The sequence below is a fragment of the Caretta caretta genome, chromosome 13 (genome assembly GCF_965140235.1).
Source record: "Caretta caretta isolate rCarCar2 chromosome 13, rCarCar1.hap1, whole genome shotgun sequence".
NCBI lineage: Eukaryota > Metazoa > Chordata > Testudines > Cheloniidae > Caretta > Caretta caretta.
Genome location: NC_134218.1, coordinates 33392753 through 33464404, shown reverse-complemented (window position 1 = coordinate 33464404; position 71652 = coordinate 33392753). Strand labels below are relative to the sequence as shown.

The following is a 71652-nucleotide window of genomic DNA, read 5'->3' as shown; positions in this document are numbered from 1 at the left end:
CACTGGGGTAAAAGGTGTATGAGGAAGCTGTTCTTCTCTCTTCTGGGAGGGGGTGGGGGCTTAGGATACATCCGTCTCCTTGCCATCTCCCATTAAGTAGCTTAGGCAGGGAGCCACCTACCTTGCTGGAGTGACCGAGAGGCCCATTGGTGGCTCATTATCCTCAGTCAGTCACTCTTGTCAGACCTGACAAACTCACTGCACCTACCACATTGTTGTCATAACCTGTATCGAAGAGGTGTCATGTAATATATTACTGGAAGGCTAATGACACACTGGTGGTTAATATCATTGTGAAATGTCTGTGTGAACAGAATGTGAGGAACTATGGCTACTCGCTGATATTATGTTTTGAAGTCTGTGACCAAACAAAGGGAGAAAGACAGGTTTCTCCCAAACTGGAGGGAAGGCAGCTGTCTACCTGTCTCCAATGTCAATTAAGAAAGCTGTGACCAAAGACAAAGAGGAGCTCATTCATATGGAAGGTAAACAAAGCCATCAGGAAAGTGAGTGGGGAAAGGCGGCTACTTAACAGTCTCAACTGGAAATGGCAATTGCAGGCCCAGGAAGCCTTCCTGCCTCTTGAGGTGGGGTCAATGAAATTTGGAAAGATGTAAGTAGAGAGGAAAAAGCTATTTAGTCATCCTCCAGCTGGAGGAACAAAGGAAATGAGAACTTTGCGCTCTGTGAAGGTCCAGGCCAGAGCGTCTGGTCAGACATACTGGAAAAGTGACTTGGAAAGGAACACTTCTTTGAACAAGAAAATCTAAGTTGTTAATTCACGTGTTAGCCTTTAGAAGCATAGTTTTGCTTTTGTTTGCTTGTAACCCTTTCTATCTTTATTCCTTATCTTTGGTATCACTTAATACAATGTCGATTTGTTAAATAAATTTGTTTTACTTTTCCTATAAAGCAGTTCAGCATGATAACCCCAGTTATGCCAACAAGTTGCAGTGTATTGTCTCTTTAAAGGAGAAATTAATTTAGTAACCTCTGGGAATGTTCTGTGGGAGGTCTGGACACAGCAGAGAGACATCTCTGAGGAACTCAGGAGCTGGGGTTCACTGATTGTTACCTGCTGGGCAAAGTTTGGACTGGCAGAGTCCTGGAGAGGTTGCTGTCACACAGCTTAGCAGCAGCTTACTTGCTGAGGCTGAGAGGGGTAACACGTGACTCACCGTTTGGGGAAAGCCAGCTGGATGTCACACTTTGTGTGTGGTTTTGGGGAAATTTGGAACTGGGAGAGAGTTAGGTTCATTCTGTGAAAAGCAACGGGGTGGCGGAAGCCAGGGTGAGACATGCATGCTTGTCTGTCACCTGCTGGTGTCCGAACTGTGAGCCGCAGCAGCATAGCACTGAAGGCATGCAGAGTTGCAGGGCAGGTAGTGATACTGACCCTTACTAGTCTGGGTTGAACCTCAGAGCACCAGAGCTGGCTTTTGTGAATCTGGTTCTTAGGCACCTATCTCTCTCATTCATTGTATGGGGAGCCTGAGCGCCTAGCTCAAGCTTCGTGAATCCCAGTTCAGGTTTACCACACATAAGTTCCTAGGTGAGTTGAGCCCTAATATATCAGTGATGAGAACACCATGTAAAAGCTGATTGCCCAGTTGAATAATTAAGAATGCCTGGGACAGCACATTGAAGGAGGCAGTTAAAAAGAAATATTGAATAGCTGAACATTCATGAGCACCATCTATCATGTGCCAAAGGTGTCACAACCGGGGGGGTGGGGGGGACAGGAGACCATGCCCCCCCTTTTTAACATGGGCATGGTTTGGGCAGCAGGGGGTGCCATTGCCCCCCCCCCACACACACACACTGCAAGCCTCAGGCAAGCATGGAGCAACGCAGGCAGGGACCTGCATCAGGCTTGCAGTTTGGGGGACAGCACCGCCCTCAGCCGCCCGAACTACGCCCATGTTAAAAAGTGTGGGGCATGGCCTCCTGGATCCCCCAGTTCTGGCACCAGTGCCCCACCACTTCGACAAAGTTTCCTGTGTCCTTGTCCTGTGCATTGACTGAGGCAGGGGTCTTGTGGGAAAAAAGTCTTTGGCCAGGTCATAAAATAGTATCCTAATAAGTATGCTCAAAGGGAAAACTTAAGAATATAAAAACATAAGAATGGCCATACTGGGTCAGACCAATGGTCCATTTAGCCAGTACCCTGTCTTCTGACAGTGGAGAGATGCTTCAGAGGGAACGAACAAAATAGGGCAATTATTGAGTGATCCATCTCCTGTCATCCAGTTCCAGCTTCCAGCAGTCAGAGGTTTAGGGACACCCAGAGCATGGGGTTACATCCCTGACCATCTTGACTAATAGCCATTGATGGACCAATCCTCCATGAACTTATCTAGTTGTTTTTTTAACCCATTTACACATTTGGCCTTCACAACATCCCCTGGCAGTAAGTCCCACAGATTGGGACTTTGCACTGTGTGAAGAAGTAATAACTTTAAAAAATTCAGGTTGCACAGTCAAGCTTAAACCTGGCATTTCTTAACTTTGGGGTTTTTGACTTTGCAACCTTTACAGTCTTCTAACTTTTACTTTAAAGTAATACAGCATATAAACCCATCCTCTGCCAATATTCCCCAAAATTACACTGGATGGCAGAGGTCATAATGATGGTGTGGAGGAGAAATACTGAAGCTATGTCCCCAAACCCTGGTCCTGAAAGAGATTGCTTTTCTTACTAAAAGTGATTCATGGTTAAATCATCAGCCTCACTGGTATTTAAACCAACAACATTAAGTTTCAGAGTGAACACATAATTGAGAAGAAAGGGGCAGCTCACTGTCTGTTCTAAACTGTCTACAGATTTATTCAGACAGCATTCACAGGGCTTCTTTGGGAGAGTTTCCTTTAACCAAAAGGGCAAGATATTGATGATTCTAATTAATAATTGTCATGATAACCTACACTCTGCAGAACCTAAATCTGCCATCCACACTGTTTTAACACCATTCCTGAGGACATTGAAACATCCTTCTTCCCCAGATCTCTAGAGACTTTAGAAAAGAAGGTGTACCCTGTTATCTTGTCCACTTTATGGACAGAATCACTGAGACACAAACAAGTCTAGAGCAATATTTTGCTGAGTGTACAGCATGGCACGCAGCATCACACAGAATCAGGTTTCAATTTAGCATGGTACGTTTTTTCAGTAACTGTCTTGAGCTACCTAGCCTGTGTTTCAGCAGAGCTAAGTACAACTTGAAATCAGTGAGAGCAGTAGGGTTTGTGGATCTGGGAACAATCCAGCCCTATGAGTTTGTCAGTTCTTCACTCTAAATATAGACACCTAACATTAGTGGGTGATTTCAAAAAATTGAGATTTTGGCCTAACAGTGGAAGGCAGTGTGGTCCAGTGAATAGGGCACTAACCCCTGACCTAAGAATCATCAGATCTTGTTCTAGGTCTCATTCCTTCACTGGCCTTTCAAGTCTCTGTGTGCATTAGTTTCCCTATCAATAAAATTGGCTTAATGACACTGATCATCCTTAACAAGGCTGTTGGAGATCTATGGATGAAAAGCCCTCTCTAAATGCTAATGATTATTAACAGATATAATTTTAAAGAATGATATCACCAACCAAAATACATGCTGAACATTTAAATAACATTGGATCATCTTTTTACTATCACCCAATCAAAAGAGACATTTATTTATATATGTATTTGTTTTTCCTAAAGGGCCTGCATTGGAGTAATTATGGGAAACATATCCCCATGGCGATCTGTATATTAGGCTGAAAACTCATCTTAGCCTAACCACTCTTATGCACTCTGTAGATGAACTATGATTGGCATAAGGAATACATTAGAGATGTGCAGACTGTGCTAAAACTGGAATTACTCCTATTAATAATTATTATTATTAATCTAATCCATAATTTCACAGGATTACTACATAGAATCTTCCTCTAACAACACACTTGACATTGGAGAAGAGGAGCAGCAACCAGAACTGGTATGTGAGAATTTACATGATTGCCAAATGTCTCAGCTACTTAATCCGTTGATAAGCAAGGAATTGAGCCAAATGTGCTACTCAAATTTTGCCATTATTTTGCCATTAGAACACATTTCGCCCCATTATATAGTACTAAATTAATTCAAACTGCCTCCTTTTTTCTTATTTTGATTCCACTCAGAAATTGACTGAGATCTGCTTTGCCAGGTACTGTACTGAGACAGCCAGACTGCTATGTAGAAGAATATTTCTGCTTTACATTTGAAAATCATATTTTCCCTGTTGGTGAGTTTCAATGTAGATAGATAGATAGATAGATAGATAGATAGATAGATAGATGTAACATTGAATTCATGAAGCTCCAAATGTCTGAAATCTGAAATGAAATCAAATTGCCTTCATTGCAGTGCATGTGGTAAAATGGACAGACACACAATATTGATTCCAGTTTAGAGATATTATAGTTTCCACAGATATTCTATGTGCTTAGAATGAAGAAGTCTGCTAGAACGTTTTACATGTGCCCCATGTACGATGCATGTATGAAGAGGGAAATACAAACAGCACTAACCTTTAGATTTTTGAAGGACAGGAGTGGAAAATATCCCGTTTGATTTGCTATGGTTGAATTTTTTTTGGCTCAGATCCTCATGTTGTGTAAAATACAGTAGCTTCAATTATTTTAATGGAGATATTCTAATTTACATGAATTGGGGATCTGTCCCCTAGCTTTTTATTATAATGACTGGCATTATTAACAAATCATTTTCCAGAACAGAACCACACTTTAAAAACCCTTTAAGGGATTATGCAGCCCACTGTTCATTGTGTGTTATGAGTTCTCCTACAGTGGCTGGCCTCCAAGAGATGAGTCTGCTACAAGTAGCAGTTGAAGGAGCCATCCTGTTAGTTCAGAGGGTAACTGGCGCTGACTGAAAAAGTCAAGAGTTTGGATCCCGCTGACCAACAATTAAGGTACTGGAGTTTGACACTTTTTATTTGGAAAAAGCAAATGTTTGGGGGGATCTTTTGCTTTTGTTTTGATTTGACAAAGAGAACAATTTTGATCTCCATTTTTTCTATGGAAAATGGGGGAGGGTGGGGGGAAAAAACCCAATACCCCAAAAATTCAATAATTTATTTTTCTTCACACAAAAAATCAATAAAAATTGTGTTTTTTTCCAAAACCTGAGGAACAAAAAATATGTCAATGTATATATTGCTGATGACAGGTTCTGTTCAATAATGATCCAAAGCAGTGCGGACTGATGAACATTCATTTTAATCATCTGAATCAGATACCATGAGCAGAAGATTGATTTTATTTTTGGTGGTTTGGGTTCTGTAGTTTCCAAATTGGAGTGTTGCATGTTCTTACAGCATGTTCCATACCTTGTCCCTCTCCAGATTTTGGAAGGCACTTGAGATTCTTAAACCTTGGGTTGAGAGCTGTAGCTATCTTTAGAAATCTCACATTGGTATCTTCTTTGCATTTTGTTAAATCTGCAATGAAAGTGTTCTGAAATCGAGATTGCCATAACAAAAAACAGGTGGCAGAATGCAGGTAAAACCATGGAGCAGGAGACATACAATTCTCCCCCAAGGAGTTCAGTCACAAAATTAATTAATGCATTATTTTTTTTTAACGAGCATCATCAGCATGGAAGCATGTCCTCTGGAATGGTGGTCAAATCATGAAGGGGCATATGAATGTTTTGCATATCTGGCACTTAAATACCTTGCAATGCCAGCTACAAAAGTGCCATGGGAATGCCTGTTCTCACTTTCAGATGACATTGTAAATAAGAAGCAGGCAGCATTATCACCTGTAAATGTGAATAAACTTGTTTGTCTTCATAATTGGCTGAACAAGAAGTAGGGCTGAGTGGACTTGAAGGCTCTAAAGTTTTACATTGTTTTGGTTTTGAGTGCAATAAAAAAAAATCTACATTTGTAAGTTGCACTTTCACGATAAAGAGATTGCACTACAGTACTTGTATGAGGAGAATTAAAAAATACTATTTTTTGGTTCTTTTTTATAGTGCAGATATTTGTAATAAAAATAATATAAAGTGAGCACTGTATACTTTGAATTATGTGTTGTAATTGAAATCAATATATCTGAAAATGTAGTAAAATATAAAAAATATTTGTATTAAATTTAAATTGGTATTCTATTATTGTTTAACAGTGCAATTAAAACTGCAATTAATCAAGATTAATTTTTAATCAAGTTAATTTGTTTTTGAGTTAATCACATGATTTAACTGATTAATTGACAGCCCTAGTTAAAATTGAAAATTTTGATTGGATTTTCAAGAAATTTTCCATGAAATATTAAATTTAATTTAGAATCAAAATTTTGAAACAAAGTTAAACTTTTGTTTTGGAATGTTGATTCAAAATCAAAATTTTGAATCACCATGCTGATTTATGAACAAAAATTTTAGTTTGTGTGTCATCTTAATATCCTTTGGAGGGAAAAAAAGGTTGATTCAGAATAAAATTTGATATGTCAATAGTTTTTTTCAGGCATATACAGAGAGAGGTTAAAATTGACAATTTTCAGAACTTTTCACAAAATAAATAAAGAAAAATGATATTTCAATTTTTTATCCCAATTCAGGATGAAAACAAATGCCAAAATATTGGTATTTCCCATGGAATGGAAATTCTGTTTTCCACCCAACTCTGCATCTAGGGATTTAGATGAAAATTGGGCATCTAAACCCCATAGGAACCTTTGAATATCTCAGCCTGAGTTGTCCAGTGCAAGTCCTAGAGACGTTTTAGAAGCTTTTGCCTTCATCCGCAACAATCTCTGGAGCGCCAGGAATGAAGAACCAAAGCATCGTGACCACATTCATCATTCTGGGACTCTCCAGTAAACCCCAACTCCAGGTTCCACTCTTCATCCTATTCCTCTCCATCTACATCATTGCCCTGCTGGGCAACTTAGTAATCATTGCTGCCATCCTTTCCAGTTCCAAGCTCCACAGGCCCATGTACTTTTTCCTCCTCCACTTGGCTGTGGTGGACATCATCTGCACCTCCACCATCATCCCCAGGATGCTGGGGAATCTCGTGGTTGTCAGTAAATCTATCTCTTACCCTAGGTGCATGGCCCAGCTCTACTTCTTCACATGGTCTCTGGGGGCTGAGATGGTACTCTTCACCGTCATGGCTTACGATCGCTATGCGGCCATTTGCCACCCTTTGCGTTACAGCATCATGATGAACAAGACCGTAAGTGTGGGCCTGTCTGCCCTAGTGATAGTCATTGCTGTGGTCAATTCATGGGTGCACACTGGCCTCGTGTTGCGGCTGAGCTTCTGCGGGCCCAACGTTATCAACCACTTTTTCTGTGAAATCCCATCACTGCTGGCTCTCTCCTGCACCTCAGTGCATTTAAATGAGGTCATGGTCTTCATGGCGGACATTTTCCTAGCTATGGGGGACTTCCTGTTGACATGTGTCTCTTATTACTTCATTGTCAGGGCCATCTTGAGGATCAAAACGGTTGAAGGGAAGAGAAAAGCCTTCTCCACCTGCTCCTCCCACCTCATTGTGGTGTCTCTTTATTACTCCACTGTCATCTACACCTACATTCGGCCAGCCTCTAGCTACTCCTTTGACAGGGACAAGATGATAGCCACCTTGTATACCCTGGTGACGCCAACTCTCAATCCTATAGTCTACACCCTAAGGAATAAAGATGTCAAGATGGCAATCAAGAACATGCTTCCATACCCTGGGAAATAGGTCACGATGGGACAAACCTTGACTGATTCCTTCGCAAGCCTGGAGCTCTGGTGTTTGCTTTCCTGTGGAAATGGAACTCAGAACGAACCTTAGAAAAAGATGCAAGGTGCATGTTTTCATGAAGGACTTTCTAACTGGTCAAATGTTGATTTCCTAAATGGCTGAAAGTTTTGGAACCAGTTGAAACTATGTTACAGAAGAAAAGAAAGAAAGAAAGAAAGAAAGAAAGAAAGAAAGAAAGAAAGAAAGAAAGAAAGAAAGAAAGAAAGAAAGAAAGAAAGAAAGAAAAATTACTGTTATAAACTATCTCAAATGTTTCAGACATGTGATATAAAAGCCATTAAATACAACCACTTGTTTTGTAGCTTTGCTCAAGTCACTTTCCTTCTTTGTCACTAAATTTTCCCAGCTGTAAAATAGGGGAAAATACACTTACCTATAATTCTGAAGTCTTATAATTTCATTTCTTTATCAGAGGATTGTCTACTCTGCCTGGTTAATTTCAGTGCATGCAACTGGGCTTCAGAAATAAAGGCACACTTCCTTCCTGCTGTATATTTTAGGTTTGCAACTAGACCTTACAGTGGTGTTGCAATTGGATGATTTAAATAGATAATGTTTGTAAAATGCTTTTAAGCATCAAAGGTACTATTTGTGGGGATTAAGCCTGATTATTGACTGTGCAATCATTGACACAAACACTGTTCATTCTTCTGATTTCCCAGCTAACTGTCTCCCCACATAAAATGATGGTTAGAAAAGACAGCTGTAGACCACACCAACATTATGCAGCTCTTTATCCCCCTCTAGTGGCTGAATTACATTTATGAGTCTACCTCTCAACTCATGTGACCATTCTTCTGGCTCAGTCAAGAGAGGATAATGTTTTCAATTCCGTAAGAACATAAGAATGGCCACACTGGGTCAGACCAAAGGTAGCCAATGCCAGGTGCCCCAGAGGAAATGAACAGGTAATCATCGAGTGATCCATTCCCTACTGCTCATTCCCAGCTTCTGGCAAACAGAGGCTGGGGACACCGTCCCTGCCCATCCTGGCTAATAGCCATAAATCCGGGGTTCAATCTCTGCTGATGACATCACACATCTACAGAGCAGAAATGAAGGCTGGTAGTCTCAATGTCAGATGGGTTTATGAGGATGAAAGATTTTGTATAGGATTTCAAATGAACCCTGTCTTTGTTCTTGGTAGCATGATGTACGAATCAATAGACCTTATAGTAATGGTGCACAAGGGCTGTGTACACCTTTCAGTACAGTGCGGAGGACTGGCACAAGGCTTATGGATTACATGTCCATCTGTCTATCTCACAATCTATAACTTATTTATCCTCCTGAACAGAGCTGGCCTTGCAATGAGGCGAACTGAGGCGGCTGCCTCAGGTGCCAGACAGGGGGCGGGGGGTGCCACTAGAACCCAGAGTGTAGAAAATTGTGTCTGCTGCTGGTGCGTATGTATTCTCTCTGCTCTAGATGCACAGAGATGGTGGAGAGCTGTGCTGGAGGAAGGAGGGCACAAGAGACATAACAGGCAGACAGGAGAAAAGGTGAGAGGGAATCACAGAAAGCAGCAGGAGCTGCAGGGAGAGAGAGGAGTAGGAGCCTCTCATGTACCTCTCTAGCACCCCCAGGAGCCGGGACTGATTAACACCAGCTTCTCAGGGAGCTGCCTGTTTCCTGCTGCTGCCATGAACCCCCTTGAGGAGAACAGGCCGTCAAATGAAGGAGTAGGAGCCAGTTAGACCCTTAAGACGCTGATATCTTCCCTCCCTCAGGCCCTGCTACCAGCCTGCTTATTTGTCCCCTTCAACTGAGTGTTGAGAGCCACTATCGCTGGCACAGAACAGCAGTCATGAGTGAAAGAAGAAAACGCCCCTCTGGGGCAGCGTTCAGAAAAAGCAAGCAAGCAAAGGAAGCTTCTCTATCTAAGCAGGAAGGAGCTCTCCTGAGATACACAGACACAAATGTTCGTGGTGAGCCTTCCGGCCCCAGTGAGGATGTGAGTGGTGAGGAGATGCCTGATCTTCCAATTAGTGAGAGTGCAGGTGACCTGGCAGCTACTGCAGCATCCATATCTCCATCTCAAATGGATGTAACCATGCACATTCCTGAAGAAAAGTGTAGATCAGAGAAGAGTGTGGTGGAGGCCCAAGAAACAGCTGCTGCTGAGTTTAGTTCCTTAAGTCTAGATGATCCAGGACTGTGGACCCACTTGAGCAGTAGCCCGAGAAACTTCCCTGTACTGCATGGGCCACAGCAAGTGAAAAACTTCATGTTCCCAAAAGACAATGAAAATAGAAGTTTCCATCCAACACATTACTGGTGTGAAATCCCTAATGGTGGCAAAGTGGAGAAGCCATGGCTTATATACTCAAAACCCCAGAATGCTGCATACTGTTTTTATTGCAAACTCTTCCAGTCTAATGCTTCAGCCACCTACAGGAACAAAGGACTAGAAAAATCTGGCTAGAAATCTGGCATGCCATGAGAAGGCAGCAAATCACCAGAGAGCATTTGTGGTGGGGCGATGCCCCACACCCAGGCCAGATTAGGCTACAGTAGGCCAGAGTGGCTGCACAGACAGGCAGCCAATCAGAGAGGGCCTGAGGGGAGCCAATCAGCACAGAGAAAGAGGCAGCCAATCAGGGCCAGGCTAGGTCCTATATAAAGGCTGCCCAGGCAAGAGGCAGAGAGTCTCTCCCAGACCTTCAAAGGGGAAGGTCTGTCTCCTGAGTGAGGAAACCAGCACCTGGGACAGCGTAGCCCTGGGCAGGCTCAGGGGAGCAGAAGGGAACTCCAGCCTTGTACATGCCAGGCTGCAGGTCCTGATAGAAGGGCCCATGAGGTGCAAAGTGGCTGAAGGGGAAGCGGCCCAGGGAGGAGAGGTGGGCAGGGAGGCTGCTGCCAGAGGGTCCCTGGGTCAGGACCCAGAGTAGAGGGAGGCCCTGGGTCCCCCCCTTCCCCCTTGTATTACTCCCGGCCGTTAGAAGTGGCCATAGTGGACTGCACCTGACCCCTGCCAGAAGGGGTTAGACTTTGTGGGTGTGGCTGGCCATGGTGGCAGGGCAAAATGGAAGAACTGATGATAACCCCCCTCTCTCCCCCAGAAGGGGGTGAGAGTGGACTAGGGGGCACTGATGGAGGGCAGTACCCTGAAGAGGATGCTGCGAGAAGGGAGCAATGTGGGTCCAGATGCCAGCAGAGCACGAGAGATGGACGGGACGCCACCAGCGGAAGGCACTCCACATGGACTGAGCTAATTCCCAGAGTTACCAACAGGAGGTGCCATGGTGGTGAGTCCCAACCCCATCACAGCATTCCATAGGTGGAAAGAGCTTGAGATGAGACGAAGGTTAAAGGCCACCACAGATTGCATCAGAGTCTCTCTACTGGCAAAATGTTCTGAGAAGGCTCATTGCCATTGTGAGAATGCTTGCTACCCAAAACCTAGCACTGCGTGGCACTTCAGATCAGCTGTATGTGCCAAACAATGGAAACTTCCTTAAAATTGTGGAGCTGATGGCTGAGTTTGATGCTGTACTCCAGGAGCATTTAAGAAGAGTCTCCACCCAAGAAATACTTACTACTTACTGCCATACTCAATGAGTAGCAACTTACTCTTTATGTCCCTTCAGTTACAATAAGCTACTCATGGTGTAAATTCCCACTAAACATGAACAAGAGTGAGAGAAATCTGACAATGCAGACATGAGCAACAAACAATAGTAGAGGCAGAAATAGTAGGTAGGTTCTGCTTGAAATTTTCAAAGGAGCCTAACGGAGTTAGATGCCCAGTTTTTTTAAGACCCTTTCAAAATCCCAGCTGTGGTTTCTATCACACTGAAAGATACAATTGTGGGATTTTTGAAAGCACACAAGTTATTTAGGAGCATAAATACCATTGAAAGTATATTGGTAAATCCTCAGCAATGCCTAAATGACTTTGAGCATGAGTCCAATTGAAAGTCAGCAAACATCTGCCATAGGATACTTTCAAAACCTTAGCCCTGCTTCCTTAGCTACCATCCTGTGGTCCTAAAGTTCCATCTGCCTTTTCCATTTGGAGGAGAAGGGACCATCATGATCATCTAGTCCAGTAGTTCTCAAACTTTTATACTGGTGACCCCTTTCACATAGCAAGCCTTTGAGTGCGACCCCCCTTAGGAATTAAAAACACTTTTTTATATATTTAACATTATAAATGCTGAATGCAAAGCAGGGTTTGGGGTGGAGGCTGACAGCTTGCGACCCCCCCCCCCCATGTAATAATCTCACAACCCCCTGAGGGGTTCCAAATACCAGTTTGAGACCCCCTGATCTAGTCTGACCTCCTGCACGTTGCAAGCCACAGAACCTCCCCCGCCAACTCCTGTAATTGACCCCAACCTCTGGCCTAGTTACTGAAGTCATCAAATCATGATTTAAATTCTTCAAGTTACAGAGAATCCACCATTTACACGAGTTTAAACCTGCAGGTGACCCAGGCCCCATGCTGCAGAGGAAGGTGAAAAACCTCCAGAGTCTCTGCCAATTAGACTCAGGTTGAAATTCCTTTCTGATTCTAAATATAATGAGTTAGACTCTGAGCATGTGGGCAAGACCCACCAGGCAGACACCTGGGAAAGAATTCTCTGTAGTAACCCAGAGACATCCCCATTTAGTGTCCCATCTCTGGTCATTGGAAACATTTGGTAATAGCAAGTTATGGATGGTCCATATAGTGTTGTAGACAGCCACCTCATACCATCCCCTTCATAAACTTATCAAGATAAGATCGCCCTGTATGTATGTGTATAATGTCTTGTTCCTTCAATGTTCATTCAAATGAATGTATCTTGCTCCTTTTGTAAGGCCAGAAGGATATGAAATGAAAGGCATTAGATATAATCAAAGAATGTACAGACCATGTTCACCAAATGTACAGGAGCTATGAAGGATTTTGTTTTCTTTCTAAATGATCACTGAACTCCAATAATTATGTGACACATACAACACCTGAATGAAAAGGAATATTGAAAGGTATAAGCCACTGTGGCATTACTCAGGGTACTAGCTGGACTGCTGTTACCTCAGTTCTCCAAACTGGGGTGCCTTTTACACGGCTTCCCTGTGAGAGCAACCACTCCTGGTCTGCTCACACCCAGCCTCCAGCATGTAAATCACTCCTAGCTATACTGTATGAGTACTAGAACCAGCTATTCATGAATCACACTCCAGGGCAATACAGGCAAACCCCCAGTCCCAGACTTTCCCCCAGAAATATGTGTCTTGTACTGCCCGGCACCCTCCTGGGCAATACAAACTCATGTAAAGTCCGTCATTTATCAATAGAAAATGGTATGCACAAATCCAAATGAAGTTTCCCAAACACTTCAATTCAAACACACTAAGACATCATGGACTGAATAGAAACACTGTATTTATGGCTTATTACAGCAATCTATAACCCACTAACAACTTCCCCCCCACAGCTGCCTTTCACTCTTCTCCCTTCCCCCCCCCCCTTCCTTTCCCCCTATGAGTGGAGGGGTGTTAACAGGCCACTTCACCTTGAATGGTCCCTTAAAATATGTGTTAACTACTTATGCTAAACAATCTGTTCCACCTTGCATTTAGCTGGGACACTCTGGGTTAGTTTCCCAGACTTGAAGAAGAGCTCTGTGTCAGCTCAAAAACTTGTCTCTCTCATCAAGAGAAGTTGGTCCAATAAAAGATATCCCCTCACCTACCTTGTTTCTCTGAGAATATCTATCTATCTATCTATCTATCCCTCACATCTTCACTAAAAATAGGCATTTGCAATTACATATAAGCACTGGACGATAGAGTTTTACTCCATCATTGCAAAGTGAATATCTCATATATTATGGGAATTCAATGCTATGCTTGGTAAGGAATTTGCAATCAAATATTCCCCCCCCCCGCCCAAAAAAAATGGTTCTAACAAAACTGATTTTTTTCCTAGGAAACTTTTGATTTTGCCACAAGTTGTCAATTTTCCATCAAGAAAACTGAAACATAATAGTTTGTTTTAGGTCAGATCAATCTGTATCAAAATATGCCCACTCTTTGAAGAAAACCCAGATCTGACCTTGAGACCCAACCCAGCAACCTGATCTGCTGCCCCAGAGTCCCACCCTGCAATCCCCATTAAAATGGGTGGGAAGGAGGAAAAAAAATGTTTCAGAGACCAGGGCACAGATCCTCAAAGAATAGGCACCTAACTCCCATTGTTTTTAATGAGAGCTGGGTGCCTACATATCTTTGGGGATCTGGGCCTACGTCCTTAAGAAAGTAGACTTCCTTCTTCCATTGACTGGGGAGCTTTGGGTCAGAGAGTTATGGCTCTTTCTTCTCAATATAGGATAGAGAGAGTTGTATACTCTTCAGTCCCACTATCAGCCTTTCCGACTTGGAAGGCTTTGACTGTTCAGGATAAAGCACATTCACTTTCCTTCCACAAAGGACTTGGGACTGATGGATCTACAGATATATCTATCCATCCAGGTGGGAACCATGGATTACATCCATTAACATCTCACATTTCTTGGAAACTCCAAGCTATTCGTGGATGAGTTGGTTATATTTTATTTCTGTGTAATAAGTAGTATTCCTTTTATAATCAAATTGCAAACACCACTGTTGGACTAATCCTAATTGGCAATGGAATCACTGGGTCCTTGTCAGGATCCTACAAACTATGAATGTGACCATTTAGATCAAAGAAAGTTGAGAGAGAGAGAATTACTCCATTTATTAAAGGCAAACAAAAGTCTGCTACTGAAAGAGTAAAAGCTTGGGTTATCAAAGGGTATGTCTACACTGCAATTAGACAACCGCAATTGTCCCAGGCCAGCTGATGTGGGCTCGTGGCACTTGAGCAGAAGGGCTGTTTTATTGTGGTCTAGACATTCAGGCTACAGCCCGAGCCCTGGGACCCTCCCAGCTCGCAGAGTTCTACAGCCCAGGCTCTAGCCCTGTCCAAAATGTCTACATTGCAATTAAACAGCACCTCACCCCAAACCCCATGAGCCTGAGTCAGCTGGCACAGGACAGCTGCAGGTTTTTAATTGCAGTGTAGATATACGCAAAGGGGCCAAAATGAGTTAGGTGGTGCCAAGGTGCCATAGACATTCCATGAGGGGGATTGCACCTAAGTCTCTTGGATTCTCTTGAAAATGCCAGCCACAGCCTTTTTCAAAAATACAATTTTATGAATCATTTCAATATTTTGTCTCCTCCTTCCTTCACTCAGAGTGAATCTGTGGGTTTTGACTTTTTTAATCACTCACCAACACCCACAAAATAGACTCCCTGAATACGAACCAGTGTTTTACTGTTATGTTTCTAAATCCTCTGTTCCCCATTTTAGCTCATTCATTTACCCACAAGCACACCCCCTGCCCTTAATTTATCATCAGAAAAGAGTACATTTGCCTACTCTAATGAGAACTTCTCTGAAGGACCCCTTAATCACTTATTTCAAGGAAGTCACCAATTGCAGGACCAGAGTAGCATCTCCTTACTCATGTCAACTGGCATGTTACCTCTATCCCACGCCCCTGAGGTTCTATTTCTTCATTCATTTCCAGGCATGTATTAGTTTATGACTAAAAGGGTCCCTGACCTTCCACTCGTATGCACTGTCTATGAGGTGATACTTGCATACTAAAGTACTGTTAATAGCAGCCAAGGATGGCAGAACTGTATAATAAAGTAGCCCCAAGAGCAGTAGCTAGTAGGAGAATTGTGTTAATTCCAGGATGCATCAGGGGCTGATTGCAGAGTGATTCACATTCTGTTTGATCCAAGAGCATCACTAAAGTCTAGAATCCAACCGACAACATTTCTCCCCTTGTCCTGTAATTGGTACTTATTCAAGCATGGAAGTAAATTATATCGTTACATGTAGAGTTATGAGAATAGTTGGGTTTTTTTCAGTTCACTGGCAGTTCTGAAAACTAATAATAATAATAAAAAAATTGTGTCAACCTGAAACCAAATTTTTTTTTGTGGCGGGGGGGAATATTGGCAAATCAAAGTCAGAAAAATCATTTGGGGTCAAATTAAATGTTTGTACAATGTGGAACAGCTTCACAAGGAGACAGAGGCCCACACATTAGCCTGAGGACTTGTCTTCGCTACCAGGGAAAGTCGACCTAAGTTACACTACTCCAGCTACATGAATAACGTAGCTGGAGTTGATGTAGCTCAGGTCGACTTACCCCGTGTCTTCACTGAACTGCGTCAATGGGAGATGCTCTCCAGTTGACTTGCCTTACTCTTCTCGGAGAGATGGAGTAGCGTGGTCGACTGGAGAGCACTCTACCATCAGTGTAGCAGGTCTTCACTAAACAGTGTCAATCTCCCTGTAGTGAAGACCATCCCTGAGACTCAGGGCATTCATCTTTGGAGGAGACAAAATCCTTGTTCGGGGGGGGAGATTTGAACTCCAAGGGGGTTTTCACACTACAAGAGTGGTCTAACCATTGAGCTCTTGGTGTCATGGGACAGGGCCATCAGAACCTTCTAATTGGTTTTGTGAATCTAGCCCCCATTTCCAAAAATTTTTACCCAAAACAATTTTCTAAAATCGACCCAAAATAGCCATTTTTTCAGTCAACCCAAATCAGCATTTTAAATGGGGGAAAAAAAAGTTCAGTCAAAAAATGTCATTCAGCTGTAGTGAGATGAAGTGCGAGTTTATTTCTCTGAGAAATTAGGTTACTAATAAACAGAGCAATGATCCTGGGTGTGAAATTATCTGATTGAAATATGACCACATAGGTCATTGTTGCAACCACTGTTATATATTTGCAGCAAATATTGTACAAAGGTTGTCAAGTGAGGTGTCTATGAAAAGGTTATGTTTTTCTGGTTATGATTATGCTATCTGTGTGCATGTATCATTTCTGTATGTGAAGTTATAAGTATTGGCTCTATACTTGGATTTCAAATGTTTGCTCCTGGGGTTACCCCCACAAAATAATTAGCCAACACATCTTAGAGAGACTTTTCAAATTGAGTGTCCCATCAAAAGAACATTTTACTGACAATGGACCATGGGAGATGCCCACCTACACTTAATGGAATGTCCTGCTGTGACTAGGCGAAATGCATGGACATGGGACTTGCACATGTGACTCCAAACGCCATCTTGTTTGCTGTAATTTTCCACAGTAAGAACAATGGGATGCCCTCCACATGAAAAAAAACTATAAAGGGCAGCTGCATCTTCTGTTTTGTCTTCCATCCTGCTTCTTACCGCTGGAGGAACTTTGCTACAAACTGAAGCTCTGATCAATGGACTGAATAACCCATCCAAGCTGTGGATGTACTCCAGAGACTTCACTTAAGCCAGCCGTTTATTCCACCACTGCTACAAGCCTGAACCAAGAACTCTGCCATTACGGTATGTAATTGATTCCTTTAACCAATGTTAACTTTCACCTTTCTTTCTTTTTTTGAATAAACCTTTAGATTTTAGATACTAAAGGATTGGCATCAGCATGATTTTTGGGTAAGATCTAAGTTATATGTGGACGTGAGGGTGTGGCTGGTCCTTTGGGATCAGAAGAACCTATTATTTGATGAGACTGGTTGTAAAGAACCACTCCTCTTTGAATCCAGTGTTTTTGGTGGTGATATAAGAACTGGAGTGCCTGAGGAAACTGCCTCTACGTTTTCCTGTTAGCCAGTGTGATGAAACAGGAGTTTACATTTGTGGCTGCTTTGGTACATCTTATAAAGGAATAACCACCAGCTTGGGGTTTTGTTTGCCCTGTTTCTCAGCAGTTCGTCCTGAATTTGGCATCCTTAGTTATGACCCACTAAAGCATGGTTACACTGGAAAATGTGGCTTTTCAAAAGTGTCTAACCATTGGCTCTCCACATGTACATAAAGCCTATGAGAAGACAAAAAAGGCAACCAAAAAAGCACAGTGTGTGAATAAAGGCCAAAGGGGTTAAAGGGAATAACAAGAATGTTTAAAACTCCATGAAGGGATAAATAACTACTAAGGAGATACTAGTCACAAGTGGTGGGCACAGTGTAATAACCTAGAGAGATGTTGTAGATACCACACAGACAGGCGCTGGTCTGTCTGTTCTATTCATCTTCTGTTTCTCATCCTATACTTAGATTGTAAGCTCTTTGGGGCATGAACTGCCTTTTGGTTCTGTATTTGTACAGCACCTAGCACAATGGGCTCCATTGTATTCATTTAGTTTGAATATATGGCCCCAAAGAGTCAAAGGTGTTAACATTACTCTGTCACTGTCCAACATACAACAGTGTTAAACAAGTGTGGGGGTTGGTACACAGAGACCTCAGCCTGCTTAGTGACATGGCAAACACACTATTAAGCATCTTTATAAAATTTTATTAAAACTCAGAAAAGAAGGAAACAGTTAACGCTTTTAAAATGTAGAGTATTAAATAAGGTTTCCATTCTGATCACATCTCATGTTTCCTTTCCTTTAGCTGGAGAGAGTTTTTAAATGAAGAAAACAAACAACAAAAAGCCCTTATTTGAAAGTGGTAATAACAGGGCTATCATCATCCCTGGTCTAAGCAAATGTAGCTCTTGATGAGATCAAGAATAGTTATTGCTACTGTGACAAAGTTCCTCCTCTGCCTTGGTGGGTCCTGCGTTTATTGGTGGATTTGCTCGCCTCAGAGATGCCCGGCAGCCCTCAGTTTGGCCACTTTTGCTAGTGGCTCAAACCTGCCATCCACTCAGCTAACCTCATCACTGGCCAGCATGGGGGAAATGGAGAACAATCCCCACAGTCTCTGGTGTCCCACCTAGTGGGTCGGGAACAGGCCAGATCCCTTTCCAATTTAGACCTTCCCTTCTGGTGTTTCTCACAGACCAGGTCAACTCCTCCTGTGTCAGATCAGGAGTTGTTTGGGGAGGGGACCAGGCCCACCCTCTACACCGGGTTCCATCCGAGGGCCCTGTGGAGAGCAGCTGTCTACAATGTTCCCTGTGTCAGCTGTGTGACAGCTACAACTCCCTGGGCTACTTCCCCATGGCCTTCCCCCAGCACCTTCTTTATCCTCACTGCAGGATCTTCCTCCTGAAGCCTGATCAAGCTTGAACTCTTCAGTCCTCCTGCAGCATGCCTTCTCACTCCTTGCATGCCCCCCTACTAACCAATGGGAGGTCCTTTTTAAACAAGGTGTCCTGATTAGCCTGCCTGCCATAATTGATTCTAGAAAGTTCTTAATTGGCTGCAGGTGTCTTGATTAGCTTACCTGTCTTAATTGGTTCTAGCAGGTTCCTGATTGCTCTAGGGCAGCCCCTGCTCTGGTCACTCAGGGAACAGAAAAATATTCATCCAGTGGCCAGTATATTTGCCTTCTACCAGACTCCTGTACCCCCCTTACTAGCTTCAGTTTGTTTGCCTGCCCCATTTGCCCCTTGCAGCCTTTTGCCCCCCCCTTTTGCCCCAGCCCCCCTTACTAGCTTCAGTTTGTTTGCCTGCCCCGCAACTTCTACACCACCCTCGAGGAGCGGGACCGCTCGGGGACTGAGCAGTGCCCGGCCGCCGCAGACGTCCTCTGGGAGATAGTGGAACATCACTCCCTGGTGGACGTCTGGCGCGACCACCACCCGGATGATATTTCCACATTCACCTTTGTCCGGGTGGAGGCCCATCAGTTGCGCCACTCCCGGTTGGACCGCATGTATTTATCACGCCACCACCTTTCATAGAATCATAGAATATCAGGGTTGGAAGGGACCTCAGGAGGTCTAGTCCCACCCCCTGCTCAAAGTAGGACCAACCCCCAACTAAATCACGAGCCCACTCCTCCAGCATCCGGCCGGCCCAATTCTCTGACCATCATTTAGCCACCGTGATGGCCTCCCTCTGCTCAGAGAGGCTGGGGCCAGCCTATTGGCATTTCAACAACAGCTTGTTGGAGGATGTGGGCTTTGTGGCGTCCTTCCAGGAGTTCTGGCTGGCCTGGCAAGGGCAGCGGCATGCCTTTCCCTTGGCGCGGCGGTGGTGGGACCTGGGGAAGGTGTGTGCCCGGCTCTTTTGCCGTGACTAAACCTGGGGCGCCAGCCAACGGAGGGATGTGGTGATAGAGCAGTTAGAATGGGAGGTCTTAGAGCTGGAGAGGCTTCTGGCCGCCAGCGCCGAGGATCCGCCCCTCTGCAAAGCGTGCCGGGAGAAGTGGGAGGAGCTCCGGGCCCTGGAAGATCATCAGGCCCGGGGCACCTTTGTTTGATCCCGCATCCGTCTCCTTCGGGAGATGGATCGTGGCTCCCGCTTATTCTACACCCTGGAGAAAAGGAGGGGGGCCAAAAAACATGTCATCTGCCTTCTGGCAGAAGATGACACCCTCTCATGGATCCGGTGGAGATGTGCGGGAGGGCGAGGGCCTTCTATGCAAGCCTTTTCTCCCCGGACCCGACCGATCTTAACACTTGCAGAGTGCTCTGGGATGAACTCCCAAAGGTCAGCGAGGGAGACCGAGACCACCTAGAGCTGCCTCTCACTCTGGCCGAATTCTCAGAATCCCTCCGCCACATGCCCACCAATAAATCTCCGGGCATGGACAGGCTGACCGTGGAGTTCTACCACGTGTTCTGGGACGTCCTCGGCCCAGACCTACTCACTGTCTGGGCCAAGTCTTTGCAGAGCGGGGTCCTCCCTCTTTCGTGAAGGCGAGCCGTGCTCGCCTTATTGCCGAAGAAGGTGGACCTCCACGATTTACAAAATTGGCGTCCCGTCTCGCTCCTCAGCACGGACTGCAAAGTCGCTGCAAAAGCAATCTCGCTGCGGCTAGGGTCCATGCTGGCGGATGTGGGCCACCCAGACCAGATCTACACTGTCCCAGGCCGCAGTATCTTTGACAACCTATATCTGGTCCGGGACCTTTTGGAATTCGGGTGTAGGGATGGTCTGTCATTCACCCTCCTGTCCCTGGATCAGGAGAAGGCGTTCGACAGGGTGGATCCCGAGTATCTCCTGAGCACTCTACAAGCATTTGGCTTCAGACTCCAGTTTGTAGGTTTTCTCTGGGTGCTGTATGCCTCCGCAGAGTGTCTGGTCAGGCTCAACTGGACCCTGACCAAACTGGTCAGCTTCGGGTGAGGAGTATGGCAGGGGTGCCCCCTCTTGGGCCAGCTGTACGCTCTGGTGATCGATCCTTCCTCTGTCTCCTCCGCAGGAGGTTGACAGGGTTGGTACTGCGGGAGCCGGAGCTGCAGCTGGTCCTGTCTGCGTATGCCGACAACGTGCTCCTCGTGGTTCAGGACCTGGGTGACCTGGCGCGGGTGGAAGCTTGCCAGACCATCTATTCAGCAGCCTCCTCTGCCTGGGTCAACTGGGTCAAGAGTTCTGGCCTGGTGGTCAGGGACAGCTGGCAGGTGAGCTCCCTCCTACCTGTGCTTCAGGCCATCTGGTGGAGCGCGGGTCCACTGATCTATCTCAGCATTTACCTTTCTGCCACGCATCCGTCTCCGCCGGAGAACTGGCACGGTTTAGAGGGCAGGGTGGTAGAGCGGCTCCAGAAATAGACAGGACTATTCTGGTGCCTCTCCCTTTGAAGGAGAGCACTGGTGCTTAATCAACTAGTCCTGTCCATGCTCTGGTACCGGCTCAACACCCTGGTCCCAGCCCCGGGTTTCCTGACCAACCTCCAGACATCGATTCTGGAGTTCTTTTGGTCAGGACTGCACTGGGTCCCTGCAGGGGTTCTCCAGGCCCTGCCCTCCCTCCTCCAGGGGTAGATGAAGTGTCTGCACACCCAGGTCCATGTCTTCCACCTCCAGGCCCTGCAGAGGCTCCTTTATGGCGCAGGTAGTCTGGCGTGAAGCATACTGGTACACGCCTTCCTGCACCGCTTCCGAGGGCTCCGATAGGACCGGCAGCTCCTTTATCTCCATCTGAGAGGTCTTCTGCGAGACCTCTCCGGGCTGACGGTCTTCTACCAGGACCTCCTCCGGACCTGGAAACTGCTTTCAATGACCAGGTCCATGGCGGCCACCGAGGGGGCAGATCATCTCACGGAGCCCCTGCTACACAACCCCCAGCTCCGCGTGCAGGTGGCAGAGTCCCCCTCAGTGTGCCAGATGTTGGTCCTGGCAGAAGTCACGAGAGTCAGAGACCGCCTGGACTACAACCGTGGAGATTGGCTGGATCCCTTGATGCTCACTCAGCGCATGGGGCTCTCCAGACCTCGTACTCCCCAGCGCATACTTCAGGAGGTGAAGGCCGCTTTGCCGCCCACTACTCAGCTTTACCTCGACTGGGTCCTGCACAAGGACACGCCCCACCCACCCTCCACCCCAGGCCCTCCGGACCTTTTCATCGGGCCCCTGCCCCGTGGACCCAACCAACCCACCCAGCCCCTTCACTGTGAGCCTGCTGCACGAGCTGCAGCCAGTCTGCTTCCAGACTGCGCCAAAGAAACATCTATACACGCTCGTGCTCCACTCCCTTCACGTCCTCACCCTTGCGTTCCGCCCTGATACAAAATGGTGGGACCTTCTGCCACCTCTGGAGGGTGAGGAGCCCCAGTGGGCCAACCTATATTCCACCTTGGTCATGAGACCCGCCAGGGACATCAGTTGGCAGCTCCTTCATGGAGCCGTGAGCACGGGCATGCACTTGGCGCAGTTCACCCCTATCCCAGACACCTGCCCCTTTGGCGGTGTGAGGGAAACCCTGGCACACATATATCTGGAGTGTGCCAGGCTGCAGCCCCTATTCCAGCTCCTCACCTATATTTTATTACGTTTTTGGTTGCCCTTTTCCCCTCACCTTCTTATTTATGTACTCCCTATCCGCGGCCCCACAAAGTCACGGGATCTCCTGGTCAACCTCCTCCTGGCCCTAGCTGAAGTGGCCATCTATAAAACCAGAGTGAGGAGATGGAGTCTCCTGGGACTGTGGGGACTATTTCCGATCCTCCGTCCATTCATGTATCAGGGCAGAGTTCCTCTGGGCGGCATCCACTGACTCCCTTGACGCCTTTGAGGAGCCGTGGGCGCTGTCCGGGGTTCTCTGCTCGGTGTCCCTGTCCGGTTCCCTTCATTTGACCCTTTCACCACACTCCTGTCCCTGTTATTTCATTAGTTGTCCCCCATATTTATTTGGTGTCCAGGTCCTGTGGATCTCCCTCTTAGATTGGGGGGGAGGGGATCCTTAGCAGTGGGCGGGCAAAGCCACTTCCTGGATCCCAGTAGGATCACTCTCCTGTACCCCACTGGCCTCGTGGGAGGAGGGAGACTGCTGCTGTGGCTGCTGCTTGGCCCTGGGCTCTTGCTGCTGCTCCCCTGGCTGGGCCAGACACCATCCCCTCCTTCTCTGCTACCTGGTAACTGGTCAGCTGCTAGACCCCCCCCCCACCATCACCCCACCACCTGAAAGGGGTCCTTTCTGCCTCCCTGGCCCACCGCCTGGAGTTCCTGGGGCTGCTGATGCAGAGCTTGCTGCCTGGAGCTGCTGAAGCCCCGAGGAGGAGAAGAAGAGGACCATCTACCAGGGGGGAGTACCTAGAGACTTTGCTGACCACTGTGGAGGAGGCCTTTCGAACTGAGTATCTTTCAAACTGTGCTCTTATGGTGGGGGTTTTGACTGTGTTTGTAGGGACATAGGGGCTGTGGCGAGGAGCCTGCCCCCCGATCCATCTGTGTCCCCCCAACCACCACCACCACTTCCCCCTCCACCACCCCCACTGACTGTTTACCATCTGCCTCAGCTCCTACCTCTGGACTCAGCTGCTTGCTTGGCTTGCTATGCTCTGCTTCCATCATTTGGACCAGAAGCAGCAGCCAGCCCACACTGACTCTTTGTGCAAGCGCACATGGACACATGTGCCCTCCCCGGACTGCCACCTCACAGCTTTGCCCTTTGCTACCTGCCCCATTTTCCCCTTGCAGCCTTTTGCACCCCCTTTTCCCCCAGTCCCCCTTACTACCTTCAGTTTGTTTGCCTCCCCCCCCATTTCCCTCTGCAGCCTTTGTTTGTTTGCCCCGCCCCAGCCTCTGAAGCTAGCCCCTTGGCTTCCCTGCCCTAAATCCAGCCCGCTCAGCCCCTTGCTCCGTGTGCCCATGCCCCCTCCCATGCGCTTGTGCCACTCCCCATTTTAGTTTAAACCCTCTTAGAATCATAGAATATCTGGGTTGGAAGGGACCTCAGGAGGTCATCTAGTCCAACCCCCTGCTCAAAGCAGGACCAATCCCCAATTAAATCATCCCAGCCAGGGCTTTGGCAAGCCTGACCTTAAAAACTTCTAAGGAAGGAGATTCTACCACCTCCCTAGGTAATGCATTCCAGTGTTTCACTACGCTCCTAGTGAAAAAGTTTTTCCTAATATCCAACCTAAACCTCCCCCACGGCAACTTGAGACCATTCCTCCTTGTCCTGTCCTCTTCTACCACTGAGAATAGTCTAGAACCATCCTCTCTGGAACCACCTCTCAGGTAGTTGAAAGCAGCTATCAAATCCCCCTCATTCTTCTCTTCTGCAGACTAAACAATCCCAGTTCCCTCAGCCTCTCCTCATAAGTCATGTGTTCCAGACCCCTAATCATTTTTGTTGCCCTTCGTTGGACTCTCTCCAATTTATCCACATCCTTCTTGTAGTGTGGGGCCCAAAACTGGACACAGTACTCCAGATAAGGCCTCACCAATGTTGAAGAGAGGGGGACGATCACATCCCTCGATCTGCTCACTATGCCCCTACTTATACATCCCAAAATGCCATTGGCCTTCTTGGCAACAAGGGCACACTGCTGACTCATATCCGGCTTCTCATCCACTGTCACCCCTAGGTCCTTTTCCGCAGAACTGCTGCCGAGCCATTCGGTCCCTAGTCTGTAACTGTGCATTGGGTTCTTCCGTCCTAAGTGCAGGACCCTGCACTTATCCTTATTGAACCTCATCAGGTTTCTTTTGGCCCAATCCTCCAATTTGTCTAGGTCCCTCTGTATCCTATCCCTGCCCTCCAGCGTATCTACCACTCCTCCCAGTTTAGCATCATCCGCAAATTTGCTGAGAGTGCAATCCACACCATCCTCCAGATCATTTATGAAGATATTGAACAAAACCGGCCCCAGGACCGACCCCTGGGTCGTCTTCACTGCACCCCCAATGCTATTGTATCCCCCCCTCCCCTAGTGCAGCTAAAGGAGCTGAATTCCACCCAGTGTTGGTTATTGACCCTAACTCCTGATTGCACCCCCCCGTCCACCCCCCCCCCTTTGGCACCCTCCTCCCCTGCCTGCAGCCTAGCGGGGAGGAGTGGTCAACCTGCTTCCCCTTTCCCCTTCCCTCCCTGCTCATGATGGCGGCAGACGAGATCCCGAAAACCCCACCGCCCCTCCCCCAACTGCCGCCCCCTTGCCCCCCCAGCCTCTACCTCTGCTGTTGCAGCCGAACCACCTGCCCCCTCCCCCCCCGGGGCACAGGCAGCGGTGGACACCGGAACAACCTCCACTGCTGCCACGTCCCTCACCCCCTCCTACTCTGGGGAAGCCCTCCCAGCTGGTGGGAAGCGCCAGGGTAAAAAGAAGGGTAAGAGCCCCACAAAAAAGACCAAGCCCTCCATGGCAGGGGCTGCCCCCACTGCCACGGCCCCGCCACCGGCCGTGACATCCCTCCCCGCTGTTCCCTCCACCAGCTCTGCGAGTGTCCCTCCTCCGGCCCCCAGGGTGTACGCCAGGTGGTGGCAGCCCCCCCCGCCTGCTGCTACGTCATCTCTCCTGCCCACTGCCTCTGCTACCATCTATAGTGGCCGGGGCCCCTTCCCAACCTTGACCAGGAAGCACGGCATCCGTTGCCTCCTGGTGCCCACCTCGCCCCACATGGAGACCTACGTGCGGGTGTTGGCGAGGGTGGTGGGCCCATGGCCATTGTGGCAGCTTCCAAAATGTATGGAAAGGTCTTCTTCTTTTTAGCATCAGAGGCTGCCACCCAGAAGGCAGTGGAGAAGGGCCTGGTGTGGGGGGGGGGCATATTCATCCCCCTAGAGCCGCTAGAGGACCTGGGCATCCGTCTGGTCCTGACCTCTGTCACTCCCTTTCTTCCCAGTGTCGCCCTATTACCCGCTCTCTCCACCCTGGGGAAACCCATCTCCACGGTCAGCCCTCTCCCGTTGGGCTGCAAAGACCCCGCCCTCCATCACGTCCTCTCGTTCCCCCGGCAGGTGCAGCTTCAACTGCCGCCGGCGGCGCATGATGGAGAGGTGTTCGAGGGGTCATTTCTGGTCCCCTACCAGGGGGCCCATTACCGGGTGCACTACTCCACGGGGAGGCCTGTTGCCACCTCTGCCAGGCGATGGGCCATGTCTGGAGCGACTGCCCGTTGGCCCGGCAAGGAGGGGCATCCGGGACCCCCGAGCCCTGGCAGGGCGCTGGCCCCGTCATCGCCAGTGCCCCTGGCTGCCCAGCGCCCGAAGCCACCCCTCCTCCTCCCAGTCCTCCACTGCTCCCGCTCGGGCCCAAGGGGCACCTCCTCCACTATGCCCAGACGAGCAGGAGAGCCCTGCCTCTGGTGCATGCAATCTGACGGGACCGGTGGAGGAGGGTATGGCAGGGATACTGCCAGGCATAGAAGAGGGTCTGCCCCAGGGGGAACCTTCCCTCCCTCATGCTGCCCCCCCCGCCAAGTCCCTGAGCCATCGCCCCTGACCCGACACCTGCTAGCCAGCCCCCAGATGATGCCATGGAGGGCTGGGCCCTAGTCCAGGGGAAGCGGAAGGCTCAAGCTCCACTCCTTCCATCTCATGTGGAGGCCCCCCGGAAGACCAAAAAGGGGGGCACTGATGCCGAGCCTTCCACTTTGCCCACAGGTGTATTCCATCCACCAGTACCAGCTGGGGAAGATGTGGTAGCACCGGAGGTCATATCGCTCCTCCATGGGAGTCCCTCCCCTCCAAGGCCCCTGTTGGAGTCCCTCCTGCCCCATTACCATCTTAAGCCCCTGTGACCGCCGCTTCGGGTGCCGGAGGGGAAAACCCCAGGGTGGCAGAAAGTGATCTCCCCTCCATTTACGAGGAGATCAAGGGCCCCGCCAAAGGATCTCCCTGAGGAGATCAAGGGCCCTGTGTCAAGGGCCCCACCAAAGGATGGTCAGGAGCCAGTAACCACACCCCCCATGCACTGCGAGAGGAGCTGTGGGAGTTTCTTGAAGATGTCCATGGCTCCCGCAACAAGGTACAGCTTGCTCTCAGACGATGGGGGTCTTTCACCAAATCCTCCAGGCCGCAAGGGCCCTTATGGGAGAGGGTAAAAGGACTGGGAAGCAGGCGCCGTGGCCTACCAGTGGATCCCCGGCTTCTGTGACTCCTTACTCACCTATGGGGTAGGTCACAGTTTGCTGCGTAGCCCAATGGGGGCCGTGAGAATCCCTGCCAGCAAGGATCCCCCTCAACCCTCGTCATGGCATCTATCATCTATGCAATGTTGAACATCCGGGGCTGTAGGATGGGTCTCCGCAGGAGCCAGGTGCTCTCCTTTCTTCGGGAAGGGGGGTACTCTGCAGTTTTCCTGAAGGAGACCCATACGGATCTGGCTGCCGAAGACAGCATGTGGCTGGAATGGGGGGACAGGGTCTACTTTAGCCATCTCACAGTTCGTACGGCTGGAGTGGTTCACCCCTATCCCGGACACCTGCCCCTTTTGCGGCGTGAGGGAAACCCTGGCGCACATTTACTTAGAGTGTGCCAGGTTGCAGCCCCTATTCTGGCTCCTCATGAATTTTTTGGTTGCACTTTTCCCCTCATCTCCTTTTCTATGTACTCCCTATCTATGGCCACACAAGTCATGGGACCTCCTGGTAAACCTCCTCCTGGCCCTGGCTTAAGTGGCCATCTATAAAACCAGGGTGAGGAGGTTCGCCGACGGAGTCTCCTGTGACTGTGGGGCCTATTTCCGATCCTCTGTCCGTTCGCGTATCCGGGCAGAGTTCCTCTGGGCAGGATCCACTGACTCTCTTGACGCCTTTGAGGAGCAGTGGGCGCTGTCCGGGGTTCTCTGCTCAGTGTCCCCGTCTGGTTCTCTTCGTTTGACCCTTTGACCACACTCCTGTCCCTGTTATTTCATTAGTTGTCTAGCCGTACTTATTTGGTTTCCAGGTCCTGTGGACTCCCCTCTTAGGCTGGAGGGGGATCCCTTAGCAGTGGACGGGCTTTGCCTGCCCACTTCCTGGATCCCAATAGGACCAGACTCCTGTACCCTGTGTCTGGGTCTGTCACACTACTTATCCAAGGGGTAACTTTGCCTTAGTGTAGGTTATATGAAATAGGTGTAAGACTTTGTTTTTACTTTCTAACCTCCCCACTAGTTGTCAAGTACAGCAGAATCCATAAGGAAGGACAACATTTTCAAAAGTAGGATCTTAAAATCCACATCCAAAATTAAGCACTGAGAGATGAGATTTTCAGAAGCCTCTAAATAAATTGTGAGAACAAGTCTCCCTGAAATTTATTTGTTTCCATACAGAATAATCATTTTAAGTGATTGGAGAAGCTCCGATACTATGATGATGGACACCAGTATAAAAGCCTAGAGAGTGTGTTAGTATAAAATATATATGTATATATATATATACTATACTGGCAGGCAGGTACATACACACAGTGAAAGGAAAGCGTGCTGATGTTTTTGTGTTCTGATAGCTTTTCTTGCTATTTTCCCTACAGGATAATCACTTCACACTTGGGACATATGTAATAAAAGAAAGAAAGACAAAAGTGGATATCTCCCGCCTTAGTCGTCTTTTTTCCAAGCTGAAAAGTCCCAGTCTTATTAATCTCTCCTCATATGGCAGACGCTCCATACCTCTAATCATTTTCTGAACCTTTTCTGAACCTTTTCCAATTCCAATATATCTTTTTTGAGATGGGGTGATCACATCTGCATGCAGAATTCAAGATGTGGGTGTACCATGAATTTATATGGAGGCAATATGATATTTTCTGTCTTATTATCTGTCCCTTTCTTAATGATTCCCAACATTCTGTTCACTTTTTTGACTGTCACTGCCCACTGAGTGGATATTTTCAGAGAACTATCCACAATGACTCCAAGATCTCTTTCTTGAGTGGTAACAGCTAATTTAGACCCTATCATTTTATATGTATAGTTGGGATTATGTTTTCCAATGTGCATTACTTTCCATTTATCAACACTGAATTTCATCCACCATTTTGTTGCCCAGTCACCCAGTTTTGTGAGATTTCTTTGTAATGCTTGGGACTTAACTATCTTGAGTAGTTTTGTATCATCTGTAAATTTCCACCTCACTGTTTAGCCCTTTTTCCATATCGTTTATGAATATTGCAGGGCTAAAATCCATATGCTGTTTATGTTACAACCTGATATATAGACTGTGTCAGCTCTTTTTACAGGCCCAAAATCCAGAGTTTGGTCAAGAAGACAGAGGCCTAGCAAATAGTGAACAATATTAGCTAAGAAGCAGAACAAACAAAGGACAACCTTACTTTTTACTAAGATAAGCTTGGTCAGCAAGAAGCCAGGTGGAAATTATAATTGAGGGCTTTATCTCAAAGTTTGAAACAAACCAAAGGGATGAAAGGGGCCCTGTTTCTTCTGTAGAAGAGGTGCCTTCCTACACACCAGCCTTGAGTTTATGGAAGAGATTCAAACATGTCCGTATGAGATATGATATCCTCCCTCTCACAGATGTGCACTTCTCCAAGCCATTGCCAGTGCCTGCCTTAGAAAACAAATGAACAACTAAAAAGCAATCTTCATTGCCATGTACTTTTCATTTGTCTCTTTGCTTTAATCCCTAGGTATGTACCTGTTGGACAGTCAGAGGAGCTACTTTATTCCTATGGATCCCAAATCAGAATTCAACGTATATATTTTATACTAACACACTCTATATATTGTTTAAAGGAAAACACCTGTGTACTAATTAAGTGTCATGTGTTCATGTCTCCACCCATGGTTTCAGGCCTTCCCTCTTATCCCATGACAGCTTACTTTGATTAATAGCCTTTGGTGAGGGACCTTGTTGAAGGCTTTCTGAAAATCTAAATACACTATATCCACTGGATCTCCGTTGTCCACATGCTTGCTGACCCCCTCAAAGAATTCTAGTAGATTGGGGAGGCATGATTTCCCTTTATAAAAACCATGTTGATTATTCCCCAACAAATTATGTTCACCTATGTGTCTGACAATTGTGTTCTTTACTATAGTTTCAACTAGTTTGCTCCTTCAGCATCTCAATCACCCAGTGGCCCCACTGGTTGTTTAGCAGGCTTCCTGCTTCTGATATACTTAAACGTTTCTCTGCTATTACTTTTTGAATCTTTGGCTAGCTGTTCTTCACATTCTTTTTTGGGGGGGGCGGTTCCTAATTATATTTTTACACTTCATTTGCCAGAGTTTATGCTCCTTTCTATTTTCCTCACTAGGATTTAACTTCCACTTTTTAAAGGATACCTTTTTGCCTCTCACTGCTTCTTTTACGTTGTTGTTTAGCTACGGTGGCTCTTTTTTGCTTCTCTTACCAATTTTTTTTAATGTGGAGTGTACATTTAAGTTGAGCCTCTATTATGGTGTCTTTAAAAAGTTTCCATGCTGCTTGCAGGGATTTTACTTATGGTGCTGTACCATTTAATTTCTGTTTAACTAACCGACTCATTTTTGTGTAGTTCCCCTTTCTAAAATTAAATCCTACAGTGTTGGGCTGCTGTGATGTTTTCCCAGCCACCGGGATGTTAAATTTAATTATATTGTGGTCACTATTACCAAGCAGTCCAACCTCTTGGATCTGATCCTATGATCCACTTAGGACTAAATCAAGAATTGCCTTTCCTCTTGTGGGTTCAAGGACTAGCTTCTCCAAGAAGCAGTCATTTAAGGTGTCAAAAAACTTTATTTTGCATCCCGTCCTGAGGTGACATGTACCCAGTCAATATGGGGATAGTTGAAATCCCCCATCATTACTATTTTTTAAAATTTTAATAGCCTCTCTAATCTCCCTGAGCATTTCATAGTCACTATCACCATCCTGGTCAGGTGGTCGGTAATATATCCCTACTGCTATATTCTTATTATTCAAGCATGGAATTACTATTCATAGAGATTCTATGGTACAGTTTGGTTCATTTAAGATTTTTACTTCATTTGATTCTACGCTTTCTTTCACATAGAGTGCCACTCCCCCGCCAGCACGACCTGCTCTGTCCTTCTGATATATTTTGTACCCTGGTATTACTGTGTCCCATTGATTATCCCCATTGTACCAAGTTTCTGTGATGCCTATTATATCAATCTCCTCATTTAATATGAGGCTTTCTAGTTCACCCATCTTATTATTTAGACTTCGAGCACTGGTATATAAGCACTTTAAAAACTTGTCATTTTTAGCTGTCTGCCATTACTTGATGTAATTGAATGAGACTTTTTTTCATTTGAGTGTTTCTCATCCGATCCTACCTGTATTTTATCATCTTCCATCCTCTCCTCCTTACTAGGACATAGAGAATCTCCATTAGTAGATCCTGCCCTAAAGGATGTCTCTGTCTGAACTACATGCTCCTCCACACCAGTCAGCTTTCCCTCAGCCCTTAGTTTAAAAACTGTTTTACAACCTTTTTAAGTTTAAGTGCTAGCAATCTGATTTCTTGGTTTAAGTGGAGCCCATCCTTCCTGTTGTCAGGGTTCCCTCCCCACTCTGAACTCTACGGTACACATGTGGGGACCTGCATGAAAGACCCCCTAAGCTTATTTCTACCAGCTTAGATTAAAACCTCCCCAAGGCACAAATTCTTTGCTCTTGGAGGGTATGCTGCCACCATCAAGTGATTTAACAAAGTATCAGGGAAAGGACCACTTGGAGTTCCTTTCCTCGCAAAATATCCCCCAAGCCCTTACACCTCCTTTCCTGGGGAGGCTTGAGAATAATATCCTAACCAATTGGTTACAGGGTGATCACAGACCCAAACCCCTGGGTCTTAGGACAATAGAGAAATCAGTCAAATTCTTAAAGGAAGGATTTTATTTTAAAAAAAGGTAAAAATCACCTCTGTAAAATCAGGATGGAAAATAACTTTACAGGATAACAAAAGATTCAAAAACACAGCAGAACTTCCTCTAGGCTTAGTTTCAAAGTTACAAAAAACAGGAATAAACCTCCCTCCAGCAAAGGAAAAATTCATAAGCAGCACAAAAGATAATCCAACATGCCTTGCCTCGCTTTTACTTACAATTTTTGTAATATGAGAGGCTTTTAGGATGGTTTATAGGAGAAGAAGTTTTCTGACCTAATACTTCTCTGCTTCCCAAGAGAACACACAAAACAAAGCCTCCCCCCCCCCCCCCACCCAACAAGATTTGAAAGTATCTTCTTTCCCCATTGGTCCTTTTGGTCAGGTGCCAACCAGGTTATTTGAGCTTCTTAACCCCTTACAGGTAAGGAGGAATTCTAGGCTACCCTTAGCTGTATGGTTATGACACCTGTATAGGCTCCCCCTTTCCCAAAGTTTCCCCAGTTTCTAATAAATCTAAACCCCTCCTCCCTATACCATTGTCTCATCCACACACTGAGACCCTGCACTTCTGCCTGCCAACTGGCCCTGCATGTGGAATTGGAAGCATTTCAGAGAATGCTACCATGGATGTCCTGGACTTCAATCTCTTACCTAGCAGCCTACATTTGGCCTACATGACCTCTCTCCTATCCCTCCCTATGTTATTGGCACCTATATGTACCATGTCCACCGGCTCCTCCACAGCACTACACATAAGTCTATCTAGATGTCTCAAGAGCCATTGCGTTATGCTGCTATCATGAACAGTTATGCCTGCATTGGGTTGGTCGCTGGCTCATGGACGGGTGGGTGTCTGTATTCCACGTTGCACCTGGTCCTGGCTTCTCAGCTTTTGTTCTGCACCTCCAATGAGATTCAACCTTTCTTCTGTGACCTCCCACCACTGCTGGCCCTGTCCTGCAGCAACACCTCAGCAAATTAAGCTGTAATATTTGTTGGTGGCCTCTCTACTGGACTGAGCTCCTTCCTGTTGGTGCTTATCTCCTATGGCCACATCTTCTTGGCTGTCATCAAGATCCACTCGGTGAGTGGGAGGCACAAGGCCTTCTCCACCTGTGGCTGGCATCTGGCTGTGTTCATCTTGTTCTTTGACACGCTTTCTTGTGTGTACATGTAGCTGGCTTCCAGCTACTCACTGCAGAGGGGGGACTTCAACTGGGGGGGTCTCCCACTTCCCAGGTGAGGGCCCTAACCAGCAGGTTAACTGCTAAGTGACAAGTAGTCACCATCCTTCTTCCTCAGCCTGGACATAGGTGCCTATCTCAGAGAGATGGGCAGGGCTTAGGACACACCTCTTTTGTCAGCATCTGGCATTGGCTGATCAGCGTTTCCCCGCCTAGTGCGCTGGCTTTCAGCAACTGCGGTCAAAGGCCCCTACCTCTCCTCACTCATGGTATAGGGAGTAAAAAGAAAAGGAGTACTTGTGGCACCTTAGAGACTAACCAATTTATTTGAGCATGAGCTTTCGGGAGCCACAGCTCACTTCATCAGATGTGGCTCACGAAAGCTCATGCTCAAATAAATTGGTTAGTCTCTAAGGTGCCACAAGTACTCCTTTTCTTTTTGCGAATACAGACTAACACGGCTGTTCCTCTGAAACCTGGTATAGGGAGTGTAACTCAGACTTTGTGAATCACAGTGTTGCTCCCATGCTTTTCTATGTGCCTAAAAGTTAGGTGTTTTGTAGCTGAGCACCATAAAGCCTGTGTCCCTTTTTGAATCTGGGCCCCAGGCACTTTTGAAAATTTTACCCAGTGTCTTTGATCTCTGATCTCTAGGTCAGTGGATTCTCTGTAACCTGAAGTCTTTAAATCATTATTTAAGGACTTCAGTAATTCAGCCAGTGTTAGGAGTCTATTATGGGAGAGGGTGGGTGAGGTTCTGTAGCCTGCAATCTGCGGAAGGTCAGACTAGATAGTCACGATGGTCCCTTCTGGCCCTAAAGTCTATGAGTCTATGAGTCAATCATTGTCATCCAAATGGAAAGGGCAGGTGGAACATTAGGACTTCAGGATGCTAAATAAGGATACAGGGCTGGGGTTTTGAAAGGAACATGAGGGAGTCGGTGAAATCCCAGCCAATTTAGACAGGAATTTGTTTTTAAAAGTCCCTCATGATCCTTTAAAATCCAATCCCTTATCATCAGTATGAGGGCACTCAGCACTTTCTAAACAGAGAGGACTCTTTAAGGTGTCTCCAGCTGGACACTCAAAAGCTGAGGATCACAGAATCACTGGTCACATTTGATATTCCTGAATTTTAGGTTGTCTGATCCCAAAAGAACAGTCTGGAGCCTTTATCTCTTCTCAGGGAAAGTAGTCATTTACATGCTCCACTTCCTGTCTCTCATCTTCTACTGTTGGGGATAATCACACAACAAGGGGTTTTCAAAGTAGCCTAAAGATAGTCAGGCATGATATTGCATTGTACAGCTAATTCCCTTTGAGAATCTTAGCCACAGTGTATTATCAGGAGACACCTCAGGCTAGCTCATAATGGATGGGAGTGAGGACTGTAGTAGAAAGAAACAACCTGAAGCCTGGGGCCTGGTACAAGACCTGAGGTCTGAACTAAAAGTCAGCAAAAGACAGGGCCTGCGGCACAAAAGCAAAATTAGCATAAATTAGATTATGATCAAAAGTCAGACTCTGACAGAAAGCAAAACGCCGGCTTGCAAGTTCACTGTCTGGTACATGAACTCGTGCCTGGTGCTTCTTAGGAGGGCCTGTTTGGTGTGGCTAGCCCTTACTTTGCTTTGCAGGTTAACAACAGGTGCACTCCATTCCTAGAGCCCCTTTGACATGTTCCCCTGTGATAGCCAGTCCCTGTACAGAAATGTCAGGTCAGCTATCCCGAAGTGGACAGTGCACACACCAGCTTGTTTCATGGAGCTGAGTATCAACTCCTGTATCACATCACAACACTCAGATATATTTGTAGTGGAAACAACCATAAGTTTGCCAGAAGCTGGGAATGGGTGACGGGGGAGGGATCACTTGATGATGAGCTGTTCTGTTTATTCCCTTTGGGGCACCTGGCATTGGCCACTGTCAGAAGACAGGATACTGGGCTAGATGGACCTTCGATCTGACCCACTATCGCCGTTCTTATGTTCTTATCAAAAGCTAAGATGTAAGAGACGGAGAGCAAGGATAACAATAAAAAAAGAAAGGTAAGATATAAAACAAAATCCATGCATACTATTTTAGAGACTTAACAGGTTGACCACTTGTTAGCAGTCTTATCTCACCTAAATGTCCCTTACAGTGCTTCCACCCAGGGAAGGTTGGGATCCCATTTTAATGAATGTAATTGCACTGGCCGATTACTTCCGCAGGTGCAGGATAAGGAGGTGTCCTTCTGCTTTTTCCTTATATCCCCCAAAACATATTTTCAGTCCCCAGGGCTTATTCCCTGGGGTGATGATTTCTTATCCTCATGACTTCAAGGTTGTTACATATGCAAACAGGGCTCCAGTCGTGTTAGTTTACAATGTTTAATTATATGTGAACCAAGGCAGGTAGGTGAATATACATGCTTTGTCTGGCAGAAACCTGTTTAGAGAGACAAGTTGGCTGAGGTAATATTTTTTATTGGACCAACTTCTCTTGGTGAGAGAGAGAGACAAAAGCTTTCAAGCTTATATAGAGCTCTTCTTCAGATCTGGGAAAGGTACTCTGAGCATTACAGTTAAATGCAAGGTGGAACAGATTGTTTAGCATATACAGTTAGCATATATTATAAGAGACCAGTCAGGGTGGAGTGGCCTGTTAACACCTATGCAATCATAGGAGAAAAAGAGAAGGCTAATGGGTTAGAGATTTTTGGAATAAGACATAAATCTAGTGTCTCTGTTCAGTCCATGATTTTTAGTATCAAGCAGACAATAAGTTCACCCATAAGTGATGGGGTGTCTTTGTCTTCTATCATTTTCCTGTGTGAATACATTCAAGAACATAGTTATTGTCTGGTTTCACCCACATTGTTGTTGTTACACTGGATACGGTATACCACATTTTTAAGGGACAGGTGGTAGTTGTTGAAGTTGTGCTGGAATCTATGAGGAAGTTTGAGCCATCTGACCAGAGGATGAAAATATCAACATATCTCAGTTATATCATTGGTTTTGTGGTGCACTTGTCCAGAAATTTTTATTCAATATGATTTATGAAGAGGGTGGCACATTGTACCATCCTAGTACCCAAGGCTGTTCACCTGGTTTGGACAAATGTTGAATATAAAATTGTTATGGGTGAGGATGAAATGGATGAGTTTGGCGATGAGAAAATTCAATGGGAGATGGGCAACAAAATTCTTTAGCATCTTATGAAAATCCAAGCCGCATCCAGTTTCAAGGCTGTAGTTAAAAGTATATGTTCATTGGCGTATGCAAAACGTGCCCAGCCATCATCAATCAGGTAGAGAAACTGCCATTTGAAATAAGTCAGTGGACATTCGAGAAAGATATGTGACATAGTCTGAAGTTGACCATAATTAAAGAGATTGGCCACACAATTGTCCTGTCCTGTTCAAAACCAGTTCAGAGATGACCATAGGTGCCTTGGCAGATCAAAACCTGGTGGATAGATGGTTGGGTCAGTGACAAAAGAGTGATTACTGACTGTTGTCCTTGACCACTCGTTGTGCCAAGCAGATTCCACTGTCATGTCCAATGTATATGTTAAAGGCCACATACTGCCTGCCATTAACATTATATAATTAATATTTAATTTAACTGTAATGGTGTATGCATCTCTCAAACTTGCCTAGTGATTGACCTCCATATTTAATAACAACGATTTCCACAGATATAAAAACATTCATCTGGAGATATCAAAGCTTTTTATAGCAGTGGGTAAGTATCCTCTAGTGTCCGCATGTGGAAAATTAGGCATAAATATTGTCCTAATGTCAAACAATACATTACTAGCAGAAATAAGAATAAAACTCATCCGCCCTTGGGTTACCAGTCCTCCGCTCTAACCACTAGACCCTCTCCCCTAATAGAATTCAGAAAGACTGACTCCTGCCCCCCCACCTTTACCCTTCAGCTCATTCCACTTCAAGCGTCATTTAATACAACCTAGAAGTCTTGACTCCCAGCAGCCCCTGTGATGGGTTGGATCACAGAAACCCCCTTGGGGCTTCCAACTGATGTGCCAAGACTACTTCTGCCCCTGCTTTCCCTGCCAGCTTGGGACTCCAGCACCCTGTCTTGCTGAGCCAGACACACCAGTCTGCTCCAACACAGACCCAGGGTCTGAACCACATGCCCCAAAGCTGCAGACTTAACTGAAAGCAACTTAAGAAGTGTTCCTGTCTTTAACACTTAGATGCCCAACTCCCAATGGGGTCCAAACCCCAAATAAATATGTTTTACCTTGTATAAAGCTTATTCCGGGTAAACTCATAAATTGTTCGCCCTCTATAACACTGATAGAGAGATATGCATAACTGCCCCCCCCCAGGTATTAATACATACTCTAGGTTAATTAATAAGTAAAAAGTGATTTTATTAAATACAGAAAGTAGGATTCAAGTGGTTCCAAGTAGTAACAGACAGAACAAAGTGAATTACCAAGCAAAATAAAATAGAACACGGAAGTCTATGTCTAAGAAAACTTAATAGAGATAAAAACCTCACCCTTAGAGGAATTCCAGTAAGCTTCCTTTTACAGACTAGTCTCCTTCTAGTCTGGGTCCAGCAAACACTCACACCCCCTGTAGTTACTGTCCTTTGTTCCAGTTTCTTTCAGGTATCCTTGGGGGTGGAGAGGCTATCTCCTTAGCAAGCTGAAGACCACATGCAGGGGTCTCCCTGGGGTTTAAATAGACTTTATCTGGTGGGTGGACACCTCACTCCCCCGTGTAGAATCCCAGCTACAATATGGAGTTTTGGAGTCACATGGGCCAGTCACAACTCCATGCATGACTCAGAACTTACAGGTAGCAGCCATGGGTCACATGCTACCTTGAACATCCTCAAGTAGACTTCTTATGTGGATTGGAGCATTCTAAGAGCCATTGTCCTTAAGTGCTTCTTGACTGGGAACTGTGACAAAGTCCTGAGTCTGTATTGGTAGGACTCCCGCACTTCTGGGCAGTTTCAGTGACCTCAGAAACTCGATAAGGCCCCAATGTGACCTCCTTTTCTCAGTGTAGCACCAAGAGTCACAGCCTATTGAGTTACTTTCATCACTGGCCAATATGGGAGATGGGAAGGGGGAATACCCCACAATCTCTGTTGCTCCGTAGACCTCAGTAGGCGCAGTTCAGCCTCTTGCCTGGACCGAGTCCTGCTTCCCTTCTCCAGGGGAATCTCTGTAGAGTATGGGGGTGGAGGGTGGGGGGAGGGAACCTGGGCCCGCCCTCTACTCTGGGTTCCAGCCCAGGGACCCTAATGTGGGCAGCTTTTGGTGGCTTTCCCTTCGCCACTGACACCGCTTTGATTCCCTGGGCCACTTGCCCCATGGCCCCCTTTTCCTAGCTTCAGCCTTACCTCAGGATTCAGCAATGCTTCCTCTCCTCCAGCTCCTTTCACCCCAGCCTCCTGGAGGGCACTGGAAGGAGAGCTTTTAAACAGTATAAGTGGGACCTTGATTGGTTCCAGCTGTCTCCATTAGCCTAGTGTAAGGCTGGATAAGTATTAGGGTTGCAGGGGGAAGCCCACAGGTAAGCAGAGGCAGCAGGTCCAAACCCCCCTTGCCTGGGATGATTGGCTTATACACTGCAGTCTGCCCCACTGAGCGGGGACTCAGTGGTGACTGGCAGTAACCAAAGACTGAGGCAAGGTGGGGATAGTGGGTGGTGGTTCCCCAGGGAGGGGAAACTCAGATCTGTGGGGGTACTGCCAGGGGGCAGCACTCCAGGGAAAGGGGCACCAGGTTCCGGGAGGTGGTCTGGAAGAGCTAATTCCCTGAGAGACCAGCAGGAGGCACCACAGGGGTGAGTCTTGCACCATGACAGTAGCATAAAACATATTCCAGTTATGTCATATATACATTCATATGCATATTTCCATAAAGCCTTATGGGGGGCACCGTCACAGCCCCTACTTCAATCACTAGACCTCACTCCCCTCCTTGAGCTAGGAACAGAACTCAGGAGTCCTGCCCCTATTCTCTAACCCCCTAGACACTACTCTCTACTCAGGAAGGGGTTAGAACGTGGGCTGAATCTTGACTACCACCTCCCATATGTTCTAATTCACTACATCCCACTCCCTTCCCAGCATTGGGGGTAGGTGGCAGTAATCTTGACTCCCTTAGAAAAACATTTTCCTATCAAAGACCTTTTTCATAGCCCCTTTCACATCCTTGTTCCTGAGGGTGTAGATGATTGGATTTAACATAGGGGTGATGAGACTGTACAGAAGGGAGATCATCCTGTCCTTGTCCAGAGAGTAGTTGGAGATGGGTCTGATGTAGGTGAAGATGCAGCTGCCGTAGTAGAGCAGGACTACCATGAGGTGGGATGCACAGGTAGAGAAGGCCTTTCTCCTCCCTTGGGACGATTGCATCTTCAGTATCCTGAACATAATGTGCACGTATGACAGGATGATGCACAAAGAAGGACCCCAGCCCAAGAAGAGGCTGGAGATCACTGTCATGGTGACATTGAGGGAGATGTCTTTGCAGGACACAGCCAGCAGGGGTGGGATATCACAGTAGAAGTAGCTGAGTCTGTTGACACCACAGAAGGACAGGTGGATTGTGAGGACTGTGTGAACGGCTGCATTGAGACTGCCAATGAGCCAAGAGGCAGCCACTAGTGTGGAACAAATCTTGTTACTTATGAGCACTGTGTAGTGCAGTGGGTTGCATATGGCTACATAGCGGTCATATGCCATGGTGGCCAGAAGAATGCCCTCTGCCCCCACAAATAAGAGGAAGAAGTAGAGCTGTGCCATGCAGCTTGCATAGGAGATGCTGCTGCTGCCTGAGAGAAGGTGCTGCAGCATCTGGGGGATAGTGGTGGTGGTCTGGCAGATGTCTAGGAGGGAGAGGTTCCCCAGGAAGAGATACATGGGGGTTCGGAGACACGGCTGCACCAAGGAAAGGAGGAGGATGAGCATGTTCCCCAGCAGGGTGAAGATGTAGATGATGGAGATGACGCCCGAGAGGAGGAAACGCAAGCCCCAGAGTTTGGAAAATCCTGAGAGGATGAATTCAGTTGGTGTGGTTTGATTCTCCATGGCCACCTCTTCACTTAACTGCAGGGGAGAAGAGCATGGAGTACAAACAAGAAGAACGAGTAAGGATGCAACATGTCAGAAGTTTCACTTTGGTCAGTGGATGAATCTGGAGTTTCTTTCTCCCTCCCATCCCTCTGTCCAACTAACAGATCTCATTTCTCTCCAAAGCCAGGGAGAGAACCCAGTAGTCCTGACTTCCATCCCCCACACTCTAACCACTTAACTCCTCTCCCAGAAGTGGGATAGAATCTAGGAGTTCTGACTCTCTGACTTTCATCTAATCACCAGAAACTGCTTCCCTTCTGGAGTTCAAAACAGACCCAGGGTGTCTCACTGCCAGAGAAAACTCTATATCAAGGTTGCACCTCACTCCTAGTACCCACTACTCTAACCATTGAACCACACTCCCTGCCTGAACCGGAATGGGATGCAGCAGACCTGTCTCCAACGCCCGGGCTCTAATCCACTAGACCCCAATCTCCTCCCATAATTGGAAATAGAAATTTAGAGGGGTGATGCCCAACCTCCTCTTGTCTAACCAATAGATCATATTCCCCACCTCCCACCCCACCCTCCTAGCAGGGCACAGAACCCAGGAGAAGAGCTGGCTGAATATGTGTCCCTTAGTAGCTCTGAAAAATCAAAAATTGGGTAGGTGGGAGTCCCAAGTTCAAGTGGCTGCTGCAATTAATATTTATTTAGCGACACAAAATGGAACAGCTTCAAAAGAAAAGAATAAGAAAAGTGCCCACCCAGCCTGGCCTATAGCACCGTGTTTGGGTGCTTAATTAGAAAAAGGGGGGATGATTGTGGTTCAAATCCCTGCTTTAGAAGAGGCATTCACACTGATACGTCCCAGCTGAGTGTCTGGACAAGGAGGCTAAAAAACTTAAAGGGTGCTCCTCCTCCTCTGGCTGTTTTGGGAATGGTACCTAGATCCCTTTGAATCTAGCCTGAAAAATATATTTTGGGCTGAAACTATTTGACAGTTCATGTAATTAGTGAATATTTTCAGGACAACTGAAACTTCCTTTCTCAATAACAAATAAACACTTTGTCCAAAAAATTCACCAAATTTTACCCAGGAGCCCCATGAACCTCTAAACCCTGGAACCCACTCCTCTTTTGCAGCTTGGAACAGAGCTCAGGAATCCTTCTCTATAGGCCAATCACAGGAAACAGCTTGTCCTTCCATGGACTGTGGAGTACCTATCCAAGTGATAAATAAAGGAAGTTAGACTTTGTGGACTGTAAGTTTAATATTACAGTCAGGGGCAGAGTAAGGTGACAACATTGAGGTTGGATATATAGATAATTTTCTCGAAGTGGAAGAACATATAGAAATGCTCTGGTCTTCATTTACTTAGTGGCTACACATTTCCAGATTTCATGCAAAGTACCTTTTGTCTTTTTTTTTTCCAACTCAGCTGCCCATTCAGAAAGAATGTTCAATATTCTAACAAAACTTTTCTATTGGAGAGACTTCAGTGTACTTCAGAAACATGGTAACATTATGGAATAAGGGGCCAAGTTCTGTTCTCCACAACCTCACTGTAAGCACTGAGTATAATATTATAGGTACAGAAACAGAGAAAGAGAGAAACAGAAGGGACATCATAGACAGATTGAGAGATCAATAAATAGATAGGTTGCTATTAAAATTAATAAAATACAGAATAATTCTACCCTTCGTTACTCAAACTGTTTTACATTCCCAGATTCCCACCATGCAAAGTATCACTGTCCATTTGATATAGGAATCCATTAATTTTCATCTTACCTAAATCAGAAATATTACATTATCTCATATGTTTATATGTTCAGGGAAAAAAAGGCACAAATTTCTAAATAAAGTGTTTATGTAGGACATTTCTGTGCTCTTCAAAGATATGGGAGGTTATAGCAAGTCTTTACAGATGAGCCAATTTGTTCTCACCACAATATCCAAAAGTTTTCAATAGACAGACACATGGTCAGACAGATCGAGAAGGAGACAAAGAGGCTTCCACATAGAGGAAGAGAGAGAGAGAGGGAGAAAGAGAGAGATGATAATGATCATTGCTTTTATTTGCTAGCAAAATAAAGACTCACCCTAGGCTTCATTCTTATTTTGTTTACATTCCCACAATTCTACCATGCAAAGTATCACAGTCCTCTTTACATTGGGATCCACCATCAGCTTTCAGCTTAGTTGAATTAGAAAGACAACACAATGACTTGTGTGGAAGTCAGTCAGATGTTCAAAGAGAAAGAATAATACCCTAAAGATAGTGCTGAAGTATGAAATGTCTGGGCCATCCAATGCAGGACAGGTTATAATAGCTCTCTTCTGAAGAGCCAAATTCTAACCTCCCCAACAACCATAATTTTCAAGTAATTCAATGGACAGGCAAAGAGTTAGATTGATAGATAAAGAGAGAGACACAAACATAGATGGAGAGATAATAATTTGGTGATAAATATATAGAAAACAATAACATATTTTAATTAATAAAATTTAGAATAATTATATCCTTTATATTTCACAATTTATACTTCCAGATTTCTGAATCCATTTGATACTGAGATCCATTAATTTTCAGCATAGCAAAAGCAGAAAGATTACATTATCTGATGATTGCATGAATGAAATGTACGGCATGGTAGTTTTTTAAAAGACTACCGATTCTGATTTCCACCACACCTGAAAGTTCTGAACATTCCAATAGAGACACAAATGGTCACACAGATAGAAAAGAAAGAGACAGAAAGGAACACACATACAGAAATGGGGAAATAGAAATGTAGCTAGATAGACAGATAGATAGATAGATTAGATTCAAACATGCATGAAAGATTGAACAATCAGATCCATTATAATAGCTACAGCAAAACATGAAATATATCTCACCAAGTAGCTCAAATAAATAAATGGTGTTGGCTCTTTGTTACTAACAATGGGGAACTTGAAGGAGAACTTAAGTATATGTACTTTAAAAAGGGCTCTTGAGAAGATATCCCCAGAGCATCTGGTGTGTTTTCAAGGATGATGCTGCTATAGATGTGGGAGGGAAGACATCATCTTGTTATTTGCTGAAGTACATTTAATTGTAGTGTACAGCCTTGATGTATATTGGAAACAGTGGTATTCATTGTTGATGTACATTTCTATGCCAGTTTACATCCAAAGCCAGAGTGTGTCTTTCTGGAGTGGTGTAGATCACTCACACTTCTCTGGCTTTGACAATTTTACAGAAAGAAATAAGTGTCTAAGCCTTGTGGGTGGGAAATAAATTCACTAAACATGACCCTGGTAAAGGATTCTGTGTGGAAAATCCATGTTTAAGATTTTAAACAGGATCTAAGGAAGTTTGGTGTCTGAATTCCACTGAGTTTTAGTCGGAATTGAGTATCTAAAATTTGTAGCAGTCACTTGGAATCTCCAGAAAGAAATATTTGCTCTAACCTCATTTAAATCAATCTATTTATGCCAGAGATAAATTTGACCCAAGATGTCCATGGAACATGGTGATGGATCTCTCGCTTCTCAGTTAGGGTCTTGACTCTAAAGCCTACTGATAATATTTGGGCCAGCTTTGTAAAGTTGGTTTACCTAATCATAGGCACTGAGACTGAGGTTTTCAAAGGGATGTAAAAGGCAGTAATGCCACCAGCTAACCTTGCATGATGGCCAATGGAAGTTGGATGCCTAACTCCCCAAGGGTCTTCTGAAAATCTCAGCCTTAAAGCTTTGTTTGAACACCGTCATTTTCAAATCCCATTTGGCGCATCTATGCACACCATTAGCTGTTTCACTGTTGACTAATTCAACAGAAATAGAATCATAGAATCATAGGACTGGAAGGGACCTTGAAAGGTCATCTAGTCCAGTCCCCTGCACTCTCATAGCAGGACTAAGCATTATATAGATAATTCCTGACAGGTGTTTGTCTAACCTGCTCTTAAAAATCTCCAATGATGGAGATTCCACAACCTCCCTAGGTAATTTATTCCAGTGCTTAGCCACCCTCCCCCTCCTCCTTGAAACAACATTTTATGTACTTGAAAACTGTTATCGTGTCCCCCCTCAGTCTTCTCTTTTCCAGACTAAACAAACCCATTTTTTTCATGTTTGTAGACCTTTAATAATTTTTGTTGCTCTTCTCTGGACTCTTGCCAATTTTTCCACATCCTTCCTGAAATGTGGCACCCAGAACTGGACACAGTACTCCAGCTAAGGCTATATCAGAGTGGAGTAAAGCAGAAGAATTACTTCTCATGTCTCGCATACAACACTCCTGCTAATACATTCCAGAATGATGTTCGCTTTCTTTGCAACAGTGTTACACTGTTGACTCAAAATTTAGCTTGTGATCCACTATGACCCCCAGATCTCTTTCTTCAATACTCATTTCTAGGCAGTCATTTCCCATTTCGTATGTTTGCAACTGATTGTTCCTTTGTAAGTGGAGTACTTTGCATTTGTCCTTATTGTAGATCTTTGAGGGGTTGGGTTGGGAGTATGGAATTGTGGATGGAGATTGGGAGGTAAGTGTAATGTGAACTGATAGTGTGGTGTGGACAGAGACACCAGACTCTGTTTGCCTTAGCAGAGGACTGCTACCATAAAAGCCACACATGATTAATTTCCCCCTGAAATCTTTCATATTCTTCTCTGGAAACTGGAGGACCAAGATCTCTGTGAATTCAACTCAGCTTCACAGTTGGTCAAGCTTCAGGAGCGTACCACCATTTTTCCACACACTAATTTCACCCCTCCTGGACATTGTGGGAATGGGGAGGGAAGAGCCTTGAGAGGAGTGTGGTGCCTGGAAGCCCCAGTAGGGGGCAGCAGCCCACCTGGCAGGCAGGCGGGGCTCCCAAGGATCCTGGGAACTCCAGGAGCCTGCCAGAAGGGCAGTCTCATGGGAGGTGGGAGACCTGGGTCCAGCTTTCATTGAAGCAGGGTCTGGAACCTGGCTCTCTCAGGCAAATGCACTAGCCATATTAGCCACTAGGCTGTAGAGTAATTCTCACTCTCTCTGTAGCCTGGTGGCTTAGTCCCTTCTCCTGGGAGACCTTGGTTCCAAGTCCCTGCTTCAGGGAAGTTTTAAGTATGTACACAGAGTGGAAAAGCTTCAGCAGGAGAGATTGAGAGATCTGAGCACACCCACAGGGATCAGGCCCCTCAACCGAGATAGGTGGGGGAGCACCTAGTTTGCAAATCCCAGTGAGGTTTAGGCCTGAATTAGGTGCTGAGCTGCTCAGCAGCATCAGTGCTTAGGGGGCTTTGTGCAGGCCCACTGGCAAAAAAATTGGCGTCTTGAGGGCTTTACAGGTAGAAACTTAGACACCTGAGGTTTGTAGGCACCTCTAGGGCTAGGGAGCAGCTGAGCAGGGTTTCCGTGAATGCCAGCGGTTTCTAAATGTTGGCACCTAGTGCGGCAGTGAGACACCTAAATCCACCTTGTGAATCTGGCCCTAAAAGTCTCTAGCTGTTACAGTTGCAAAGACAGGAAAACAAGGAGACACAAACTCTCCCCTCCTCACAAAGCAACACCAGTGTTACAGAGCTTAGTGCTCTCAGGCTGATCTCACTGCCTTGAGAGACCTGGCTCAGGGTACCAACCTTCAGGGAGGCAGGGCTCTCTCCTGCCTTCACTGTCTTGAGCAATTCTGGTTCCATGTGAAAGGCAGCACAATATAAGTTTCATCTAAGAAATCAAATGGAAGGGGAAAGTATCTCTGGTGCTTGTTTTAATGTGCTGAAGAAAGGTCTCAAGGTTCAATTTTTTTTGGGAGTAAAACACCTAGAATTAAAGTAAAGGAGTACTTGTGGCACCTTAGAGACTAACCAATTTATTTGAGCATGAGCTTTTGTGAGCTACAGCTCACTTCATCGGATGCATACCGTGGAAACTGCAGCAGACTTTATATACACACAGAGATCATGAAACAATACCTCCTCCCACCCCACTGTCCTGCTGGTAATAGCTTATCTAAAGTGATCATCAGGTGGGCCATTTCCAGCACAAATCCAGGTTTTCTCACCCTCCACCCCCCCACACAAATTCACTCTCCTGCTGGTGCTAGCCCATCCAAAGTGACAAATCAAGTCGGCTATTTCCTGCATAATCCTGCATAATCTTTACATAATCAAGTCGGGCTATTTCCTGCATAAATCCAGGTTTTCTCACATCCCCCCCACCCCCATACACACACAAACTCACTCTCCTGCTGGTAATAGCTCATCTAAACTGGGCTAGCACCAGCAGGAGAGTGAATTTGTGTGGGGGGGTGGAGGGTGAGAAAACCTGGATTTGTGCTGGAAATGGCCCACCTGATGATCACTTTAGATAAGCTATTACCAGCAGGACAGTGGGGTGGGAGGAGGTATTGTTTCATGATCTCTGTGTGTATATAAAGTCTGCTGCAGTTTCCACGGTATGCATCCGATGAAGTGAGCTGTAGCTCACGAAAGCTTATGCTCAAATAAATTGGTTCGTCTCTAAGGTGCCACAAGTACTCCTTTTCTTTTTGCGAATACAGACTAACACGGCTGTCACTCTGAAACCCAGAATTAAAGTGTGTGTATAAGAAGGATCTGCCACTAGATGGAGCTGTGGAAACAGCTCTGTTTGACTCCACAAAGGAAAATGAGCCAGTAATTTGAAGCTAAGAGGATCTTGTTCGTTAGAGAGCTCTTTCTTTATCTCCCTCCCCCTTCCCCGTCCCCCTTCTCCCTCCTTCCCCATTCCCCCTTCTCCTTCTTGTTGTGCGCACAGAAAGCAGAAGACCAGAAGTTCAAACTGCAGGTAATCCAATGTTTATTGGGGTTAGTTTTCAGCAAGCATGTGTTCCATAACACAGCCTTGTGTTTCAGTGTTTCGACTTTTTCTTTTCAGTCGGCATGATTATACCTGAACTGAATGCCCACCGCAGTTTCACCCCTTACAACCTATGGTTATGTTGTGTTTTGGGGGTTCATGCGTCTGGAGTTTTTATTTCACCCCTTTTGTACCCCATGGGAGGGGTAAGAGAGTGAGGTTGTGCTACGGTCAGAGGCAGGCATTTTTTTGGCTCTCCCCTTACCAAAATCCCCCCTTTGTTCTTCTCGACTGATTGCTTGACCTTGCCTTGATATAAGGAGTTGGGGTAGTTTTTAAGTGTTCGCTCGTATGTTACACTTTTACCATGCCCAGTAACACTTTAACTGCTTTTATTTGTTTATATTATTCTAACAAAAACCCATTTGGCTTGGGGAAAAGCAACATACTAGTGTTTTTTTTCTTAGTAAGGATCCCTTTGTTCACATGTATTAGTAAGAATATATATGTATCAAAAACTAAACAGGTAAAAGCAAAACTTAAAATACTATATTTTAGGCAAAAATACAGGCCTGAATCCTAACATTGACATTTGCACTCCCTAACATCATCATGCCAGGCTTGGAAAAAAGGGCCTCAAGGAAGGAGTGAAGAAAATGACGACAGAGGTCAGCACCTCTCATGGGACCTAAACAAAACATAGGGAGCCATGTTTCCATTATTTAGGGACTTCACACAGACAGGAGGCTGGGTTTAGAGGATTGGCCCAAAAGAAATCTGATGAGGTTCAGCAAGGACAAGTGCAGAGTCCTGCACTTAGGACGGAAGAATCCCATGCACCGCTACAGACAAGGGACCGAATGGCTCGGCAGCAGTACTGCAGAAAAGGATCTGGGGTTACAGTGGACGAGAAGCTGGATATGAGTCAACAGTGTGCCCTTGTTGCCAAGAAGGCCAATGGCATTTTGGGATGTATAAGTAGGGGCATTGCCAGCAGATGGAGGGACGTGATCATTTCCCTCTATTCAACATTGGTGAGGCCTCATCTGGAGTCCTGTGTCCAGTTTTGGGCCCCACACTGCAAGAAGGATGTGGAAAAATTGGAAAGAGTCCAGCGAAGGGCAAGAAAAATGATCAGGGGTCTGGAACACATGAGTTATGAGGAGAGGCTGAGGGAACTGGGATTGTTTAGTCTGCGGAAGAGAAGAATAAGGGGGGATTTGATAGCTGCTTTGACCTACCTGAAAGGGAGTTCCAAAGAGGATGGATCTAGACTGTTCTCAGTGGTAGCTGATGACAGAACAAGGAGTAATGGTCTCAAGTTGTGGTGGGGGAGGTTTAGGTTGGATATTAGGAAAAACTTTTTCACTAGGAGGGTGGTGAAGCCCTGGAATGGGTTACCTAGGGAGGTGGTGGAATCTCCTTCCTTTGAGGTTTTTAAGGTCAGGCTTGACAAAGCCCTGGCTAGGATGATTTAGTTGAGGATTTGTCCTGCTTTGAGCAGGGGGTTGGACTAGATGACCTCCTGAGGTCCCTTCCAACTCTGATAGTCTATGATTCTGTGATTTTCTTTAATGAGCTGAAGTGCAGTAAGAGTGGAACATGTTGCCCAGGTTTTTCAAAGTGCACCACAGCACATGGGGAGGATGAGAGGAAGCCCATCAGTAACACCTGCAAACAGGAGGCCTTCAATAGGCAGCTGTGCTCCCTGGAAGGTAGGATTTGTGAGATGGACCATTTCATGGAGCTTATGTGGTGGAAAAATGAACACCCAGATCTCATCCCCTTTATTATATTAATTTAAAGGTGAATGAAATGATATCAAAAATGGAAATAGATAACATGAGCAGCGGCTGGCTATATATGTCCATTATCTCTGAGAGGCATACAAAATTCTTAAAAACCCATGGCCACCCCCCAATTTTTAACATGGGCATAATTTGGGAAGCAGGGGTCCATGCGTTACCCCTTACCCCCCAAACTGCAAGCTTCAGGTGGGTGTGGAGCGGTGCTGGCAGGGGCTGATGTTCATGGTGGGGAACTGAGCTGATAAGCTCCCCTGCTGGTGTTATCAGCTCCTCTTCCCAATGGGGGGAAAGGAGTTATGGGAACCACGTCTCGCTATGACAGTGGATCCCTCTCAAGTGCCTCCTCCCCCTTTCTCCTCCGCTTCTGTGCAGCCCAGCTATGAGGGGCCGGGCCTGAGTCGGGGCTGGAGATGGGGATGGCTGGAGGGTCTGGTTTCGGTTGGGGGAGGGGGTCTCAGGCCTGGGTGAGAGGGGACAGGCCAGAATATAAAAGAAATAGAAAGTTAATTAAAGTAATATAGATTTGAAAGTTTAAAAATATCAAATAAAATTTAAAAAGTAAATAATAATAATTATTAATAATAATAATAATAATAAAAAGTAAAATCTGAGATTGAACCAACCCCTGCCAGATGAGAGTCCCTGGGACTGACCTGTGCTTGCCTCTATCACACGGCAGGGGCTTCTGCACTCACACCATGAAGGGGAACAGAAAGATCTGCCTTTAAAATTCAACTCTATCTAGGGTGACAATATTTCAAGTTCCCAAATAGAGGACACTGCTGGGGGAGGGGACCTGGAGGAGGTATTGATGAAGTGTTGGGAGAGGGTTTTGGTAGGGTTGGAGCTGTGTGTGTACTGGGAGGGGGTATTTGGAAGGTGGTGGAGGTGTGTATGTGTACTGGGTGGGGTATTGGGAGGGGGGGTGTGTACAGGGACAGGAGAGGGTATTTGAGGGTGGAGGGGTGTGTGTGTAGTGGGCAAATGTATTTGTGGGGTAGTGGAGGGGGTATTTGGGGGGTGCTGTGCAATCTCTTCATATTAACACGACACTGGTTTCAGAGAGATCTGACTCTGTCCAGTCCCAACTTTGCTACCAGTAAGTAACCCAGGATCACGGCTACAGAATCAGAGCCTGTTCTCACTTACTGTTATAAACCCTCATTTCTTCTTTGGAGGTACGCCAGCCAGCTGCCTTTGGAGCAGTGCCACCGAAAGGGCACCCGAGCCGTGGCCTTGCCTGCGCTCTGCCCCAAGGCCCTGCTCCTGCTCCTCCAATTCCCCCATGGCCCCACCAATGCTGCTTCTCTTCCCACCCCCCCAAAACCAAAAACTGTCCCTCTCCCCTCCCTGCAAGAAGTCCTTTTCCTTCCCTATCTTTGTTTTTCTCTTTCCTACCTCTCTCCTTTTTCCTTCTGTCAATTAAGAGTCTGGCTCAGCCAGCCAAGACTGAATGTTTTGTAACACTGCTGTAAGCCTGTGACCAGAAAGACAGCCAAATGCAAAACCCTCAACAGCTGTAGGCTGGTACAAGTTTGCCAGGTGTCCAAGTGGCTGATGAGACAGGTTGCTGTGCCTGTGTTTTTCCAACAGAGGGTGTAGTAAATGAGAGTCAACAGCAGAGACAAATGGGAATGGGTGACGGGGATGGCCCGCTGCTCCCATTGGCCAGGAACGACGAACCGCAGCCACTGGGAGCTGCAGAGGCCATGCCTGAAGACTGTCAACGTCAGTAAAATGTCTCACAGCCTTCAATCAGATTACCCTGATTGCCGACCACTGTACTAGAGCAGTGGTTCCCAAACTTTAACAGCCCACGAACCCTTTTCACTACATTGTGAAATCTCATGAACCCCCTCCTAAAAATGAATATTTCCAGGGATTTAAATTTAAATTTCCTCCGCACTCTGTGGGGCTCCTGCTGCTGGACCCCGTTGACCACCACGGTCAACTGAGCTCCACTGAGCTCGGGCTGCAGGTCCCCGCTGCCCGGCCCTGCTGTCCCTGGGGCTCAGGCTGCCAGCCCCAACTGCCCGGCCCTGCTCTCCCTGGGGCTCAGGCTGCCAGTCCCAACTGCCCGGCCCTGCTCTCCCTGGGGCTCAGGCTGCCAGCCCCAACTGCCTGGCCCCGCTCTCCCTGGGGCTTGGGCTGCCAGCCCCACGCAGAGCGCTGGGGTTCGGGCTCCCAGCTCCCCTGCTGATGGGGGCAGGGCTCGGGCTGCCAGCCCCAACTGCCCGGCCCTGCTTTCCCTGGGGCTCAGGCCGCCAGCCCCAACTGCCTGTCCCCGCTCTCCCTGGGGCTTGGGCTGCCAGCCCCAAGCAGAGCGCTGGGGTTCGGGCTGCCAGCTCCCCCACTCATGGGGGCAGGGCTCGGGCTGCCAGCCCCAACTTCCCGGCCCCGCTCTCCCTGGGGCTCAGGCCGTCTGCCCTGCAACTGGGTCCCACCTGCTGCCTCCAATGCCCGGGGTCCTCTGGCCGCCATTAGTGACATCTTTCTGGTGAAACCCCTGTAACGTTCTGCGAACCCCAGTTTGGGAACCACTGTTCTAGAGGCACTGGAAGAGGGACTTCAGCCACTCACACTATACACAGATGTGTACCAGAGTCTCCCTATCGCCACAAAGGGAACATATGTCAGGAGAGTTTGTAAACTGCACCAGCTCCATGCCCATGCTTACAGTTCCATTGTCATTACTATAGTACCTAAAAACTTCAGCAAAGATCAGGGCCCCATCATGCTTGGTGCTGCGCAGAACAATAGTAGTGGAAATCTTCAGCCCCAAAGAGTTTACCATCTGAGTAGGCAAGACGGAAGAACAATAGGAGGTCATAGAGAGGTAGATAGAAGGGAAATGATTGGCCTCAGGACACACAGCAGGTCAGTGGCAAAGCTGGGTTGAGAACTAAGGGCTCCTGAGTTCTTTGTATACTTCGTCATGCTCCTTTTCCATACTGCTGTGCTCAGACCTCCATAAGGCACTGCCATTCTGGGCCTGAAGGACCTTCATTGAGTTGAGGCTGGTCAGCCGTTGATAGACTTCAGCCCTCTTTGTGCACCAAAAGGGCCCACTGGGGCTGATCCTGCAGTCTATAAGGATTTTGACTAAGGAAGGGCTTCAGGTTTGGGCCCATGGGGTTTTTTGCATACACAAGGAATGCAGGATGGAAACTGTCATGTCAGCTCTGATATCATGAGCCCACGTACCCTGGAACAGAGCCAGCGCTAGGCGTAAACAGACTAAGCAATTGCTTAGGACCCCAAGCAGCTCAAGGGGGGCTCCTATGTGTTTTTTATTATGCGTTGGGGGAGGGGCAAAAATATTCCTGCTTAGGGCCCCCAATGGGCTAGCACTGCCTCTGGCCTGGAGTTACGGAATTGTCATTTAATTTGTCCACTGGCCAAATTTTAATGCCAAAATGACCATGTTGCTTTATTGGTTGTGTCCCTGTATGGAAAAAGTTAAAAAAAAATAATTAGAGAGAGAATATACACAAAGAGAGTGCGTGTGTGTGTGAGAGAGAGAGAGACGCAAACAAACAAGAAAATACCCAAAAACATACAGGGTGAAATCCTGGCTCTGCTGAAGTCAAAGGCAAAACGTTAATTTAATTTAATGGGGCCAGCACTTCATCCCAGGACTTCAACCTACATTCACACAAGTGCTTGATTTTCAAAACTGTACCACTTTCAGCCACCCCAGAAATAAGAAACAACATGAGGGAACAGGTTTGAAATTATTGGCCTATAACTCGTCATTGTGCCTACATAATTAGCTGTGATATACCCTCAGAACTACAGAATCACGATAGATAGATAGATAGATAGATAGATAGATAGATAGATAGAAAAAGAAGGTATGGACAAAACTCAGAATTTCCAATTTGTTGGAAATTTCAACATTTTTAAATTTGTAATTGGTCCAATTCTGGGGAGGAAAATATCAAAATTTCCCATGAAATGAAAATTCTGAAAAAGAAATCAGTTTGGGAAAGTTGTCATTTCAGAAAATTTCTCAATTTTGTTTCAGATTTCTGAAGTGATGTTTTGAATATTATTTTAAATGTTATATTATTTTGTGATATTTACATGCTTCATTTCATGTCAGGAGCAGCAGCGCATTGCAGGGTTCCAAGTGGGTTTGTCTAGCCCATGCTGAACCCATGCTTCACTGCTATTGCTACTCAGGTAGCTCGGTTAGTGCTAGCTTGTATATGCCCACAGGGGCTTTAACCACACCCCTCGATTGCAGTGTAGACGTACCCCAGGAAAGTTAAATGGTTTGTGCAGGTAACTCCTTTAATTTTCTTTAAATCCCCAGCCAGAGCCACTCAGGTTAGGATGGTAAGAAGTGTTAGGGGGCTTATTCCTTTACCCTCTCACTTCCCTGGTCCTTCTTGTATGAACAGAGAGCAACAATACCCAAAGTCCAAAGGTGCAAACAATTCGATGTTTATTGGGGTGAACTTCCAGCAAGCTTAAATTTAAGTTCCTTTTTCCTTATTTTCGAATCCCAACTTACTTTCTGTTTGCCCCTAATTTATATAGTAATATTTTCAGCTATACCTTAACCAATCATTTTACTGAAATTTACCTAACCAATCCTAACATATTGTAACATAATTCTCTAACCAATTATATTCCACTACCCTCATTAACTTACAGCTAGCAAAATTAATTATACAGCAGACAGAAACAATTAGAGAACCAGACAGATTAACAATAGAAAAGTGGGGGCCATAAAGATAAAACATACAGAAATGTGGGTTTTACAACCACAACTACTGAGAAGTGATTTTTTGCCAGACAGGATGCTATCAAACTTTAAGTTGTCTTTAAACATTTTTCTCTGGAGGTCATAGGCATTATCAGGACAGGAGTGTATTCCTAACAGCCCCATAGCACCTTCTTTCAATGTGACTGGTTTGGAATGTGAGGATGTGACCGGTCGCTTTCCAACTTATGGCTACTTCTGCTGCTTAGCCAAAGGCCTTAGCTTAAGAATATGGCCTCAGACTGGCACTTGCAGCAAGTTGCTCTTGTAATCTTTGTGTGCTGTTGTGCTAGGGACACAAGTCCAATTAAAAGTGAACGAGGCTGCTGTTTGTAACACCCTTAATGACTTGGCCTGGTCAGAACCCTACAAATTAGAATTCTATTCTATCCAAAGGACTAATCAGGATCCCGTTAATGTTATTCCTGAACTGCCTGATAAAATTAGGTACCAGAATCTTCTGAGATGTCTAGACCAGGTTCTGATTGATACAATAAGTTCCCAAGTGCCTGTTGAGCTGCAAAATGTTGAAGTTTGGGGACCCAGATTGTATGAGCCCAGAATCAGACCAACTTTGAACTTGGACCTTACATTTTGACATCACCAAAAGGTTATTAGTCCCTTCAGTAGACCTCTTGAACAAAATAGGTTAACGGGGACCATGAGGGATCCAGCAATACAACTGCCTCCTGCTATAGTTGTTAGACTGCATTGCCCATTTAGAACTGGCATGAAAACCTTAAACCCTGATTACTTCTGTTGTGTTTCAGCCCCTTGATCAGATTTCTATGTCAGCACCAGGACAGAACCCAGGAATCCTGGAATTTCCTTTGGAGGCCAGTCAAATGTCCAGTTCTTGCACTGTGACCCCCAATAGCCCCCTTGTGTCAACCCCAGACATCTCTGCACTAAAGGGAATTTTCACAGCCTCTTGTATTTGAGTGACTAACATAAACACAAAAACAAACTGCAACACTCCATTAACTTATTAATGAGTCCTCCAGTGGAAGTATCCCCAGTTCCCCAAAGAGTCAATTTTCTTGATCATGACCCGTGACACGCAAGAGGATTTTAGAGTCGTTTCTTCTCATGTAAGAGTCAGTAATTATAAAGGGAAGTTTTGTGCCACTGTCCCCTCTTTGGAACGAGGTCCTCTTCCCCTGCCTGTCAGAAGAGCAAAGAACAGCTCTGAGATTTGACTCCCCAGGCCATCCTCGGTCATTCGGAGGAAGCTGGCTTAGAGATCACAGGTACAGCTGGTTGTGTGAGGTACTGATTCTCGGTGCATAGAATGTGCAATGTGATCCTACGGATACGCATTGTTATTGCAGTGCCGATAATGGAAGAGAGATCTGGTTGGGGAAATAACATTTAATACTTATAGATTGATTTCTCCTCTGAAGGGCTTTACAGATATCAGCTGGAGATTTCAGAGGAGCCTGGGTTAGGAGGAGAACAGTAACTGCTAACAAGTAAAGAGAGATCTGGTCGGAGGTAATACACTTAGTAGTTATAAAGGAATCTTTTTTTATAAAGCTCTTTAAAAACGATTAGCTGGGGTTTTCAGGGGCACCTCCATGAGTTAGAAGGAAAATGGCGCACAGAACCTTTACTGCCACGGCTATCTGTGACAGTCTCTTTCAGGGTATGTCTACATGACAGTGGCTTCAGCAGCACAGCTATTCCACTGCAGCTGTGCCACTGTAGTGTAGACGCTTCCTGCATTGACGGGAGGGGTTTTACCTTCTATGTAGCAAATTCACTTCTCTGAGAGGGGGTAGTTGGGTTGATGGAAGAATTTTTCCGTTGACCTAACTTCATCTACAGTGGGGACTAGGTGGACCTTACTACACTGCATAGAAGATAAAGTTTTTCACAGCCCTGAGCAAAGTACTGAGGTCAACCTATGTTTTAGGTGTAGACCAGTCTTCACACCTTGCTTCTACCATGGTAGGACCCTCTGCTGCCCAGATCTGAAAGATCTATCTCTGGGGCAAGGCGGAGGTGAGAAATGAAGACTAGAAAGAACCCAGGGAAGTGCCTGGATCAGCAGACAAAACCAGAGTGAGATTCCCAACACCATAATGATCTGAAAATGGGGGTAAACAGTAAGGGGGCCAAATTTGCAGAAGATACAAAACTACTCAAGATTGTGATGTCCCAAGCAGACTGCGAAGCGCTACAAAAGGATGTTACAAAAGTGGGTGATTGGGTAACAAAATGGCAGATGAAATTCAATGTTGATAAATGGAAAGTAATGCACATTGGGAAACATAATCTCAAATATACATATAAAATGATGGGGTCTAAATTAGCTGTTAAATGACTGGTGTGGAGAAAGTAAATAAGGAAGTTTAATTTACTCCTTCTTATAACACAAGGACTACAGATCACCAAATGAAATTAATAGGTGCAGGTTTAAAACAAATAAAAGGAAGTATATCTTCACACAACACACAGTCAGTCTGTGAAACTCTTTGCTAGAGGATGTTCATATTGAGATCCAGGAAGTGGGTGGGCGGAAGCCTGCCTACTGCTAAAGGGTTCCGCCCCCCCCCCCCCCAGGCTAAGGGGGAGATTCACAGGACCTGGAAGCCAAGTGATTTCAGGAGGCAGCTAATAAAATAACAGGAAGAGGAGTGTGGTCAAAGGGTCAAACAAAGGTAACCCGACGGGAGGATGTTGTGAAGGCCAGGACTATAACACGGTTCAAAAAAGAACTGGATAAGTTCATGGAGGATAGGTCCATCCATTAGCCAGGATGGACAGAGATGGTGTCCCTAGCCTCTGTTTGCCAGAAGCTGGGAATGGGCGACACTTGATGATTACCTGTTCTTTTCATTCCCTCTGAAATACCTGGCATTGGCCACTGTCAGAAGACAGGATACTGGGCTAGATGGACCTTTGGTCTGACCCAGGATGATTGCTCTTATGTTCTTAGAATCCTCTTTACCAGAGTCTCCATTATCCGGCTCTGTGTGTTAACTGAACTGGGGATGAAGCTCTACGGATGATTGGAATTTTTGATGATCCAATCTGGCCCCGGTCCCTATTAGATTGGATAAGCAGGGAAGGATCGCTTGATGATAACCTCTTCTGTTCATTACCTCTGAAGCACTTGGCATTGACCACTGTCAGAAAACAGGATACTGGTCTGACCTAGTGTGGACATTTTTATGTTCTTATATTCTTCTTTCTACTAGAAAGGGGGTTGTGCACCTAACTCTCTTTAGTTCCATTGAAAATCCCATCCTGAGTGTCTGAAATATTCCAAAGTCACACATCTAACAGTGATGAAAGTGTATCCTATGCAAATGTTGGGTGCCTCTCTCTTTCCTTTTACTGGCTAGTGCATGTATAGAGGTTTGGTGGCTTTCACACAATGTTTGAGCTAATAGTTCTGGTCCTTTCACTCAACCTGTAGAAGTTCTTACCTGTAGATCATGAATTCATTCCTCACAGATCTCCTACTCAGAGATCCTTATCCTAAGAGCAGCACCAGAGTAGCAAATCTCAGATATGTACAGGTGGGGGACAAACACAGGCATACACAGGCAGGTATATTACCCCTGTGTCCAATCATCTTCTCAGTATTTCACTACAGAGGGTTTTGTGTGGTCTCTGCCAAAAGCTAAAAGCTGGCTGATTGTAAGGATTATTTTGTGATGTTTGTAGAAGTAATTTTAGAGTACCAGATAGGATACTGGGTTTCAAAACTGTTGAAGTGAAACTTCATCACAGGAGGCAAGGTGGATGTGGGGCTAACTCTATCAACATTGAGAACAATGGACATCCATGGAGCAGCCCATATACGGACCAGGTGCCAGTTTGAGGATGGCAAAGCCAAAAGAAAAAAAACCCAAGAAAAATCTCAGAATAAGATGCCCCCTGGGGTAAGAACCAATTCTCTGTAAGTGTATAAAAGAGGAAGAAAGAGTTGTTGTCCATTACAGAGGAGAAACTCTGCCAGTGAGGGTGTTTCATGAAAGGTGGATCCTCGCTTTCTGAACTGGACAAGCACTGCAAGGACTATAAATATTAGGCAGGAAAGGAACTTGTTAATAAGCATATGCTATCAGTTACGTTCTATGTTTTGTTCTTTTACTCATAACCTTATGCTTCCAAACCTTTATACTTCCTTTCGTTTGAATCTCTATCTCTAACTCTATCATTTGAATCTCTAGCTCTGTTCAATAAACTTCAATGTGGTTTTACTACAGATGCATCTAAGATCCCTGTGCTAGGACCAGTGTTGAACTGAGGTGGGGGGTGTGTCTTCCACAGAGGCGGCAGATCAGTCTGCAGTGCAGGTGTCTGAAAGTGAGACAAATGGGCTGTGTAAATTGCTAGCCTGCATTGGGACAGAGCGGGGCCCGTGGAGTTCAAAGCGGAGACTTGTGGCGCCAGCAGTTGGTGGTTGGGGAGGGTTTCCCCTACTGGACACAAACGAGGCCCTCACACGCTGGAAGCAGGTGGCAGTGATTCACCTTGGACGCCTCAGAGAACTCTGAATAGTGCCACAGCTATGCCCACCCATCCCCCGATTTTCATCACCTCCAAATGATTGGCATCATCAATACTTTACCTGAGTGCTCACAGTCATTAGAGTGTTTAACCTCCTGGCACTCCTGCAAAGAGACGGAAACTTGCAGCATTATTGTAGAAAGGGAGAACTGAGGCTGTGATTTTCAAAGGACCCTAAAAATTCAGGAAACTAACTCTCTACGAAAATCAGTGAGAACTGGTCCCCTAGTACCCCTATTCCTCTTGGAAAATCCCAGAGCAGGAGGGGATGGGATTTGTCCAAGGGCACAGAGGATGACTATGGCAGGACAGAAACCAAACGCAGCTCCCCACAGTCCAAACCAGTGGTTTACCCTCAAAGCCATCCTCCCCCGCTGCTCATGCTTGGAGTGACATGGCGCTGTTCTCTATGTGAGAGATTTTCAGAGCTGGTTGACGTTCATTTGAAAAAAATAGGTCACTCTCAAAAAGAAGGATTAGTTTGAATCAGCATTTTTGATTGGAAAAATCACTTTTGGGGATGGATGTTCTCAAATTTTCTTTAGAACATGTCAAAATAAAATGAAACTTTTCATTTCATTGGGAGCCACTATTTTCACTTCTTGCATTTCAAATGGTAAAATGTAAGAACATAAGAACAGCCAGACTGGGTCAGACCAAAGGTCCATCTAGCTCAGTATCCTGTCTTCTGACAGTGGCCAATGCCAGGTGCCTCAGAGGGAACTAACAGAACAGGTAATAATCAAGTGTTACATCCCCACACATCCATGTGAGAGTGTTGTGGTTTTCTCACACTTTTTTACATTCTCATCCCCAATTGTACAGTAGGAAAAAATGGGGTAACCTGAAATATAAAAAAAGAAAAGAAGAGGGGAAAACAGACTGAAGATCCCAAACCTGGATGCTGAAAAAGAAAATCAGGGAGGTCTAGAGCCCCAGGGCTGCAGGAATAGGAATGAACACAATGGTTACCAGAGGAATTCTTTGGTGGGCAGGCCAACCCCCCTTATTCCAAGTACCCCAACACTGAAGATCGGTATTGGTGAAATGACAATCATCTGTTGTATCAGGATTCCCCTGAAGTGGGGATGAGGATGTACTGTTTAATTTAGAAATATAAGAAAATTCCCAAACCACCTTGGTTTGTTGATGTGGGTTTAAAATAAATGTCATATGCGTAACTTTAAGGGGGAGATTATAAAAACATTAGGAGTAGCAGTAGTAGTATTTCTGTTCAATTTGCAGATATATTTTAAGGACACAAAATGGAACAGCAGAATTTCAACACCACAGTGACAGAATTTGTTCTCGTAGGCTTCACTCAGAATCGTAAGCTACAGTCTTTTCTCTTTGTGGTCTTCTTCATAGTCTACATGACAACCTGGGTGGGAAACTTCACCATCATTGTTGCCGTGATTACCGACCACCAGCTGCACACTCCGATGTACTTTCTGCTGGCCAACTTGGCTTTCCTAGATGTCAGCGACTCTTCAGTCAATGCCCCCAAACTGCTGTCAGGTCTCCTCTCTCAGTGCAATATCATCTCGTTCAATGAGTGCCTCCTCCAGATATTCTTCTTCCATTTCATCGGTGCTGCAATGACTTTTTGTCTTGTGGTGATGGCAGTCGATCGATACGTGGCCATCTATAAACCACTGCAATACTTGACTATCATGAACCGAGGTGTATGTGTGGGGTTGGTGGCACTGGCATGGCTGGGTGGGTTTGCTCACTCTATTGTACAGATTGAACTGATCCTCCAGTTACCGTTCTGTGGGCCTAATGTCCTAGACAATTTCTACTGTGATGTCCCACAAATCATCAAACTGGCCTGCACTGACACCTACTTGATTGAACTATTGATGGTCTTCAACGGTGGGCTGCTTCTCATAATAGTCTTCATCTTTCTACTCACTTCATACACCGTCATCTTAGTTGAGATAAGGACACATGTCACGGAGGGGAAGCACAAGGCTATGGTCACCTGTGGAACGCAGATGACAGTTGTGAGCTTAATATTCATTCCTGGCATCTTCATCTATGCTCGACCCTTCAGGAAATTCCCCATGGACAAGTTGGTCTCAGTCTTGTACACTCTAATCACCCCAATGCTGAATCCAATGATCTACACGCTGAGAAATGCCGAGATGAAAAAGGCCATCAGGAGACTGATGAGGAGAATGCTGTTACCAGGGAAGAAAATAGAGGCATGATTTATATTTTTGAATGATGATTTCTATTAGAAACCTGATTTCAATATGTCAGACAGAGCATATATATATGCTCAATCATGAAAAATTGTGTTCAGAAATAAATCACAGACCAAGGGTCAGAATCCTTAATGAAGTCTATGGGACCGGTTGGTGTAAATCAGTAGAACTCCATTGGAAACAATAGACCAGGACCTCAGTTTGTGTAAATTGAACTAGCTGCAATGGGCTTAGAGATCCAGATCACTAGCCAGTGTAAATGTCCATAGACCCATTGTAGTCAATGAGCCAGATCCCCGGGTGGTGTAAATCAGCATATCTCCATAGGAGTTGTGGGCCAGATCCCTAGCTAATGCAATTTGATGTCACTCCCTGAACATCTTGCAGCAGCTAAGGATCTGAGCCTGACAATTTTTGCTAAAAATGTTCTATTAATAATTTCAAAGATGGAAAAAATCAGGGAAATCGAAGTCTTATCAGGAAGAAAAAACCCTTTCAAATGAAGAATAGTTTATATAGCATAAGTAATTTTCTAAATGCCACGATGTTATTACTGAATGTTCCAGATTAGCAATATGGATATTATATTATACATTATACATTTCTCCCTCATACACAGATGCTGTATCTTTGTGTTTCTCATGTGACTGGTAAACAGTGTGATTTAATAAAAATTCAATCGCTGCTTTCACAGAGAATTAGTTAATTCTTTGAGACAATGTTTGTAGTTCTATTTCTATCTATACAGGTTAAATGAAAGTTCTCTTTGGTTGCCTTTTAAAAAGCAGAAGGTTGCACCTAAGTGGCTAGTAGGATTTTCAAAAGTCCCTAGGTGCATAACTGTCATTGAGTGCTCGTTGGTCCTCTTTGAAAATCTTAGTTGGCATCTATCTGGATTTAGGGTTGCCAACTTTGTATTTGCAGAAAACTGAAAACTCTTGCCCTGCCCTCTGTACCGCCCCTTCTCCGAGGCCACACCCCCAGTTCATTCCATCCCCACTCCCTCCATCATTCGCTCTCCTCCACCCTTGCTCACCTGCTCATTTTCACTAGGCTGAGGCAGGAGGTTGGGGTGCGAGAGGGGGTGAGGGCTCTGGCTGCAGGCTCTGGGGTGGGGCCAAGGATGAGGAGTTTGGGGTGCAGGAAAGGGCTCTGGACTGGGGGGTTGGGGTGCAGGAGGGAGTGGGGCTCTGGCTGGGGGTGTGGCTCTGATCTGGGGCCAGGTATGAGGGGTTTGGGGTGCAGGAGGGGACTCCAGGCTGGGGCAGGGGGTTAGAGTGTGGGAGGGAGCTCTGGGCTGAGGCAGGGGTTTGGGGTGTGGAGGGAGTATGGGCTCTGGGCTAGGGGTTTGGGGTCAGGGGTGGGGCCAGAAATAAGGGGTTTGGGATGCAGGAGAGGGCTCTGGGCTGGGGCAGGGTGTTGGGGTGTGGGAGGGCATGTGGATTGTGGGTGGCGCTTACCTAAGGCGGCTCCCAGGAAGCAGCGATATTTCCCTCCGGCTCCTAGGTGTAGGAGTGACCACGTGGCTCTTTGCACAGCCCATGCCTGCAGGCACCACCCCCTCAGCTCCCATTGGCTGCGGTTTCTGGCCAATGGGAGCTGCTGAGCTAGTGCTGGGGGCGGGAGCAGTGTGCAGAACCACTGTGGCCGTGCCTCTGCGTAGGACCCAGAGGGAAATGCCAACAGTTTCCCGGGAGTCATGCAGAGTAGGTTAGGGAGCCTGCCTGTGCTGCCAGCTGGATTTTTAATGACCTGATCAGCAGTGCTGACCGGAGCTGCAAGGGTCCCTTTTCAACCGGGCATTCTAGTAGAAATCTCAATACCTGGCAACCCTACCTGGATCTTATGCACCTATATATAGAATATTAGACTTGGAAGAGACCTCTGGAGGTCACCTAGTCCAATCCCCTGCTCAAAGCAGGACCAACACCAACTAAAGACTGCTGTGTGTATATACCAGACAACACCAATGAGGTAATAGATCATGCTAGCCACTTAGAACAAATCACATATCTTCCCCACGAAGAGCCAAGTTCTTTATGGAAGTGGCTAAGTAACATTTTCAATTTCTCTGGCATAGGAAACTGGTTGTTTCAGGGAGCCCTAACTCTCCTGTTTGGAATCCTAATAATTTTTGTATGTTTTCAGTTACTTTTCTGTTGTATCCAAAATTGTGTCAGGCATGCTACACAGATAGCTGCCCCAAACCAGAGTGCTAATTTGATGATTTTAAATATCACTGAGGAACAAAGAGATAAAGAACGATTGATATGTGGAACCCAGTCATTGTTGATCATTGCGTAGCATGACCAAAAGGAGGGATTGTGAAAGTAGAATGAATTATATTGAAATTATAATTCATTAAAGAAATGCTACTTGAAGGGTTTGTTGAAATATAGTTGTCAGGAAGAGAAACATTAAGGAGTGTGAGACAATGGGTCCTCAAACTAATTAACTTAGAGCTCCTACTGAGCTAGGAGATTGGTAAACGTTAGTATGCAAATAAGATATGTATGTATATTTGTCAGTTTCTGCTTCCTTTTGTCTCTTATGTTAAATTGGCTTTGGCTTATTTGTATAAATAAGTTAGCTTGAGCCTCAGAGAGGGACTCACATATCTGGTTGCATAGGCAAAGCGCTTTGCTAATAAACAGAGTGGTCTGACAAATTATGTGAGTCCTGAATCTGACTTTGACAATTTGGAGGTTCCACCGAGATGGCAACCATCTTCACTGGGGCCGTGTGAGTCCTGACTGTTCTTAGGACGGCCGTGGCAAGCTGGCACCTGGGTATTTGGCCCGAGCGTTCCTCCGCCAGAACGGAAGGGTGCATGACCACAGTGAAGTCTATGCCATCGAACCTGTTGGTTCCCACTCTGTTCTGGTAGGGATCCCGGGATCTGACATCAGGAATCTGGTCAGGTAATTATTTCTGTGTGTTGTCCGGACTGAGGACTGTCTTGTCTCTGTGTCTATCCGTCCTCCCTGTGATGTGTTTGAGTCTGGGCGCCGTCTCCGTCCGGGGATCAGCTGAGCAAAGGGTTCCTGTCCCCATGGTCTGAGTGAGTGAAATCTGCACAGTCGCAGCCACACCATGCCTTGGGTAAAACCCTTGGTGTGAAAGCAAGGGCGATTGTGGCAGTAGCCTGTGGACTCCTTTGGTGTGTTGCACCAGGCATCGCTCTGATGAACCCGACTTTCCTTCTTGTGTGATTGGTGTCTAAAGTCCTCCTGTATGGGTAACCAGACATCTAAAAGAACACCGGCTCAATTTATGTATTTTAGGAAGGGTCCAGACTCCTGTAAATTTCTGGAAAATGGTCTAGGCTAACTCAGGAGAATCCCAAAATTCAGTGGCCACTGTTAGGATCTTGGGACAAAGACCGAGTAGACGTCTTAAAAGACAAACTCGGCCAACCTAAAACTAAATTGGCAAAAGGAGAGGTTGATTGTTTCATGCAGTGGTGGGAAAAGGCAAATCATAGGTGGACAGAATCAAAACTTGCCTCTCTCAAAGACTCTGGCTTCTATCCCACCAGATGCAACTCATTTTACTGTTGTTGATTTGTGCTCTGCTTTCTTTTCTGTCCCGGTTCACCCTGACTCCCAGTTCCTGTTTGCCTTTTCTTACAAGGGGCAACAGTACACATGGACCACACTGCTCCAGGGGTATACTGAAAGCCCATCATATTTTTCCCAAGCATTAGCCCGAGACCTTGCTGACCTTGTTTTCCCGTCCAGGTTCACACTAGTCCAATATGTAGGTGACCTACTCCTCTGTTCCCCTTCATTGTCTGCCTCTGAAACTTTAATGCTCCTTACTGCCCTAGCAAATAAGGGTCACAAAGCTTCTCGCTCTAAACTACAACTCTGTCAAGCTTCTGTCACATACCTTGGCTTTCTCCTCTCCCAGGGTTCCCGTGCACTGTCTCCCACCCACGTCCAAGCTATCCTTAGCTTTCCCCAACCCCGCTCCCCACGCCAGGTCTGGAAGTTTTTAAGCGTGGCTGGATTTTGCAGACAATGGATTCCCCAATATGCCTCCCTTGCAAAACCTCTCCAGGAACTCACTTGATTCTCTGTGCCTGACCCCATGCCGTGGCCCCCTGAGGCCAATTCTGCCTTTGTTTTCCTCAAACAGGGTTTGGCTTCTGCCCCTGCCTTAGGGCTGCCTGACTATTCTAAGCCTTTTACCCTTTTCTGCCATGAACAATCTAGGTGTGCACTTGGAGTTCTCACTGAGATGCACGGAGAAAAGAACCGCCCAGTGGCTTATTTCTCTGCCACTTTAGACCCTGTTGCCCAAAGCTTACCCCCCTGCCTGCGTGCTGTGGCTGCTGCAGCGTGCCTAGTCAAAATGTCTGATTCCCTTGTTCTCCGCTCTCCTCTTACCGTCCTGGTCCCTCACTGACCTCACCCCGCTCCAAGACTCTGCCCCAGAAACCGAGAAAGAATCCTGGGTTGCCCAAGGTTGCTCTCTACATCCTGATTCTTTTTGGCGCTCGCCTACTGGCACCTTTGTAGCCCCCTTTTCACTCTACCCATCTCTGGCTGCCCTGCTACATGGTGTTTCGCATGTCAGAAAGGATGGGATGGTCTCTGCTGTAACTAAGACAGGATGATGGGCCCCCCATTTTAGCTCTTTTGCAGCCCGCCACTGTGCAGCCTGTACCATTTGCCAAAGCCATAATATTGGTAAACCTGTAAAAGTGGCCCAGGGGTTCTGAGGTCTGCCTCAAGCACCATTCTAGCATTGGCAACTTGATTTTGTACAAATGCCTAAGTGTCAACAATATGAATTTATATTGGTTATGGTATGTTTATTCTCTGATTGGATTGAAGCCTTTCCTTGTCGCAAGGCTGACCACTGTCTGTTGCCAAATGTTTGTTAAATCATATTATGCCTGCCAAGGGAATTCCTGCTACTCTGTCCAGTGATCAGGGTACACATTTTACTGGACAACTTGTTCAACACCTGGACCGTATATCGCACATCAAACACCTGTTGCACTGTCCCTCCCACCCACAGAGTGCAGGTGCAGTTGAAAGACAAAATGGTGTACTTAAGAATAAGCTGGCTAAAATTTGTGACTCTACAGGATTAAGCTGGCCAGTAGCCTTACCCATTAGCCCTTATGGACATGAGATCCACTCCATCCCAAAGGCATAAATTAAGTCCCTTTGAAATTGTTATGGGACGCCCTATGCGAGCTATGACTACCATTACTCCCATTCCAGATTTGAACTTGACTCACAGTGCGCTCCTTCAGTATTGCAAGGGACTAATGCAAGCTGTAAGTCACTTTCATTCACAGGTTCAAGCCGCCTGGCCCACAGAACCCACCTCTGACGCTTGCCACAACCTCGAGCCAGGTGATTGGGTCTACGTACAGTGCCATCATCGGAAGCACGCCTTGGAGCCCCAGTGAAAGGGTCTTCGTCAGGTACTGCTTACTACACAGACGGCTGTTAAACTATCTGGCATCGCAGCGTGGATACATGCTTCACAGTGTAAGAAGACACCATCCCCAGAGAACCAATCATCATCTCAGGACAACGCAGAGTCAATTTTGACTCCAGGAGAAGACATAGAGGAACAGTCTGCAGTACCTTACAATCTACACTCTCGTAAGGGTTGCCAGAAGCAGACGAGAGGAAAAAAGAAAAACCTGGTAGGCATAAAAACGTGACTGCGGTTCCCTCAGTTGAGGTTGTCAGAACCAGAAGAGCCTTGCCTCCAACATGTGCCTCTGCCTGTTCCTCGGCTGCTGGTATCTTACGGTCTGGGGAGACCACAATGACAATTCTTTTATCCAGCAGCAGGTGTGACTAGCTCAGACCCTTAATATTTCTAATTGCTGGGTCTGCAGCCACATCCCAGCCCACTCTCAAACTGGTGTTCCTGTCCTGGCTATCCCACTCAAGTCCCCACACCTCACTGGAGGGCCTCATCCGTTTAACAAAATATGGAACAGCAATGACACTTGGGAAGCGGTGGGAATAAATGCATCTAAGTAGATAAGTGTGGTGGAGGGAAAAGTTCATTGGTGTTGGGTGTGTAATGGGACAGGGCTGGATCTGGGGAAAAGCCGTTGCCTTCAGCTTATTGTGGCCAATGGTGTATGGGATTATTCAAACAAAACTAAAAAGTGGCGGGCTGGGTAAATAACACCACTCCTCGTCAGGAGAATTACCCTGTACCCTTTGGGGGATACTCCTCCTCCTTTGCAAACACCTATATAACAAATGGGTGCAACCGACCCTTCCCAGCCTTAATAGGCCATCACTGGGTGTGTGGGACCAGAGCTTATACCACACTACCAGCTAATTGGTCAGAAATCTGTTATCCCGCCTGACTCGTCCCACAATTCGGAGTGCTAGGAACCTTCCCTCGAGAACGCCTCCACAATTTCAGCCGAAAAAGAAGGGACTTAACAGATGCCCAATGGTATGTAAATAACATAAGCCCCTTAACCTGGGAACAGGCCATTGGCGGTTCCTTCATACCATTAGGGGGAGTAATACACCATGCAAAAAGGCTCCTAAGGTTACAAGCAGTAGTTGAAATAATGGCAAATGAAACTGGAGAAAGTTTAAGAGCCCTAGCCAAAGAAACAGGGACAATCCAACAGATGGCCCTCCAAAACCATCAGGCATTGGAGATTGATATGTGGATCCCAGTCATTGTTGGTCATTGCGTAGCATGACCAAAAGGAGGGATTGTGAAAGTAGAATGAATTATATTGAAATTATAATTCATTAAAGAAATGCTACTTGAAGGGTTTGTTGAAATATAGTTGTCAGGAAGAGAAACATTAAGGAGTGTGAGACAATGGGTCCTCAAACTAATTAACTTAGAGCTCCTACTGAGCTAGGAGATTGGTAAACGTTAGTATGCAAATAAGATATGTATGTATATTTGTCAGTTTCTGCTTCCTTTTGTCTCTTATGTTAAATTGGCTTTGGCTTATTTGTATAAATAAGTTAGCTTGAGCCTCAGAGAGGGACTCACATATCTGGTTGCATAGGCAAAGCGCTTTGCTAATAAACAGAGTGGTCTGACAAATTATGTGAGTCCTGAATCTAACTTTGACAGTAACAAGAACCAGGGAAGTGAAGGGAAAGCCTGTGACGTTGCACCCCATAATACTTTTTAGAAATATGCTTATGTGTGTAAATATGACATAACTGGAATATGTTTTATGCTAGATATGCCATATAACATGTCTTTGCAAAGGTTATGTTCTACTGAATGTATCCATCCTATTTGTATGCATGTATCATACAAGCAGTACACCTTCTCACTCTTATGATTCTCATGATTCTAGCAGCTTCTTAATTGGCTCCAGGTGTCCTAATTAACCTGCCTGCCTGAATTTGTTCCAGCAAGTTCCTTCTTGTTCTGGAACTGCCCCTGTTACTTTACCCAGGGAAAATGGACCTGCTTAATCTGGGTCTAATATATGTACCTTCTAACACTCTCCTGTAGCCATCTGGCCCGATCCTGTCATAGCCATTAATGGTGGTTTGGAATCTCGATGGCTCCCATTAACCAGGACAATTGGTTGTAAATGGCTCTGTTTACTTGTAAGACTTCCTGTATACCTGTGTGCCAGTGAGCGGGTAATGAAGTCTCACAGGACATGTGATCATGTCACCTGAACTGGAATCCATCTTTAACCTGGTGCTTTTTCATTTAGAAGGAGGCGTGGAAATCCAGAGAGACACAAAGGATTCCTGCCTTGTGCCAAAGCTATTGAAGGGGGTAGAACAGAACAAAAGGGGCTGCAGTCATGAGAAATCCCCTAGTTACCACCTGAGCTGGAACTAACAAGAACTGTACCAGGGGAAAGATTGGGCCCAGACTAAGAAGGAGTCTAGTCTGTGAAAGAAGCTTATTGGAACATCTCTGAGGGTGAGATTTACCTGTATTCAGTTTCTTAATGTATTAGACTTAGTCTTGCATGTTTTTGCTTTATTTTACTTGGTAACTTACTTTGTTCTGTCTGTTATTACTTGAAACCACTTAAATCCTACTTTTTATTCTTAATAAAATCACTTTTGTTTATTATTGAACCCAGAGTAAGTGATTAATACCTGAGGGAGCAAAGAGCTGTGCTTATCTCTCTGTCAGTGTTATAGGGGGCGGACTTTTTATGAGTTTACCCTGTATTGGCTTTATACAAAGTAAAACAGATTTATTTGGGGTTTGGATCCCATTGGGAGCTGGGTTTCTGGGTGCTGGAGACGGGAGTACCTGCAGAGTGGCTTTCAGTTAAAGCCTTCAGCTTTGGGGATGTGGTTCAGACCCTGGGTCTGTGTTGCAGCAGGCTAGCATGTCTGGCTCAACAAGGCAGGGTTCTGGAGTCCCGGGCTGGCAGGGAAAATGGGCTCAGAGGTAGTTTCAGTACGTCAGGTGACAGTCCCAAGAGGGTCTATGTGACTGAACCCATCACAGTGGGAATGGACTGGAAGACCCCTAGATGTACCTTCCAACCATACAGTTCTATGACTCTTTGTTTTATATCAGTGATGGTCTCAGAAGTTTGTTTGTTTTCTCCTTTTATTTATTTTAAAATTTCAACTATTTTTTTCAACACTCAAAACATCCCAACCATCTCAAGTCAGAAGCTAGCAAAAGATGATGCACAAAACTCCATTAAGCATCTTCTACCTTGTGAAGAATACTGGGGCTTGTTCTCAACCATGCATGCAAAACGTATGTACATTGCTATCAAGGACATATTTCTTTGGGGTGTTGAGCACGCATCTCTCATTGATCTCCCTGGGAAATGGTGAATCCAGCAGTTTGCAGGGTGAGGACCTATGGGCCTGATTCTCCACTGCCTTGCAGCTGGCATGAGCTTTTCCATCTCCCTAAAGCAGGGATTGAATGCTACAATAAGAATGTGACAGTTTGTTATATTTATTTGAATAATAGTAACATGTACAGGCACCAATCAAGATCCCAGTCCCAGTGTGCTCTGTACAGTCACACATGGGAGATAGTCCTTGCCTCTGAAGAGTTACAGTGTAAACAGACAAAGGGTGGGAGGGGAAATAAAACCAGAGTGGGGAAGGGACTTACTCACAGTCACACAGCAGGTCAGTAGCAGAGGAATCAAATGCAGATTTCCTGACTCCTAGCTCAGTTCCCCTATATGCTGGACAATACTTTGCAAAGGTGTAAATAATTACACCAAGGTGCAAGACAGGGGGTTGTAACCTATGCATCGGACTCATTTGGGAGACAACAAAATGTGTGAGGAGCAATGTCTATTGAAATGAGTTGGAATGCCCACAAATGTTGACTCCTATCCATGCTGTTACTATCAGTGAATAAAAGAAAATAAATGTCTCTAAAGTACAATCTTCCTCTGGGTCTCACAGTGTAAATCAAGCTCCTAAGGATGGGCCATTGGGCAAGACCTGGCCACTGATCTGACCCTTTGTGTGATTCAGGCAGGGCAAAGGGTCCTTATATAAATGGTAACTGGCCTTTGGACAGTGCCCCTGTCAGGGGAAGATCTTGACTGGTAGAAAAGTGGTAGAGATGCCTCCCACCCCATCGCCCCCATCAGACCCCTCAAGAGGTCACACATTGGGTTGGTTCAGGGACAAACCGGGGTGTCACCAGAGCACCAATACATTCCACTAGGGGTGGTTGGGAAATGGAATTGTGTGGGAAATACCTATATTTCAAAATCTGGTTTTGTTCTGAAATGAAAAGTCTAATGTTTAAATTTAATACAAAATGGAAATTCTGAAAAAAGTCATTTTGGAAGCATCTAAACATTTTATTTTGATAACGTTCAAACATAATATTATATAGAGTACTACACCTAATATATGCAATATTAAATATAAAAGGCCATTTTAAATATAGTGTATATAAAATATAATAGTAAATATAGGATAAATCTCTAAACAATAAAATCAAAATGAAAAGTTTTGACATTTTGAAAACAAAATGTTTCAACATTATCAGCACAAAATGTTTCCGCATTCTCAAAATGAAATGAGAAAGATGAAAGAATTTGTGTTGACTTTCTCCTGAAAGTCCATTGAAATCAACACATTCCCTTGTAGAAAATGTCACTGAAATCAACACGTGTGTGTGTGATAGCTGTCATCTTGGTTGACACTGTGCTTGAACTGAGGAACCTGCAAACCTAAAAGCATTATTGGGTAAGAACCCTCCTTCCATATATAACCGGTATGTTTTAACCAGCTTTCTCTTCTACCAGTTCTTAGCTGAGATGGGACACCGGACAGGGTGGGCCAGGACTCTGAAATGCCACAAAGCATTCTGTCTTGGGTGCTCAGCTGGCTGGTTCTTGCTCACATGCTCAGGGTCTAACTGGTCACCATATGTGGGGTGGGAAGGAATTCTGCTCCCCTCCACCTGGTTCAGATTGGCAGTGACTTGGGGGTTTTGCATCTTCCTCTGCAGCATGGGGTGCAGCTCACTCACCAGGGTTATCTGGGTGTATCTCACTTGGTGCACGTCGGTCCCTGCTGTTCTCTGCCTGTGGCACATAATAGTTTGGTCTCCTGTGAGCTGTCCTACTTTGGACTAATTCAGTTGGCGGGTCGTGTTGGTGGCCTGTGATCGACAGAAGGTGAGACTAGGTGATCTGGTGGTTCCCTCTGGCCTTAAACTCTGACCCATGAGTCCAGACTCCCAAGCCCTGCTCTAACCCCCTGGATCCCACTTTCCTACTCCCCTGGTGCAAGTAGATTTTAACTGTTACCGGTACAGCAACTCATGGGAGGGACACAAAGGGGGGCACCAGCTAAAGGGGGCATGTGACCTCCTCATGTGACCCCTCCACGTGACCCCCCCCCACGTGATTCTGGCCCGTCCCCGAAACAGTGACCCCGAGCTCTCTCTGTCCTCTCCCCATCCCATGTTACCCGGAGGGACGGGGGCTCTGTCCTCCCACTGCACCCCCGCCCCCCTGGCAAGTTTTTCCTGGCAGCCAGGCCCTGGAGTCACTCCCGGATGCTGCCTGCTGCAGCACAGCAGCTGCCTGGGAGAGTGCCTTGAGCCTTGGGAGGGTCACTTGGCCTTTTGTGCCCCTCCTCCAAGTCACCCTGCGTGGATACAAATTTATACTGCGGATGCGGATATCCGCAGATAGAAATCGGTATCTGCTGAACCGTAGGTCTCTCCCAGGAACTGTGGCGGCAAAAGGAGCAGAATATGGGGCTGGCAGCTCCTCCAGTGCAGCTGTACTGCCCCCAGCCCTGTCCTCCGGCTGGGTTGTACAGACCACAGACAGGAGACACAGCTGCGTGGAAGGGCTGTGGGTGGTACAGCCGTGCTGGAGGAGCTGCCAGGGGGCTGCCCCACGTTCTGCTTCTTTCGCCGCTGCGGTTCCTGGGAGTGCCATGGTGTTCAGTGGATACCGAATGTGTCTTTCCAGTATGGCATACCGGCAAAAAAGTCCTAATCGTCCTGCGTACCTAACCATACTGGCTTACTTGCCTCACTGCCTACTCCCCTCCCAAACCAATGGGTAAACC

At 46.0% G+C, this 71652-nt stretch overlaps 3 protein-coding genes and 1 long non-coding RNA gene across 5 annotated transcripts; 3 read left to right on the top strand and 1 right to left on the bottom strand.

The window, feature by feature from the left end:
- Window positions 1-3802: 3802 nt before the first annotated feature.
- Window positions 3803-7996, top strand: LOC125622631 (olfactory receptor 13G1-like). The gene is made up of 3 exons (XM_048820757.2): window positions 3803-3977; window positions 4831-4955; window positions 6607-7996. Exon 3 carries the CDS (start codon window positions 6816-6818, stop codon window positions 7740-7742), a length of 927 nt encoding a protein of 308 aa, XP_048676714.1. The 5' UTR covers window positions 3803-3977; window positions 4831-4955; window positions 6607-6815; the 3' UTR covers window positions 7743-7996.
- A 31079-nt stretch (window positions 7997-39075) lies between these two features.
- On the bottom strand, window positions 39076-40023 carry LOC125622646 (olfactory receptor 5V1-like). Its single transcript, XM_048820775.2, has one exon. It carries the CDS (start codon window positions 40003-40005, stop codon window positions 39076-39078), a length of 930 nt encoding a protein of 309 aa, XP_048676732.2. The 5' UTR covers window positions 40006-40023.
- Window positions 40024-46720: 6697 nt separating this feature from the next.
- LOC142068832 (uncharacterized) lies at window positions 46721-68155 on the top strand. 2 transcript variants are annotated; one of them, XR_012664749.1, is made up of 3 exons: window positions 46721-46799; window positions 65439-65795; window positions 67824-68155. It is a non-coding gene; the product is annotated as an uncharacterized LOC142068832 (long non-coding RNA). The 2 variants fall into 2 exon arrangements; XR_012664748.1 differs by lacking the exon at window positions 67824-68155 and having other exon boundaries at window positions 65439-67189.
- LOC125622615 (olfactory receptor 4D2-like) lies at window positions 59180-60794 on the top strand. The gene has a single exon (XM_048820739.2). It carries the CDS (start codon window positions 59180-59182, stop codon window positions 60125-60127), a length of 948 nt encoding a protein of 315 aa, XP_048676696.1. The 3' UTR covers window positions 60128-60794.
- Window positions 68156-71652: the final 3497 nt, after the last annotated feature.

Coding starts and splice junctions, on each gene's coding strand:
- LOC125622615 (XM_048820739.2), top strand. CDS start 59,180: ATGGAACAGCAGAATTTCAACACCACAGTGACAGAATTTGTTCTCGTA.
- LOC125622646 (XM_048820775.2), bottom strand. CDS start 40,005: ATGGAGAATCAAACCACACCAACTGAATTCATCCTCTCAGGATTTTCC.
- LOC125622631 (XM_048820757.2), top strand. CDS start 6,816: ATGAAGAACCAAAGCATCGTGACCACATTCATCATTCTGGGACTCTCC.